This window comes from Anolis carolinensis, chromosome 1 (assembly GCF_035594765.1).
Source record: "Anolis carolinensis isolate JA03-04 chromosome 1, rAnoCar3.1.pri, whole genome shotgun sequence".
In the NCBI taxonomy this organism is placed as follows: domain Eukaryota; kingdom Metazoa; phylum Chordata; class Lepidosauria; order Squamata; family Dactyloidae; genus Anolis; species Anolis carolinensis.
Genome location: NC_085841.1, coordinates 247,608,185 through 247,680,273, shown reverse-complemented (window position 1 = coordinate 247,680,273; position 72,089 = coordinate 247,608,185). Strand labels below are relative to the sequence as shown.

At 40.8% G+C, this 72,089-nt stretch overlaps 1 protein-coding gene across 2 annotated transcripts; it reads right to left on the bottom strand.

Moving 5' to 3' along the window:
- Window positions 1-22,949: 22,949 nt before the first annotated feature.
- On the bottom strand, window positions 22,950-48,012 carry ralb (RAS like proto-oncogene B). 2 transcript variants are annotated; one of them, XM_008109876.3, is made up of 5 exons: window positions 47,994-48,012; window positions 33,683-33,847; window positions 31,185-31,393; window positions 25,613-25,790; window positions 22,950-24,544 (listed from the first exon to the last, which is right to left on the bottom strand). In XM_008109876.3, exons 2-5 carry the CDS (start codon window positions 33,794-33,796, stop codon window positions 24,425-24,427), a joined length of 621 nt encoding a protein of 206 aa, XP_008108083.1. In that variant the 5' UTR covers window positions 33,797-33,847; window positions 47,994-48,012; the 3' UTR covers window positions 22,950-24,424. The 2 variants fall into 2 exon arrangements, with proteins under 2 accessions (XP_008108083.1, XP_008108075.1); XM_008109868.3 differs by lacking the exon at window positions 47,994-48,012 and adding an exon at window positions 47,691-47,936.
- Window positions 48,013-72,089: the final 24,077 nt, after the last annotated feature.

Here is a 72,089-nt window from a genome sequence, read left to right as displayed (position 1 = left end):
TCCTCCAGTGATGGTTTATGTCAGTGGTTCTCAACCTGTGGGTCCCCAGATGTTTTGACCTTCAACTCCCAGAAATCCTAACAGCTAGTAAACTGGCTGGGATTTCTGGGAGTTGTAGGCCAAAACACCTGGGGACCCACAGCTTGAGAACAACTGGTTTATTTGGTCAATTTCTACTGGCAGTTGAGAATAAGTGTCATGTTGTGGAAGCTTTTGAGATTTCTAGAGGTGTGGTCTGTCAAAAAAGAATAGCAGTTTTTTTATTTGTGATTTCTCACTTTGCCCCTAACCCCAGTGAATCTGGAGGGCTGGCTATACTTTGCTTTAAGTGGCAGCAAGTCACTTTGGCTCCTGTGCTTGGAGAAAAGTGGCATGCTAGATAAATAAATACAAATATACCACTTGAAATCAGACCAATGCAGAGCAATTTTAATGCATCTTTTTATTCCTTCTTCCCGCTCTGGGAAGAAGAACGGGGGGAAAAAAGCTTGGCATGCTGTTCTCTTTGCCTTTGGCATCAAGAGCAGTGGGACTGGCTTTGGGAGGGGAACCACTGCAAGGAAGGGAGTAGAGAAGGGTTAGGAAGACATTTTTGGCATCTTCAGAGATTTTGCAATGAAATTAAAATGCTGAAGGGCTACAAGGTTCCCAATAAAAACCTAAACAAATGCAGCCCTTAGGTTAGCAATGTTATTACAGCCAGCATTGATTAAAGCATCCCTGATTAAGCTGAAATACGAGAGGCCTCTTGCTTACCTTAGAGAAATTTGGGTGTTAAAGGACAGCCAAGGGAACCAAATTTCAAGGCACTCTCTGATCAGTGTGAACTCAACAAGGCATACTCAGAAACATCAGTTCTGCAAGACAAGGAGGCTATGGACTTTATTGCACAAGGCAGACAAACTGGCATTGCAGCTGTACAGTCCCCTTTGGTGAGGGTCCATATCACATGATGCCATACATATCCAGCTACAAGTATGTATCCACTATCGATGATAATGCAACGGCAGTGGAATAGTAGGTTCGTACAATTTGTGTGATAAATGGGGGGCTATAAGTAAGGGACGGATAGCTAATACTACAAGGAGCAGAATCCAAAACCATTTAAACAGATTCGTGAGGTGGGCCGAAACTAAAAAAATAAAGTTCAACAGGAACAAAAACAAGAAAAGGCAGGAAAAAAAATGAAATGCAAAGATACAGAAAGGGGGACACCTGGCTCGACAGCAGTACATGTGAAAAAGATCTTGGAGTCCTCGTGGACAACCAGTTAAACATGAGCCTACAATGTGATGCGGTGGCCAAAAAAGCCAATGGGATTTTGGCCTACATAAATAGGAGTCTAGTGTCTAGATCCAGGGAAGTCGTGCTACCCCTCTATTCTGCCTTGGTCAGACCACACCTGGAATACTGTGTCCAATTGTGGGTGCCACAATTTAAGGGAGATGTTGACAAGCTGGAATGTGTCCAAAGGAGGGCGACTAAAATGATCAAGGGTCTGGAGAACAAGCCCTATGAGGAGTGGCTTAAAGAGCTGGGCATGTTTAGCCTGCAGAAGAGAAGGCTGAGAGGAGACATGATGAGGGCCATATATAAATATGTGAAGAGGGAGCAAGCTTGTTTTCTGCTTCCCTGGAGTCTAGGACATGGAACAATGGCTTCCAACTACAGGAAAGGAGATTCTACCTGAACGTTAGTAAGAACTTCCTCACTGTGAGAGCTGTTCAGCAGAGGAACTCTCTGCCCAGGAGTGTGGTGGAGGCTCCTTCTTTGGAGGCTTTCAAGCAGAGGTTGGATGGCCATCTGTCTGGGTGCTTTGAATGTGATTTTCCTGCTTATCGGCAGGGTGTTGGACTGGATGGCCCATGAGGTCTCTTCCAATTTTATGATTCTATGATTCTATGACATACAAAGTGATGCATTTGCACTGGTTCTCCAATCTGCAGGAGATTTTTTCCATTTGTTTTCTTTCTTCTTTTATGTTCCAGTGCAGCTAGCAGTCAAGGCATCAGGGCAAGTGAAATCCAATTGAAAGACCAGAGAAGCAGCTGACCAAAGGAAATACTGAGTTCAAGGGGCTAGTTGCCTTTGTAGATGAAGGGTAACACACCCTGGCCTCAACAATGAGCTGGGGAGATAGAAGTGTGTTGGGTTGCTGTGAGTCTTTCAGGCTGTATGGCCATTTTCCAGAAGCTTTCTCTCCTGACATTTCGCTCACATTTATGGCAGGCATCCTCAGAAATGTGTTGTTTTGATGTTTTTATGGTTGTGTATTTTCTTTTCAATTATAGAAGTATACTGCTCCAATTCCACTTTAGCAGACACAGCTGAATCCTACAGAATCCCAGGGTTTATAGTTTGGTCAGAGGCACCAGAGCTCTTTGGAGATAATTGGGTACCTCACAAAACTACAAATTCCAGGATTGTATAGGCATTAAAGTTGGATCAAAGAGCTGTAGTTGTGTAATGTGAGAGAGACCTGAGAGAACAAGAAAAGGAAAGAAAATATTTACATGTTGGGGATTTCTTTGCTTCTTCCTTTATAAAAAAAACACACACATGAGAGACTAGTTCTAACATGCCAAAACATACAGTTAATCAACTACAAAAAAGGCAACATCTTTTGGCCCAAAACGTACTCTGAGATCTTCCTCAGGGGAGTAAAATTGGCTGAGATCTCTAAATAGTATATTCTATAAAAATGACTGGCAACATTAAGATTTATTCTGATTGATTTTTATGTGTGTGTGTATGTGTGTGTGTGTATGTATATATAGCACATCTTCAGACCTGATCTGTCTCTGTTTTCTTTTGTTGATGGATGCCTGCCAGATTTTTTTTCTTATCAGTACTGTTCCTTGGAAACTACTTGAAAAAATATTACTGGTACATTAAATTATTAGGAGTGGTTTTGTTACCTTCATGGTTCCATGGCTACCCAAACATGATTGGAAATGATGGATTTTGAATGATAGGATATTAGTGTTCATGGTCTTGTTTTGGGCAAATGGCCATTGCATTCCATTTAGAAGACAATCCTATGCAGTTCTACTAAGAAGTAAGTCCCAGTGATGGAGATCGCAACTATGTCCTGTTGACTGGTTTTGTTATATAAGTTACTTGATTTTTGTTTTGATGAAAGAAGGTTGTTCTTATAGTCTGCTTCTCAAATGCACATTGACTGTATACATAGCTGTTCATTCACAGAAGCTGGATGATTCATTGGGTTTTAGCTTCATATTTGTATCAAAATGATGCCCAAACTATAGCTGAAGATGGACAGTTAGATTTGGGTCATGGTGTCCAACCTTTGGTTCTCCAGGTGTTTGTGACTCCAGCTCCCAGAAACCCTGGCCAGCTTGTCCAATAGTCAAGAATTCTGTCAAAGGCTTTCATGGCCGGAATCACAGGTTTGTTGTGTGTTTTCCGGGCTGTATGGCCATGTTCCAGAAGCATTCTCTCCTGTCGTTTCGTCCACATCTATGGCAGGCATCCTCAGAGGTTGTCTGCCATAGATGTGGGTGAAACGTCAGGAGAGAATGCTTCTGGAACATGGCCATACAGCCCGGAAAACATACAACAAGCCAGTCAAAAATTCTGGTAGCTAAAGTCCAAAACACCTGGATGACCGAAGGTTGGAGACCACTGGTTTAGGGGATATCTGGCAGGCTACGGGGCAAGCGGCTCTGGCTCCCAACAGAGAGGAATGGCCATGAGGCTGAGAAAAATGACAGGCAGTTGCCAGAATTGCCCCACTGAAAGAACTTCTGAACCCCCTTCCTTCCCAGCAGGTTGTTAGAGACAGGATATGTGGCTCTTGCCAGAAATCTTAACTGAGAATTTGCAAAGAGCTTTTAAATGCTCTGTTTGAGATCACAGGTTTGGTTCTTGTGCCTGGGGCAAAGAAAAGGCGATCACCAAAGGCGGCTTTCTTGGTGGCATCTCATATCCTTGACATTTATTATCCCCTCTGCTGCATCTCCCTTCCGCATGAGTTTTCTCTTCCTTCTTTCATTGCAGGGACCAGTCGCGGTTTTTTGGAGGAGTGAATCCACTCCAAAATTTAATCCAGCCTTTAAAGAAGCAATCCCATTTATTGAACCCATTTGAAGGATGGGTTAGCAGCTTGGATTGCTTATTTAAAGGTCAGGTTTCACAAATGGATCGATTGCTCTGCCAACATGAAAGCACTAGGGCAGGGTCCATACGTACAAGTATCAAGGTTTAATGAATGCAAAGATGAGAACCTCCATTGACTAAATCAGTGTTTCTCAACCTGGGGGTCAGGACCCCTGGGCGGGGATTGTGAGGGGGTGTCAGAAAGGTTGCCAAAGAAAACACATTCACATTTGGGCATATTGAGTATTCATGCCAAGTTTGGTCCAGATCCATCATTGTTTGAACTCTCTGGATATAAGTGAACTACAATTTAAAACTCAAACTCAATACCCACTAAACCCTTCCAGTATTTTCTGTTAGTCATGGGAGTTTTGTGTGCCAAGTTTGGCTCAATTCCATTGTTGGTGGAGTTCAGAATGCTCTTTGATTGTAGGTGAACTATAAATCCCAGCGACTACAACTCCCAAATGACAAAATCAATCCCTCTCAACCCCACCAGTATTCAAATGTGGACTTATTGGGTACTTGTGCCAAATTTAGTCCAGAGAATGCAAATACATCCTGCATATCAGATATTTACATTACAATTCATAACAGTAACAAAATTACAGTTATGATGTAGCAATGAAAATAATTTTATGGTTGGAGGTCACCACAACATGAGGGACTGTATTAAGGTGTCATGGCATTAGGAAGGTTGAGGACCACTGTACTAAATGAAAAAAGGACTCAGATAAAAAGGGAATTCAACAAATTGTTGGGCAAAATATAATTTTGGCCATGGATTTGGAAATAAAGTATAGTGTGTTCTGACCCAACCACCCTAACCCTGGAAAAAGATACTAAACTAAAATCAGCACAATAGCTCTTTTCAAAACAAGTAAAATTGTCATGCAAAGCATTCTATAGTCCTCACACTCCGTTGCTTTTATCTGACAATTTTCTGAAACAAAACCAAAAGAAAGTTTTGTGTTGGGCAGGAGTTTTCAGTAGTGTGTGAACATTATGGGTGTGTGTCTGTGTTGGTCATATGGATACATGGGATGCTCACTCTTCCTTGGGACAAAGCTTTCTAAAGTGTGTGTCGCAACATATTTGTGTGTTGGCTGCAATGAGTAGGTTTGTCAAGTGAACATACAAGAAACCTCTGAGTCTATATGAAATAAGCAATAAATCATATATTTTTAAAACATTTGTTTACTGTATTTATCTACCTCTTGAGTCCCTGGGGGGACTCAAAGCAGTTTACAACGTAAAAGTGGAAAAATTCAATGGTGGACATACATGTACGAGCCCCCGATAGCACAGCAGGTTAAACCGCTGAGCTGCTGAGCTTGCTGACCGAAAGGTCAGCGGTTCAACTCCAGGGAGCAGGGTGAGCTCCTGCTGTTAGCCCCAGCTTCTGCCAACCTAGCAATTTGAAAACATGCAAATGTGAGTAGATTAATAGGTACTGCGCCAGCGGGAAGGTAACAGCATTCCATGCAGTCATGCTGGCCCCATGACCTACAGACAACACCAGCTCTTCAGCTTAGAAATGGAGATAAGCACCAATCCGCAGAATCGGACACGACTAGACTTAATGTCAGGGGAAAACCTTTACCTCCATACGTGTAAAACCAAATCATATATCTAAAACAGTAAACATATAACTATGCATTACAATCAATGAGACTATTACGGAGCCTCCCATGGCCTAGGGGATAAAAGCCTTGTGACTTGAAGGTTGGGTTGCTGACCTGAAGGCTGCCAGGTTCGAATCCCACCCGGGAAGAGCTCCCTCTATCAGCTCCAGCTCCATGCAGGGACATGAGAGAAGCCTCCCACAAGGATGGTAAAACATCAAAACATCCGGGCGTCCCCTGGGCAACATCCTTACAGAAGGCCAATTCTCTCACTCCAGAAGCAACTCCGGTTGCTCCTGACATGAAAAAAATGAGACTATTAAACATGATATAAAACAATATTAAGAACATCAAGAAAAGAATTAAAACACCTAATATAAACATTAAAATCATAAATGAAAGGTTTTCATGAGATATGTTGTGTTCCTATACATTTCGTTATTATTAAAGGTAAAGGTTTCCCCTAAAGTTAAGTCCAGTCGTGTCCGACTCTGGGGGTTGGTGCTCATCTCCATTTCTAAGCCGAAGAGCCAGCGTTGTCTGTAGACACCTCCAGGTCATGTGGCTGGCATGACTGCATGGAGCGCCATTATTACATACAGTTTATATCTCTTATAAGGGGTTGGTTTACCTCCAGTTTGCTAGTAAAACTGTGTTTTGAAATGATGCATGTCTAAAAAGCGTGCCATCATCATGGAATGTTTAGGACGCTCTGCTTTAAGATCTGTTCAGGCCTATTTGGGGCATATGTACCCAGGAATATTTCCTAGCTGGCAAACTGTCCCTTGGAGTAGAATAGATTCCTTTTCCCTGCTGCAAAGGAATGGACAAGCAGCATCATTTACTACCACATCCTTTAGAACTCAATGACAGACTCGAAATGTACCAATTGTATATTTATATGTATATTTTTATGAATGTTAATGTATTTAATTTTAATTGATTGAATGTTTTGTATTATTTTTATGTGTTTTATTGTAAGCCGCCCTGAGTCCCCTATTGGGTGAGAAGGGCGGGATACAACTACTGTAATAAATAAATGAAAGTTTCTGATGAAATGACTGCATTCATTCCACAATAACCTGTAACTGTGCTCCAGTTTCCAATACCTGCATTCAGAAGATTTGTCAAGAGAATACAGTACAATACGCCTCCTGAATTGAGAATCTATTTCTGCCTGACTTGATTCATCCACAGGGGGTCACTAGAGAACAATAAAAGGTTGCCTACTTGCTCACTCCAGGCTGGTGATATGTGCACAAGCAAGCTGGAGAAATTACTTTTTCAGACTACAACTCCCAAATGTCTCCTGCTGGCTTTTTCTCACAAATTTTCAAACTGAGGTCGATTGTGTCATTGTGGGAGGGATAGACTTTTGCCTCGATACTATGCTTAACTCTGATTCAATATTTGGTATGCTTACACCTGAAATATAACAAAAGTTTGAATCCCACGTTTGGGATATTTTGCAGGTTTTCTCATATGGGAGCAGAATAAAGAAAAGGGAAAGATATAATGTGTCTTAATATAAACAAAGAGCTAGTAACTGATTTGTAACATATGCAGACATAAGTCCAATTTACACCATTGAAAGTCTCTTATTTAGTCATTGCAGAGTTCGAACTGCTCTACTTTTTTCATGTCAGGAGCCCCTGATGGCGTAGTGGACTAAAGCCTCGTGAATTGAAGGTTGGGTTTCTGACCTGAAAGCTGCCAGGTTCAAATCCCACCCAGGAGAGTGCGGATGAGCTCCTCTATCAGCTCCAGCTCCATGCTGGGACATGAAAGAAGCCTCCCACAAGGATGGTTTTTAAAAAAATCAAAAACATCTGGGTGTCCCCTGGGCAGCATCCTTGTAGACAGCCAATTCTCTCACTCCAGAAGCGACTCAAGTTGCTCCTGACACGAAAAAAAAATGTCAGGAGTGACTTGAGAAATTACAAGTTGCTTCTGGTGTGAGAGAATTTGGCTGTCTGCAAGGATATTGCCCAGGGAACGCCCTGACATTTTTGATGTTTTTACCATCCTTGTGGGAGGTTTCTCTCATGTCCCCGCATGAAGCTGGAGCTGACAGAGGGAGCTTATCCATGTTCTCCCCGGGTTGGATTCGAACTGGCAACCTTCAGGTCATCAACCCAACCTTCAAGACTTGAAGGTTGGGTTGCTGACCTGAAGGCTGCCAGGTTCGAATCCCACCCGGGAAGAGCTCCCTCTATCAGCTCCAGCTCCATGCAGGGACATGAGAGAAGCCTCCCACAAGGATGGTAAAACATCAAAACATCCGGGCGTCCCCTGGGCAACATCCTTACAGAAGGCCAATTCTCTCACTCCAGAAGCAACTCCGGTTGCTCCTGACATGAAAAAAATGAGACTATTAAACATGATATAAAACAATATTAAGAACATCAAGAAAAGAATTAAAACACCTAATATAAACATTAAAATCATAAATGAAAGGTTTTCATGAGATATGTTGTGTTCCTATACATTTCGTTATTATTAAAGGTAAAGGTTTCCCCTAAAGTTAAGTCCAGTCGTGTCCGACTCTGGGGGTTGGTGCTCATCTCCATTTCTAAGCCGAAGAGCCAGCGTTGTCTGTAGACACCTCCAGGTCATGTGGCTGGCATGACTGCATGGAGCGCCATTATTACATACAGTTTATATCTCTTATAAGGGGTTGGTTTACCTCCAGTTTGCTAGTAAAACTGTGTTTTGAAATGATGCATGTCTAAAAAGCGTGCCATCATCATGGAATGTTTAGGACGCTCTGCTTTAAGATCTGTTCAGGCCTATTTGGGGCATATGTACCCAGGAATATTTCCTAGCTGGCAAACTGTCCCTTGGAGTAGAATAGATTCCTTTTCCCTGCTGCAAAGGAATGGACAAGCAGCATCATTTACTACCACATCCTTTAGAACTCAATGACAGACTCGAAATGTACCAATTGTATATTTATATGTATATTTTTATGAATGTTAATGTATTTAATTTTAATTGATTGAATGTTTTGTATTATTTTTATGTGTTTTATTGTAAGCCGCCCTGAGTCCCCTATTGGGTGAGAAGGGCGGGATACAACTACTGTAATAAATAAATGAAAGTTTCTGATGAAATGACTGCATTCATTCCACAATAACCTGTAACTGTGCTCCAGTTTCCAATACCTGCATTCAGAAGATTTGTCAAGAGAATACAGTACAATACGCCTCCTGAATTGAGAATCTATTTCTGCCTGACTTGATTCATCCACAGGGGGTCACTAGAGAACAATAAAAGGTTGCCTACTTGCTCACTCCAGGCTGGTGATATGTGCACAAGCAAGCTGGAGAAATTACTTTTTCAGACTACAACTCCCAAATGTCTCCTGCTGGCTTTTTCTCACAAATTTTCAAACTGAGGTCGATTGTGTCATTGTGGGAGGGATAGACTTTTGCCTCGATACTATGCTTAACTCTGATTCAATATTTGGTATGCTTACACCTGAAATATAACAAAAGTTTGAATCCCACGTTTGGGATATTTTGCAGGTTTTCTCATATGGGAGCAGAATAAAGAAAAGGGAAAGATATAATGTGTCTTAATATAAACAAAGAGCTAGTAACTGATTTGTAACATATGCAGACATAAGTCCAATTTACACCATTGAAAGTCTCTTATTTAGTCATTGCAGAGTTCGAACTGCTCTACTTTTTTCATGTCAGGAGCCCCTGATGGCGTAGTGGACTAAAGCCTCGTGAATTGAAGGTTGGGTTTCTGACCTGAAAGCTGCCAGGTTCAAATCCCACCCAGGAGAGTGCGGATGAGCTCCTCTATCAGCTCCAGCTCCATGCTGGGACATGAAAGAAGCCTCCCACAAGGATGGTTTTTAAAAAAATCAAAAACATCTGGGTGTCCCCTGGGCAGCATCCTTGTAGACAGCCAATTCTCTCACTCCAGAAGCGACTCAAGTTGCTCCTGACACGAAAAAAAAATGTCAGGAGTGACTTGAGAAATTACAAGTTGCTTCTGGTGTGAGAGAATTTGGCTGTCTGCAAGGATATTGCCCAGGGAACGCCCTGACATTTTTGATGTTTTTACCATCCTTGTGGGAGGTTTCTCTCATGTCCCCGCATGAAGCTGGAGCTGACAGAGGGAGCTTATCCATGTTCTCCCCGGGTTGGATTCGAACTGGCAACCTTCAGGTCATCAACCCAACCTTCAAGTCAGGGGTCCTCAAACTTTTTAAGTGGAGGGCCGATTCATGGTCCCTCAGATTGTTGAGGGGCCGAATTATCATTTGAAAAAAAAAAAAAACAACGAACAAATTCCTATGCTCACTGCACATGTCTTATTTGTAGTGCCAAAAAAACAACAACCCAGCAACATTTATTTATTTATTTGCTACATTTATACCCCACCATCTCTCAGCCCTAAGGGGACTCAGAGCGGTTTACAAGTTGTATGTACATACAATATATTATATTATTAGCATAGCACAATATTAGCATTATATATTACTATATTGTACTATACCATTATACTGTAAAATTATTAATAATATTACATTTAATATTTAATATATAAATAATATTATTATATTATACAGTATTATTATATTGTATTATTATTATTAGCCACCCTGAGTCCCCTATTGGGTGAGAAGGGCGGGGTAGAAATACTGTTATAAATAAGTAAATATTATATTGTATTACATTATAATATTATTATCAATATTTTATGTATACACAATATATTATACTAGCTGTGCCCGGCCATGCGTTGCTGTGGCAAAGTGGTGGTGGTATTGGTTAAAAATTGTTGTGTAATTTTTATTTGACGTTATTTGTATGTTTTTTTATTAATTTTATTGTAAGTTATCTTTTTATTTATTATATTTTATTATTTTCTTGTATTATTTTTAGTTATTTTCTGTTATAGTATTTTATTGTATTAATTATTTAGTGTTTTTAATTATTTTTTAGTGTTTTTTATTGGGTTGCTAGGAGACCAAGTTGGAGGAGCTTAGCCTTCTAACTGGCAGCAATTGGATAAAAACAATTATTCCTCTCCCTCTAATTAGGACTTTATTTTTCTTTTCTTTTTGTTGTATCAACCTAGAGCCATGGATGATGGGTTATGTTGTCAAATTTCGAGGTTGGGGGGCCTGTAGTTTTGTTGTTTTGTGGGTCGCCGTGATGCCATCACTCTTTTATATATATATATTACAGTATTACCATATCATTCATTTACAATATTTCATTTACAATATTAGTAAATGAAAGAACAATACAATATTTAAAAATAAAAATACTTTTAACCAACTACTGTAAACTTATCAGGATTTCAGTGGGAAGTGTGGGCCTGCTTCTGGCCAATGAGATAATCAAGTAGGATTGTTGTTGTTGTGCCTTCAAGTCATTTCAGACTTTGGCGAGCCTAAGTCTAAAACTGAGGGCAGGGGCCAGGTAAATGACCTCGGAGGGCCGCATCCGGCCCCCGGGCCTTAGTTTGGGGACCCCTGCTTCAAGTCATCAGTCCTTCCAGCACAAAGGTTTAACCCACTGTGCCACCGGGGGCTCCTAACTTCTCTACTGATCTCACACAATCACTGTTTTTCAAGAAAGTTGGTTGTTTAACACACTTAATAACTTTCTTTTACCAAGTTATCCAGAACAGATGTGGTCTATTTTCATTTTGAAATTAGTGTGGCTTTGGCTGCTTTCCAGACCCTTGGTTTAGAGACAAATCATAAGGACAAATCACTTAAAAACACCAATTTCATATTTGACTTAAAGCACAGGTTAATGCCACCCAGATCTGATATGTTGTGATTTTTAGTTTGTTAGTAATTTTTAGATCTTTATATCTTGCCACCAGTATCTGAGTTGTCTTTCAAACAGCCCTCCTATAAAAAAACAAATCTCAATGCACACATGAGTATCTGTCCTAAATCTGCAGGAAAGTCCAAAAGAATTTTCCTAGCTGCAACTTCTTCAGTATGGCCATTTTATTAGCCGATGGAAAGCAAGAGGGCGAGGAAGAAAAGCATCTCCCAAGGACCTCAGGGAGGTTCCAGAAGATGTCTGTCCATATACATCATTGTACAACACTTCCATCTCTCTGGGCATTTCCCCTCTGATCTGAGAACAAATGTCCTCGAACAACAGCAGCAACAAAAAACTGTAAGGGAATACTGGAAAAAGAAACAGCAGAATTAGAATATAGCCACAAACTTTAGTACATTGACAGTGGGTTGAACAGAGGCAATGTTTCCTGGGACATGGCATGTGGGGCCGGGCTTAGCACAGTGGGCTAAACCACTGTGCTGCAGAAAATCCTGCTGATCGAAAGGTCGGCAGTTCGAGCCTGGGTCGGGGTGAGCCCCCACCATCAGCCCCAGCTCACCTGTCTACCTAGCAGATTGAAAACAGGAATGCAAGTCGATAAATAGGTACCGCTTTTAGCGAGGAGGTAATAAAAGGCACCCTTAAGAACATTGATCGGGAGGATGGGACTACAAAAAGCTCCTCAGCATGAAAGATGAAGTGACAGTACCTATCCCCTCCCCCCCGCCCTCAAGAACAGCCTCCAAAATGCCAGAAATAAGATGGGAAATGCCTTTACTTCTGTTTATGTATTGCTTGTCCTTGTTAATTGTATAACGGCGTTGAATGCTCACTGTATGTGTGTTCTGTAATCTACCCTGAATCCCTCAGAGAGCTAGAGCAGAATATAAATTATATTATTATTTTATTATGACACAGCAAACAAGATAGATATGCTGGATTTCGTATCACAAAATCACAAGTCAAACACTTCCCAAGTGTCTAGGACTGTGTGATGTATTTTCGGATGACGCGTGCAGATCCCAGCAGGGTGGCCTTTTGCAGTTGGCAGATCGTAATTTTGTCAATGTCTATTGTTTCCAAATGCCGGCTGAGATCCTTTGGCACGGCATGGCAACATCTTCCTCCATCATTCATATGGTTCCCAGCCATCGTATATCTCTCCTTGCTGTAAAACAGCTTTTCCTCACTTTCTTCTCTTTCTGGATAGCTGGTCCCTCCATTAGGAAGCCTTTGATAGTTTAAGCCAGGGGTCCCCAAACTTTTAAAGCAGAGGGCCGGTCCACAATCTTTCAGACTGTGGAGGGGCCGAATTATCATTGGAAAAAAAAACCCGAACAAATTCCTGTGCACACTGCACATGTCTTATTTGTAGTGCGAAACAACAACAACAATGAAAGAACAATACAATATTTAAAAATGAAAACAATTGTAACCAACATAAACCTATCAGGATTTCAATGGGAAGTGTGGGCCTGCTACTGGCCAATGAGATAGTCAAGTTAAGTAGGATTGTTGTTGTTGTGTGCCTTCAAGTCATTTCAGACTTTGGGCAAGCCTAAGTCTAAAATTATTTATTTATTCACTTACTACATTTATTTATTACATTTATATCCTGCCCTTCTCACCCCAAAGGGGACTCAGAGCAGCTGTATGTACATACAATATATTATATTATTAGCATAGCACAATATTAGCATTATATATTACTACTAGCTGTGCCCGGCCACGCGTTGCTGTGGCAAAGTGGCGGTGGTATTGGTTAAAAATTGTTGTGTAATTTTTATTTGACGTTATTTGCATTTTTTATTAATTTTATTGTAAGTTATGTTTTTATTTATTATATTTTATTATTTTCTTGTATTATTTTTAGTTATTTTCTGTTATTATAGTATTTTATTGTATCAATTTTTTTAGTGTTTTTTATTATTTTTTATTGGGTTGCTAGGAGACCAAGTTGGAGGAGCTTAGCCTTCTAACTGGCAGCAATTGGATAAAAGCAATTATTCCTCTCCCTCTAATTAGGACTTTATTTTTCTTTTGTTTTTGTTGTATCAACCTAGAGGTGTGGATGATGGGTTGTGTTGTCAAATTTCGAGGTTGGGGGGCCTGTAGTTTTGTTGTTTTGTGGGTCGCCGTGATGTCATCACTCTTTTATATATATAGATATTGAACTATACCACTATACTGTAATATTATATGTAATATATAACATACTAGTTGTGCCCGGCCACGCGTTGCTGTGGCGAAGTATGGTGGTATGGGAAATAAAGTATTGAGGAATTGTTGGTAGTTAAGGTAAAGGGTAAAGGTTTTACCTTACATTAAGTCCATTATAAATGGGTTATATAGTTGTGTGGAAGGGCCTTGAGTCTACACTGCCATATAATCCAGTTAAAATCTGATAATCTGTATTTTATAGGCAGTGTGGAAGAGGTCTAAGTGAGGCCTAACTCTGCCTGTCCCTTGGGCTGAGTGGGTTACTAGGAGACCAAGTGGGCAGAGCTTAGCCTTCTAAATGGCAGCAATTGGATAAAAACGATTATTCCTCTCCCTCTAATTAGGACTTTATTTTTCTTTTCTTTTTGTTGTATGAACGTAGAGGCATGGATGAGGGGTTGTGCTGCCAAGTTTAGTGTTTCTGGGATGTGTAGTTTTGTCGTTTTGTCCTAGGCTGAAATTTTTTTATCCTTTTATATATATAGATAATTAATATTATTATATGGTATTATTAGTTTTATATTGTATAACATTATAATATTATTATCAATATTGTATGTATATACAATATATTATATTATTAAAAATGAGATTAAAATATTATATTATAAAACTGAGGGCAGGGGCCAGATAAATGACCTTGGAGGGCCGCATCCGGCCCTCGGGCCTTAGTTTGGGGACCCCTGGTTTAAGCGCTCTCTCTGCTCATTATAGTCCTCTCCTGCCAACCTCCCTGTCTCAGAGCACACTCTCTGGCCTCTTTTGAGACCTAACTCAACCCAGGGATTCTGAAGACTATATTTCTCAAACCTTAGAAACGACATCTCCTGGGACTGTTACTAAGAGAATTCTTTTGTCCCTCAGCACCTGCTTAAATAATAATAATAGATTCAATGTATAACCTTCCTGCTTTGTGCTCCAACGTCTCCCAAACTCTGGAAAACCATGCTCTCTGTGTCCCCGTTTGGGGAAGCTTTTCCAAAAGACCTCATTGTGGTATGATAAATATCCCTATGACTCCTTGTGATCTTCCCTCCCCATATTATGTTTTTGTATAATATTTTCCTCCTGGGACCCCCTTATGTGTGTATATTAATGTGTCCTTTGTTCCATTGAGCAATCTCAGTCTTTGGGGGTCTCCTTGACCGGAGGACCTCCACCATTCCCAGGCTACACCTTCTTTGGATTCATCAGAACCATCCATAACACCATAGCTCAAGGGTCAACAAGAATGGATTTCAATCACCCATTGACTGACTCACTGGGGAAGTAGCTACAGTATTTACAAATAGATCCAGCTGTGAGACCACCCACAGCCAGGAAATCAGTTTTGTCCTTTCCCATTCCCTGACCTCTGTAATGTTTTGTATATCTCTGTTGGATATTCTCTGATCTGGAGCCACCAGATGCCTGTAGGGACAAAATGCCAGCTGCATCCCAAGGACAATAGACTTCTAGGAAGACAAGATTGTCTGCATCATTTTTATTATATTTTTTTTGAATAAAGAGATTTGTTCATCGCCATTGACCCACTGTGCAACACTTCCCCAGCTGGCCAACTCCTCCTCTGCTGTCATTGGAGGAATCCTTGGAGTGAGTGGCCAGCAGGAGCCGGCATCCCACCCCTGCAAGAACTACTTGATCAATCGGGATGAGGCTGGGCGAGCCGGGAAATTTGAATGCCGGAGTGTATTTAAACCCCTGTTTTTGCTGTCAATGGATTCGTTTCTTTGTGATCTACCACAGGCTGGCATCTCGATCATATAGAATCATAGAATCATAGAATAGTAGAGACCTCATGGGCTATCCAGTCCAACCGCCTGCAAGAAGCAGGAAAATCTCATTCAAAGCACCCCCGACAGGTGGCTATCCAGCCTCTGCTTAAAAGACTCCAAAGGAGGAGCCTCCACCACACTCAGTGGCAGAGAGTTCCACTGCCAAATAGCTCTCACAGTGAGGAAGTTCTTCCTAATGTTTAGGTGGAATTTGAAGCCATTTTTTCACATCCTAGTCTCCAGGGCAGCAGCAAACAAGCTTGCTCCCTCCTCCCAATGACTTCCCCTCGCATATTTATACATGGCTATCATGTCTCCCCTCAGCCTTCTCTTATGCAGGCTAAACATTCCCAGCTCTTTAAGCCACTCCTCATAGGGCTTGTTCTCCAGACCCTTAATCGTTTTAGTCTCCCTCCTCTGGACACTTTCCAGCTTGTCAACATCTGGATTAAACTTTCTTGGTTGGCTGAATCACTTCTTGCCTGATGAGCTGATTTCCGTTCTGGTTGTCTTCCTCGCTCACCAAGCACGTTCCCTCATAGGGCAGCCTGGGCAGCTACCAGCTGAAATCTCGCCGAAGCTGATCACTTCTGCCCTGGTTTCTGCCATCAGTGGCTCCAGTTCTCACTGCTCGGAGCTACCTCCAAATTTTGGCTTCACTATGGAATTCTGAGAGTTGTAGTTTGGTGAAGCAGCAGCAGTCTTTGGCAGAAAAGGCTGAAGGCCTTGTGAAACTATAATTCCCTACCATTGAGACGTGAGAGTTAAAAGTGGTGTCAAACTGCATTAATTATATAGTGTAGATGCACCCTTAATCTACAAAAGTGTATGCTACCTACTTTGTTCTCTCAACCTCTATGGAACTACAAAGGATATGCAGGTCAAGTGACTACTTCTCTGCCACCATCTCTTTGCCCTGTTGGGGGTGGTGTGTGTGCAGCAGATAAAAGCCGCATTTGGGGGTTTGAGGAGGTGCTGGATACTCCCACCTTCCAGAATTTCAAAGAAAGGATGTGGCAATGCCCCCACCAATAAAACTTACCCTGAAAACCCCGTGTAGGTTCACCTTAGGGTCACCATTACTTTAGTCACACCAACCACCTCTGTATGTACTATTAGCACTTCTTGCATTTTGCCCCTAGTTTATATAACTGACCTGCTGACAAATGTATAGACATTTACCAAGCCTTTCCTTTTTCTCTTTAAAGTTGTTCATATGTGAAAAATGTGCTAAAGTTCAAGAGATAGTGCTTTGGGTTTGAGAGGCTGTATCAGCTCAAACCAGGCATCTTTGCAAAACAAAAGTGTCAGCCAGGAATTACTGCAATTCTTGTAGTAATTAACCACAGAGGAAAGTATGATTCATCCTGAAAGTTCAAGCACATGCGAGAGGCCTTACTGAAATAAACTAATCATTTCGGCTCTAGCATAATTATATAGATTTTGGATAATTAGCATGATGTCATTAAGACTATGAGAAGTAGAGTTAAGCCTCCTTTAAAATCAATGTTCTACACCCACTAGGTGTCAATCCCAGACATCATAGCTCTGAAGCTTTTGAAACATCAGGTATGTTTCCATGTATGATCTCAACATGCCATCTGTTGTATGAACCTATCCTGGACAATGTTTGTAACTACTTTTTCAAGGAAATTGCTTTTTTTTCTGTGTCAGTAGCAATTTGGGAAACTGCAAGTCGCTTCTGGTGTGACAGAATTGGCCATCTACAAGGACGTTGTCCAGGGGATGCCCAGATGTTTGATGTTTTAACATCCTTGTGGGAGGCTTCCCTAATGTCCCCGTATGGAGCTGGAGGTGATAGAGGGAGCTCATCCGTGCGCTCTGAGGGGGTCCTAGATCCACTACATCCTTAGCTATGCAGGCATGACATGGCTTGGAACCCCCGATGGCGCAGTTGGTTAAACCTTTGTGCCGGCAGGACTGATGACTTGAAGGTTGGGTTGCTGATCTGAAGGTTGCCGGTTCAAATCCAACCTGGGGTGAACGCAGATGAGCTCCCTCTATCAGTTCCAGCTCCATGCGGAGATATGAGAGAAGCCTCCCTTCCACAAGGATGGTAAAAACATCAAAACATCCAGGCAATGTCCCCTGGGCAACGTCCTTGCAGACAGCCAATTCTCTCACACCAGAAGCAACTTGCAGTTTCTCAAGTCACTCCTGACATGAATAAAAAAGTAGAGAAGTTCAAACTCTGCAATGACCAAATGCAATGCCTTTCAACTGTTCCCATTTTGGCAGGATTAATCCTCTGCCATCCCATTTTTACCACCAGATTTTAGAGTGTTGTATGTAGTTTTTGTTTCCACCTCCCACTTTCTCCCTTCATCTTCAGCTTACTTACTGCAAAGTCATTTTAAAGTGGAAAAGTAATTTACACAATTAACTCTGGGGAGGGGAGAAATGAGGCAGCATCTTGCCCTTTTCTGTGGATTATGATTGCAGTAATGCACTGGAGCAAACTGCTGCCTCTTTCTTCCTGGTGTATTCTTCTTTATTAATATAACCACAGAATCATAGAATTGGAAGAGACCACAAGGGCCATCCAGTCCAACCCCATTCTGCCATGCAGGAAAAGCACAATTAAATTATCCCTGACAGATGGCCATTCAACCTCTACTTAAAAACCTCCAGAGAAAGAGACTTTAGAATGCTCTGAGGAAGCATATTCAATTGCAGAACCACATCTACCACCAGGAGGTTCTTACTAATTCTTATTGAGGTGGAATCTTTTTTTCCTACAATTTGAATCCATTGTTGCATGTCTCCAGAGCAGCAGAAAACAAGCGTGTGGCTTCCTGGGTGTGACATCCTTTCAAATGTTCAGCTTTCTTTTCTCCGAGCTAAACATACCCAGCTCCCTCAGCTGGCTTCCAAATCTTCACTAGAGACCTTCCAGCTTGTCAATATCTTTCATGAATTGTAGTGCCCAGAACTGGACACAGTACTCCAGGTGAGGTCTGACCAAAGCCGAACAGAGTGGGAATAAGACTTCCCTCGATCTTGGCACTATACTCCTACTGATGAAACCTAGAATCACATTGGCTTTTTTAGCTGCTGCATCACGTTCAAACTGTGGTCAGTTAAGACTCCCAGATCCCTTTCACATGTTCTGTTCTCAATCCATGCATACATTCCTTTTTCTTGCCAAAGTGTAGTATCATACATTTTTCCCAACTGAAATTCATTTTATTATTTTTGGCCCAGCTATCTAATTTGTTTAAGACATTTTGGATTCTGATAGTGTTCTCTGGGGTATTAGCTATTACTCCCAATTTGGTGTCATCTACAAATTTTATGTCATCTTAAACACTCTTTCGTGTTCTTTGGCCACGTATACACCACATGCACACATTCCTCTCCAGTGGTGCACATATGCACACACATACACTTCATGGCTTCATGCTTATTGCAATCTGGCTTCGTAAAGGCCATCCATTTTTAAGCTTAACTGATACATGGAGTAATAAAGGCAGCCTTTACACTGGGCTTCCCTATCATTCTTACATGACGTATCCTTTTTTCCATCTTTGAGGCAAAATAGAGGGACTATAGCATATCAACAAATCAGGGAGAAAGGGTTAAAATTGTTTCCCTTTTCCCATGTCTTTTGCTTTACTTTGCAGGCTGCGCAGCTGCGTTTTGTAAACAGTATAATGCATAGTTTGTCCTAGATAAGCAGCTGCATGCTGAAAAGCTCCTATAGGCAAGAACTGACCAAAGCTCAGGGGGGAAAACAGCAAAGATTCCAGTGGCACCTTAACAAATGGATGCATAATTATAAACCAGCATGCTTCTTATGGCATGATCTATAGCTAATAGTCATCAGGAGTATGCTGAAGTGGGACATAGCCCTTAAAAGCTCATGTTATAAATGATGTACTTTGACTTACTACAGCAATCACACTCAAGAACAGGGGTCCCCAAACTACTGCCCACGGGCCACATGAGGCCCCTCGAAGGCATTTATCTGGCTCCCACCGTCTTCCTCCTCCGAGGAAGGTGCGTGTTGCTGCCGCCTTTCCTGCCTTTTCCCTCTTGCTTCACAAGCCTTTGAGCCTTTCCTCCCTCTGCTGCACAAGCCTTTGAGCCTTTCTTGCCTTCTCCCTCTCGCTACCTTGAAGCCTTGCCTTTGAAGCCTTTCCTCCCTCTGCTGCACCGCCTCCTTCCTCGCCCGGTGCGTGCCTTACAAAGCTTTGCTTTGTGTATATAAAGGAATTTTAATTATTTTATTAATTATTAAGTGGTGTTTTGCTTGTGCTTTTGGTGCACAAAGGCAGAAGCAGGTTGGACTAAATGGCCCAAGGGGTCTCTTCCAACCCTCATTATTATTTTTATTATGATTATTATGATTATTAACATTGAGGCTGGGTGGCCATCTGTCAGGGGTGCTTTTCTTGTGCTTTTGGTGCACAAAGGCAGAAGGGGTTTGGACTAAATGGCCCAAGGAGTCTCTTCCAACCGTCATCGTCATCATCATCATCATCATCATCATCATCATCATCATTATTGCTCGGTGGCCAACTATAGTCCGGCCCTCCAACAGTCTGAAGGACAGTGAACTGGCCCCGTTTAAAAAAAAGTTTGGGGACCCCTGCTCAAGAGTCTCATGGGACTGAAATTCCTAACCCAGCTGCGTCTTTTGGAAAGGTTATTTTGGATAAAGTGATTCCTGCAAGCCATATGTTTTGCTCATTTTGTAATTAACCTGCTCCCAATGTGAAATGCATATCCCTGGTTCAGTTGTATGGTTGCCAGGTCCTGGCTCTGACTCTCAAATTTTCATTAATCATCTCCACGCAGAAAACAAAGGTGCAAATTCTCATTTTGGTGGCATGGTGGTAAGCAAAGCCATGTGCAAATATTCAATTCAGCTTGCACGGTTCAATTGATATATGGTATTATTGCAACATGCAAAGGCTCTCCAAGGGATCTACGCATTTGCTTAGCTTCCTCCTTCCCTCCCATCCAGCTTCTCTCTAGACGTCAGTAGAATTGAATGCTCCTAATTCCAACTCCTTAAATAAGCAAGAGGAAATTATCTCCTCATTTCCCCTTTATCTGGGAACATCCCACTATTAGTTAGGATTTGTGTCTTAATTTCCAAAAGGGAAACACATTTTCTCTGTTGTGCTTGGTTCACAAACCGTGAACCATTGTGGCTAGTACTTAACAGACAAGGCTAATAATGGCCATTCCTGGGTCTCAGGTTTTGGCCTGGAAACCTTAGTTGCGGGAGTTGAAGTCCAAAACACCTGAAGGGCCAAAGCTTGCCCATGCCTGCTATATAGGCTGTAGTTTACAGAAAAACAATAGTCAAGTACCCTTGCCTAAGAAAACCCTATAACATTCATGGATCGCCATATGTCAACAAACGACTTAAAGGCAATTTTGCAACCCCATTTTAAGCCATCAGTTGAAGTCTCATTCTCAACCCACATTTGTCCTGGTTCCTCATTTTAAGCATACACCGATTGTTCGCATAGGTTCTAGCATGGCTGACTTGTTTCTATTCATAGATGTTATGGAGGGAAAGGACATTTGTCATCCCAGTATGGATCGAAACAAGAAAAGGAATGTCTCACATTAAACTAAACCTTTACTGAAGAAAAGACAACATTCATAATGGCTGTGTCAAATGAAGGATTGTTAGGAAGTTGGCTGAAAATATGCTCACAGTGGACTAAATCTTTTTTTTTAGAGCAAGAGGAAAATTGCACAGATCATTGTGAGATAAAGGTAAAGGTTTTCCCGTGACATTAAATCTAGTTGTGTCTGACTCTGGGGGTTGGTGCTCATCTCCATTTCTAAGCCGAAGAGCTGGTGTTGTCCATAGACGTCTCCAAGGTCATGTGGCTGGCGTGACTGCATGGAGTACTATTATCTTCCCGCCAGAGCAGTACCTATTGATCTACTCACGTTTTCGAACTGCTAGCTTGGCAGAAGCTGGGGTAACAGCAAGAGCTCATCCTGCTCCCCATATTTGAACCTCCAGCTTTTTGGTCAGCAAGTTCAGCATCTCAGAGGTTTAACCCACTGCGCCATCATGGGCTCCAATTAAGACACAATGATCACCAGGGGATCTGTTTTGGAACTGTACTGTCTTGCCATTTTACCCTAATGGATGTGTTATGGCTGTGACAAGAGGCCAAACATCTATTTAGACAAGAATCATTAGTTACTTCTTTAATTCCTACATTAATACGGAGATTCCAGCAGGAAGGAAAACAGCCCTGAACAATATCAATGCTTTGCCCTTAACTGATATTGACGGTTAACTCGTTCATATTTGTTGCTGTTTTTCTGGTTCTCTTATTTGAATTTAATCAGATTTGATATATTGTTTGTTTAGCAACCTTGTTCCTTGTTCTTTCCTATAATGCCATATTGGCAGTAGCTCAACAGCAGCAGGCATTTCATAATTAATTTTGAGCTTCTTTATGATTGCTTTAATGTTATTTTCTTTGTGTGGAAAAATCCCCTTTCTTAAAAACTTTATATTCATGTTAAGAGGTTATTAATAAAATCCCTTTGAAATGAGGCTAAGGCATCTGTGCAGCAAGGGTGCAATCAGGAAGTCGGAGCCTGAGAGACTGCTGGTCTAACTCCACAGACTCAAAAATTAACCCTAGAGTTGGATGGCCTAATCAGGCTCTTTGTCCTCTCTGCTAAGAGACCTACGGTAGCAGAATATCTTTCTCTAAAGTATGCCTTGGCCTAAATCCTTCCTACTGCTAGTCCCAACTAGACCAGACCAGACCAACTGAATCAATAGGATTTTAGCTGCATGTTGACTCAGTATTTGATGGGTTAATTAGGACTAACAGTACTTAAGCATCCTAAAGCAAGCATCCATATTAAAACATCTCTCCAATCTCTTCCTTCCAAAAAAGCCATCCAGTCCAGGGTGGAGGCCCGCAATTCACTGATTGCTTCCATCCCAAAAATATAGGGCAGAAAGACCGCTTCTTGTAGACCAGTGGTTTTAAGAAGGGACGGGATGGCCATCTGTCAGGGGTGCTTTGCTTATGCATTCCTGCACGGCAGAATGAGGTTGGACTGGATGGTATCTTCCAACTCTTGACTGCCATTTCTCCACTGGTGCCATTTCACCCCACTGTAAGAACAACTGATTTACATAGTGCTGCTAACACAATATTTAGGTGTTTGACAAACATCCACTATTATTTCTAAATGTATTGTGTGACTTCAGAAACCACCTTTGTGAACAGTTAATAGAGATCCCCTACATCAAGTGTTCAGCATGTCTTGTTTCTTTAGTTGTCAGTAAGCATTTTTTTAAAGTGTCCATTTATAAGTGCTGTATTTCAATTCACAACATAAGCAAAGACAGAGCCAAAAGAAGCAACGTTTTAGTGAATGTATTTAGCTGCCTTTTACAAGACCATCTTTCTATGATTCAATGCATAACTGTATAAAAGTTTTTCAGCAACAGGATTAGTACAATCTGAGCAATAGCAATATGGCAACTTTTTGGCAACTGCACATAATTAACTCAAGTGTATTTTTAAAAAAGGATAATTGTGAAGTTTGCCCAATTCCCTTATTTTATCCCACTTGCCTTAACTCAATAATTTCTAGGGAAATGGTAGTGAATACTCAAGAGTACAACTCCAAGGAATACAACATTACAAAGACAGCAATAACTCATTACCAGAGGACAGTAGAATGTAATGGCAAACTACTTTTGTGCAAAGCACAATCTACCAGGAATATGCCCTGCATGAGTCCCTTCAATTTTCAAAATTACACTTCATTTTTAGAGAGGACATGCAGAAAATACTGCTGATAAGACTGGCCTCTCATCAGACCACACCGTTTTACTTTAAAATGAGACTGAACCAAACTTAGGAGAGTTCACAGTGTGACTTCATTACTAAAGAAATATGCTTTCCTGTTAAAACACTGGAAAAAAAACCAAAATCCAGAAATTTCTATAGATTCAATATGATTACAAACCACCATTACACCACAAACAGATTTATTAAAGTGGCGGGGTGTCTAGTTTTGGCAGGCAGGGTGCAATTATTTGATGTGGTAAACAGAGGAATTCCTTCCCGTTATACAACACCTTGCCCATTTCCCCCCAAGGAAAAGCTGAAATTAAGATGGAAGTAAGTTGGAAATGCGACTCGACACAATATAGCAACGAATGTTCTGAAACTCTGCACTCAGCTCGGGAATACTGCAGTGATGACTCAAGACACCAACTTCCTGATGAGTCTTTGCTTTCAAATGGCTACGCCTTAAGAGTCCCATCCAGTTATCTTCACAAAGTTGACCGCATTGCAACTTACTCAACACCGTTGTGTGCAAATGTTACGTATCAAGATCTCAGTGTGTCTGTGTTTAACTCCCCTTTTTAAAAAATGGCTAAAGGCCTATGCTTTTCATTAGGAGCACCAAAAAGTGAAGCCACATAGGAAAGGCAGGTAACTTTGGTTGAACTTCAGTGAAAACTAGCCACTTGAGGAAAAAAACTGGTCAAGAAAGAAGAGTCTGTAGAGCGAGTGTCATTGAGGCCAACATCAGGAGATAAAATTTACAGCAACTTTTCTGCTATCAGGCAGAGATGGTGACCAAAGAAAAAATTGGTGGCAATACTTTATAGCCCTGATAGCTGCTTTTCATGATTCATCCCTTTCAGCATATATGGATTTGGTGGAGTTCAATTCTTAAATCAAGTTTTACACTTTCAAAAAGGCTATTATGTGAATGGAAAAACCTATTAGGTTCAGATTTCTCCTTCTTCATCCAGTCCTGTATCCTTAGTAGTAAATGTTTTGCTAATTCCATGGCTTATATATATAGTTTCTAAAGATCACAATAAGCAGCATCTCTCTTTAAAACTTTTCTTGTTCTTGCTGCTTTTCTTGCCATTCTTGTCTTTGTTTTCTGACATCTTCTTGGCTCTAATCTCTCTCATTAAATCAAAAAATACCTGAAAGAAAGAAATTTTTAAGTAAATAACAGCATTTGTTACTGATTCCTAATATAAAACAGATCTTTTCACAGCTGTTTCAATTAAATCTGAATATGACAACAATGGAATAAGATAAGCAATAGACCTGTGTGAAATTAGCTCTTTAACACAGAAGAGCCGCCTATCAAAATCATCAAATACATATATGTTACATAATGATTATGATTAATACAGTGTGCATAGATTAGGGTGTAGGAATATTCATCAGGAAAAAAATTCACCATCCCACAGGAACCATTAACTAAAGAATCAGTCTGTACATATATTAACATTAAGTTAAAGTCATTTAAGAGCTTGGATTTACAGCAATCCTATCATACTGAATTGCCAAGATACAGGTTTGCTTATTTTCAAAGCACAAATAGAGTTTAAAGGTGATTGAAATGATAAAAATTAAAATTCAGTAAGAAAATCTGTTTGTTACAGCACATGAGAGAGAGCTAAATTAGAAATTGTATTTTAAAAAATCCCAATATAATGTTAGGGAAGTTTCACTTATCATTAACCAATCAATAGGAGTCATTAAGATCAAAGGGCCCACCTTTCAAAGCTGTTTGGAAGAAAATGTTTTGTTCCTAAAACAGCTGCAGGAAGACAAACATCCCTGTCATTAAACTCATGGCAAGCCTTTATGCTTCATTAGTATACTGTGCATTGCTTGCAGTAGGCTCCTGCTAATGCTAGTTGACCCATGACACATTCTACAATTTGCAATTCAGGGGATAACTTTAAGAGGAAGAACGATGGCCAAGGAAACATCAGCTGCTTAGTTAGTTTTCCTTCAAGATCTTTGATAGCATCACAGTGCTGGATGGCTATTACGATGGCTATCCAGAAATCCTCCATAATACAGGCAGGGACTGCAAAGGGACAATGTCTCTCTCTCTCTCTCTCTCTCTCTCTCTCTCTCTCTCTCTCCTTTGTCCTTATCCTTCACTGCAGTTGGCAGTAGATGGGTTCTGGTTGCTAGCTGCAACTTGGCAACTGCGATTATGGGATGCTGCTGAAAGCAAACACTTACTGTACCTTATCTACATTTGCACGAGTTTTGGCTGATGTCTCTACATACTGTACGCCCCACTCCTCTGCTTTACTTCTAGCTGCTTCTATAGGCACTTGTCGGCGGTCTTCCAAGTCCGATTTGTTTCCCACCACCAGCAAAGGGATTTTGTCCTCTTCGGCTTTTACACGCAGGATCTGTTCCCTGATAAGCATAGTAAAAGCAAGAAGAGTCAGGTGGCCACAATAGCAATGTCTTCTAGAAGTCAAAATACGCACACATAATAAATAATGTATTAGTAGCCACAGCTTGCCAAGGAATTATGACAGTATTTAAATTAAAACAACACACAAAGCGCCCTACATTGGAAGCCAATGCAGATCCTAGTCCAGCTGCATTTAATGAATCAAAACATTCTTTAAGTGGAATGGGATGCTGGTTTTGCTTTCCAATTACTCTAGTTATCATTTTTTAAAAACCAAAAACATGCATGCCAATTTTAAAGTCAAAAAGCCAAACTAACAATACAAAAGGAGGACATTTTCTACAAAAATAGAAAGCCTTGTTCATTTCAATCTTAGAAAAAAAATTATTGCGAAGAGCTGAAATGATATAGCATTAATCCAGGGTTTTTGCTTAGATTGGCAATTACCTATTGTCTTATTTTCAAGGTTTTGTCTTTAATGTACAAAGCTGCAGGGAACCAAAATACATGATAGCTGACAGACACCTTGTCAAGTACATATGTGAATCAACCCTGAACTTTTCACCAAAGGCCTTACTAGTTGCCTCTCAACCAAAAGAATGTGACTAGTTAACATCACAAAGGCAGACCTTTTTACTGGGAGGATCCCATTCTTTGGCACACTGTTTCTCTGTGTATTTCCAGAAGCAACTGTGTAGAACTGTAAATGCTTAATTTACCAAGGCTTTCACATGTATTTCCCTTGCTTCATATGGCTACTAATGCAGCAAGACTGATGTCTCCCCATGTCAACAACAACAACAACAACAACAACAACAACAGATCACCCTACTCGGATCTGCACACATTATTCGCTAATACATCACACAGCCCTAGACACTTGGGAAGTGTCCGGCGTGTAATCCAATACAACAGTCAGCATAGTGATCTTGTTTGCTGTGTACTGATTTTGTTGTGTATCAAATAATAATAATAATTTCATTGTTACCAGCCTCTTCTAATCAACACAGTCAAAACACATCAACATAAAATACATACAACAACATACATATCTCAAAACACAAAGTACACAACAGATCAACATTCAGTGGCAATATCATGTAAATCCAAAACCCATGATTCAAAGTTGACTGAGTAGGCTTGCCGGAAGAGATGGGTCTTCAATTTTGTTTTAAATTCCGACACCTCATTTAGCTGTCGGAACCTCTTCCAGCAGGCCATTCCACAGTCCTCTGGGAGACAGTCGCCAGTCGGGTTTTGGCAGGATGGAGTAGATGCCCTGCAAAGGACCTAAGTGTCCTAAAAGGTAGATTGTGCAGGAGAAGGCGATCCTGTGGGTAACCTGGGCCCAAACCATGTAGGGCTTTATATACACTGTAAATACATAAACTCCTTCAATTTTCATTTTATTTTTGTAAAACTGTTACCAAACACCACTACCCCCTCCCCCAAATAAAAATGGGATCTATAGTTTGGGGATTTGTAGTTTGCTAAAGGGCATTGAGTTGAAATGGTATAAAAGGGATTAAGTCCTGACCATCTTGCAAAAGGAGTAATAGCAGCAAGGATCCCCTTCCCATGTTAAATCTGTGTACATTTAATTAAGGAGATATATATATTGTATATACTCGAGTATAAGCCTAGTTTTTCAGCCCTTTTTTAGGGCTGAAAAAGCTCCCCTTGGCTTATACTCAAGTGAGGGTCCTGGCTGGCTTCTATTCAAGTCGGCTTATACTTGAGTATATAGGTATTCATGGTTGGACAGTCTTATCTTATTAAAGTCTTATTATCTTAAATTACAGTTTTATATAAATATTCAAAAACATTTAACTGATGCCTCAAATAATGCAATTGTATTAATACTGTATCTAGTTTTATTTTTGAAATTGACCTGTAGCTGCTGCATTTCCCACCCTCGTCTTATACTCGAGTCAATAAGTTTTCCCAGTTTTGTGGTAAAATTAGGTGCCTCAGCTTATATTCGGGTCACCTTATACTCAAGTATATACGGTATATATATATGAACAAAATGAACATGGGGCTGTTGTGAACCAGTCCCAGGCAATTCAATGCCAGGGGTGAGAGACATTCATATACTCTGAGCAGAGCCGGCCCTAGATATTTTTCAAGTGTAGGCGAACAGAATTTTGGTCCCCCCCCCCCCCAAACCAATCACTGAAAAATAAAAGTGTTGGATAAGCAAAAATGTTGGATAATAAGGAAAGATAAAGGAAAAGCCTATTAAACATCAAATTACATTATGATTTTACAAATTAAGCACCAAAACATCATGTTTTACAACAAATCAATAGAAAAAGCAGTTCAATACATGGTAATGTTATGTAGGAATTACTATATTTGCGAATTTAGCACTAAACATTGAACAAGGATATAGGGCAGTGTGGACTTAGATAACCCAGATAGCCCTCAGTATTAAAAAAACACTCTAAAATCAGGACAATAAATAAAGAACAACACTCTGAAAACAGAAGAAATCCAGACAGTAAACAATCAGGGACAGCTAACTCCTCCCAAAAAAAGATTCTCCCAGGCAAGAAGAAGCCAGGCCTTGAAGCCACAGGGCCATTAAATGCTAATCAAGGTGATTAATTACAACATTCACACCTGCTTCAAAGAAAAGTTCTTTCTCCCACCCTGGACCTTCTACAGATATATAAACCCCACATACCTAGCTTCCAAGTTCCCACAGACCTCACAATTTCTTTTTTTTAAAAATAATTTTTATTAAGTATTTTTGCATACAGGTTTAAAATAGTGGGGTTCAAAATGGGAGAGGGAAGTAGGGGGTAGGGAGGAGGGGCTGGGGCTGGGAGAGAGGTTATAGAAGAGGGGGGAGGAAAAAGGGGAAAGGAGGAGAAACAAAAGCAAAGGGGGTGGGTTTTAGGAGGGTGGGAGGGGAGAGGGGGCTAGAGAGAGGCCCGGGAGAGTCGGTTGAGTCTTTGGATGTCAGAGAGTAGTCCCCTTGTGGTGTCGGCTAGTCCATGGGTAACTGTCCATTTGGGTGGGGGGGGGGGGTCCGTTTGCCTCCTGAAGCGACATGTTGTGTTGCTAGATTTGTATATTTCTGGTTGTTCTTGTGGAATTTCTTCGAGGTATCTCCGTCTTTTCCTTATGTGTTCTTCAAATATTGACCAGTCGGTTTCTTTTATTGGTTGTCCATGGTGTTTCTTCATCAGGAAGGTTAGTCTGTCCATGGTCTTTATTTCCCATACTTTTAATAGCCATTGATTGATTGAAGGGATCTGGTTTGTTCTCCATAGTTTGGCGAAGGCAATCCTGGCTCCTATAACCAGATAGGTTAGAATTTTTTCCTCATCTGTGTTCAATTTCAAATTTTTAAGGCCCAATAGGTATAGTTCTGGTCTCATATGTAGTTTCTTTCCCATTATTTTTACACATTCTTCATGGATTTTTTTCCAGTACCTCTTTGTTTCGGGACAGGACCACCACATGTGGTAGAAACTGCCCTCATTCACCTGGCACTTCCAACATTTTATTTGAATATTTTTGTTGTAATGGCTTTTTTTTTGGAGTGATGTACCATCTGTAAATCATTTTGTATTAATTTTCTTTTAAGTCGGTTGCATATGTGTGTTTTATATTTTTCTTCCAGATTGATTCCCATTCCTCATATCTTATAGGCCTTCCTATGTCTTTGGACCATTGCACCATGCTTCCCTTAATTTGTTCTTCCTCGGTATTCCACTCCAAGAGTTTCTTATATATCTTTGTAATTAATTTGTTTTCAGACTCTAGAATTTTGTCCCATTCTGAGTCTTTCTTAATGAAGCCATCTTGTTTATCCTTAATATATTCTTCCTTTATTTGCCTGTAGTGGATCCATGGTAAGTGACCAAATGATTTCAATACTTCTTCTTGTGATTTTAGTACGTATTCATTTTCTTGACTTGTGAGGACATCTCTGTATGTGGGCCAGTTTATGTTGCTTTGGATACTCTTCTGAGTTATTGCTAGTGGCGATAGCCACATTGGAGTTTTGGTGAACATTCTTATTTTATATTTCTCCCATATGTTGTTTAGTGAAGTTCTTATTATATGGTTTCTGAGTATTTTCTTATTGTTTTTGTCTGCTTTGTGCCATATATATAAATGCCAGTCGGCTTTTAGGTCGAAACCTTCTAGATTTAAGATTTTCTTGTTCTTTAGAAATAGCCAATCTTTGATCCAAGTTAAGGCACAAGATTCGTAGACCTCACAATTTCTGAAGGCCCCGAAGGTGGGCTCCCGTGGTGCAAAGGTGGGTCTGCGCCGGCCGGAAAGCCCAGCACGGGCACCGGGAGGCCCAGTGTGGCTACAGGAAGGCCCAAAAGAGAAGAAGGTGGAGAGTGGTGCCCTCCTCCCAGGACGATGGCGCCCCTGGGACGATGGCGCCACAGGCAAGTGCCTAGTTCGCCTTATGGTTGGACCGCCTCTGACTCTGAGCCAATTCTGAGCCAATCTCAGGCCAGGGAGGGAGAATTCAAACTGTAACAATGAAACAGACTCTATGTAGCTCCTTGCAGGAGCACGTGTGGGAAGACTTGTCTTTTGGGCATGAATCCACAGGTCTCTTTCCTATGGCCATGGATGAATACATCCGCCTCTGTCTTATGTCTTTAACTGCCTTTGGTGAGCTGATTATAATCTGGGAAATTAATTAATTGCTAGCATTCTTTGCCAGGCAGGATCTTCAAATTATTGCAGTCTAGATTTTATATCAAAACCAAACCATTTTAAAGGCAAAACTACTTAATGTAAATGTTATCAACGAGATTTTGGACACATCCATATGCTCCAGGTAGACCCATAGCATTTTACACCATCTGGAGTTTCCAAGCACTTTTAATGTAGAGTACGTCACAGTAGTCCAAATGGATATAATTGAAGCATGGGTTATTCTGGTTGTATCAAATGCCTCCAGCATGGGCATCATCAGTCCGCTGCTCTATACAAACACATTCCTGGCTATGTCCAAAACTGGAAAACTGAGACAACCAAGCGAATCCCTTACACCCTGAGTACACTCAAACCACAATCTTAAGTCTTCGAGGGGAACATAAATGCATCCAAGGACAGACTGAATTACTATTGTTGATTTAGCTAAGGACAGACAGAGCTCAGCAATATCTGCATACAGCCCTTAACTCCAGACAACATCTTCTGAGATATAACATAAGTAGTATGGGGAAAAGACTGAATGCAGAGGAATAGCAACTACAGGCACAAGATTTAAAGTGTTCTCCTGGAAAACAAAATGGAGAGGAACCTGAGATGATTTTCCCCGCTATGGAAAAGAGAAATAAAGGCATCTCTTTAATTGTCTGGTTCTGAACAAAAAAAAAAACCCATAGTAGGAAGAGATTGCTGCTTACCTAAACTCAGCTGTTGCTGTGAAGGATTCAGGCTCAGTTATGGAGAAAACTAGGAGAAACCCCTCTCCGCTACGAAAGTAGTTGTCTCGAATAGCTGCATAATCTTCTTGTCCTGCTGTATCTAGAATATCTATCTGGACTTCTTCACCATCAAGAACAACTTTCTTTCTGTAACTATCAGCCTTGGTAGGCTCATAGTCTTCCACAAACTAAGAGACACAAGAGAGGTAATGAATTAAGGAGCATTTCTGCTGTTTTTGATACCAGAATTTTGTACATTTCTCCTTGTGCATTTCTTAAACGCTATGATCCCTATACATTAAGAAAACCAGGAATCCAAAATAATTATGGATGGCAAGAAATGACCAGCAGCATGTGCTGGGACCAAAGTAATATAGTAAAAGTAATATAGCAAAATATAATAAAAGAAAGCGTACAGCTCACATGACTCTTCAGCAAAAGGAGGAAATTTTATCAGACTAAAATGTAAATTTAATTGTAATATGAATTATGTTGATCCAAGAAAAAATTACCAAATTTGGTCTCATCAACAAAAACAAAAGCATGTTGTCAATGAAATACTTTGAAAAAGAGTTCCTATTAGACACAGTTTACTCCTTCCTTTTGAGTATTCACATTTTTCATATGCATTAGAGGAATTCTTTACAAACACTGGCATTGTGGTCAGCCACATTCCTAGAAGCTCCTCAGATTGGATTCAAAAGAAACAGGAACCTGAGGAATAACCTAATCTATGATGCCTGGAAATAAATCTATGTTCAACATACACAAGACAATGAAACATTTCAGCAGACATTACTTGTGCTACCAAAAGAAGTGCTCTTGTTAACATGTGTTCTCGTGGGGTGTTATTTCTGGGGGAAATGTTACACACCATAAAAATCTCAATGTTAGAAGACTGGTAAAAAAATAGTTTAGTAATAGTCACTTAGATTTGTTGTTGCTGTTATAAACAAACTATTAACCCTTCCATATAGCTAGCATTATACTATATCATTACGAAGGGAGGCACTTAAATGTATATTTAAGTTGGAAACCGTATTTTCTCAATGTTGGATCCGAGTTTGGACTATGTTATTTCTCTTTTATTTTAGGATCTGCATGCGGGCCAGGCTGTGGTGCAGCTGGTTAGTAGCCAGCAGCAATAAATCACCACTGACCAAGTGGTTGTTGGTTCGAAGCCTGGGTCGGGGTTGAGTTCCCGACTATTGATAACCCTAGCTTGCTGTCCACCTGAGCAGCTCGAAAACTGCTGTGTCTGTGATTAGAGAATTCTAGGTACCGCTTAATGCAGGGAGGCTAATTTAACTTAATTTATGACATCATAAAACTGCCAGCGGCATGCGAAGAACATGAGGAAGTACCACCATCAAAAAGGACTTGCCATCACAGTGGATGATGAAGCGGCAGCTCCCCCAGTGGCCAGAATTGAGCATACCCTCATGAAGCCAGAAGCTGGAGAATGTTAATAGCCTCTACTGTCTATCTGTATATGTGATATGTCTGATAATGGCATTAAATGCTGTTCTGTTCTGTCCTATCTGTCCAAAGGACATTGAATGTTTGCCGTGTCTGTATATTGTGATCCACCCTGAGTCCCCTTGGGGGGATAGGGCGGAATATAAATAAAGTGTTGTTATTATTATTATTATTATTATTATTATTGGTTAGACTCTCAGTAATAAATACTGCAAAGTAAGGATTGTCATCATGCAACATTCCATTTAAAAACATGTCGCCTTTTTAGGTTCAGTAATTTCTCCCATGAGAGTTCTGTACTTAAAATGGGGGTTTATAGGAGTCAAGATCCTTTTGAACAAGTCACTGTAGTGTGTGTATGCATGCACATACACACATATATACTGGGTTTTACAATGTTCAGTCACATAAATTATTCTTGTCTAATGTAAGAAATCCCCACAAATAAAAATGTCACATGCAACAATTTAACATTTAGTTATATATTGCCTTTGCTTGCTGGGTAAACAAGTTAAACGAGACTGAAATCAATTCCTACATTGTCCTTCCTCCAGTCACCAGAAATAATTCAAGCAATGTCGAAACCAGGTTTATAGAATTTCATCTTTTATTGAGTTGAAACCAGCAACTGAAATATTACTGGTGCGCCAACATGTAGTCACAGAACCACACAATTCTGGATAATGCTAATGCTTGATATTATCTTTAGCACTTTTAGAATGCTTCACATACATACAATCATGATGAATAATCTGAAGATTTGGCAGGGAAAGAGCACCTACAGTTCAAACTAACCTAAAATCTCAATGTTATGCATGCACAGATTTTAAATCGCTTGGACCAAGACTGAAAAATGTAGAATTTCGGACCAAAAACCGATAGGGAAGAACAGGAAAAAATTCTCTTTCCCAGGAATAGTCTTCCATCAGCCTACTGAAACTTTCCAAAGTCATTTTACTGCCATGTAAGATGCATACATACATCAAAAAACACCTTACCTCATCATACATAAACTGAAGAGTAAGTGCTGACTTGCCCACGCCTCCACTGCCAACCATGATGACTTTGTGAAGGGCCAGAGAACTCTGGTTTTTTGTCTTGCTAGCAGCCATTTTTCCGTCTTGTTAGAAGCCGTTGTCAAGATTTCACAACAGGCTGATGAGCTATGAGTCAAGAAACAGAAACTACATTAGGTGATGCAAACCAAGTAGTCAGTTCTTAGGATGAACATAGAGGTTTCTTAGTGTCATTTGAGGCCACAGAACAAAAGAACAAATCTCTATATATTCAGACACTTGAGAAAGGAACATTTATGCAATATCCACAATTTCACTTGACATTTGAGGACAAAACATTTTAACACCAGATGAACATGTCTTAGGCTGATGTGCTCCCAACTTCTTCTGATACAGGCACCAGGAGGAACCTGGATGCATTTGCTCCTATTTTCAATCAACCATAGTTTCCTGTTTTATCTGAATGAAGATGCAGGTTTGTCTAAACCAGGGGTCCTCAAACTTTTTAAACAGGGGGCCAGTTCACTGTCCCTCAGACCGTTGGAGGGCCGGACTATAGTTTAAAAAAAAAACTATGAACAAATTCCTATGCGCACTGCACATATCTTATTTTGAAGTAAAAAAAAAGAAGCAAATACAGCATACACAAATAATAATAATAATAATAATAATAATAATAATAATAATAACAATAATAATGAGGGTTGGAAGAGACCCCATGGGCCATCTAGTTCAATCCACTTCTGCTTTTGTGCACCAAAAGCACAAGCAAAGCAGCCCTGACAGATGGCTACCCAGCCTCAATGTTAATAATAAAACTCATCATCATCATCATCATCAAAATAATAAAGTGGGTTGGAAGAGACCCCTTGGGCCATTTAGTCCAACCCCCTTCTGCCTTTGTGCACCAAAAGCACAAGCAAAGCAGCCCTTAATAATTAATTATTAATTAAATAACAATTAAAATACCGTAATAAACACAAGCAAAGCATTTGAAAGCACACACTGGGCAAGGAAGGAGGCGGGAAAGGCGTGCGCGGCGCAAGCGAGGAGGCTGGAAAGGCATGTGCCTTTTCCTCCTCCCTCGCCCCGTGCGCACCTTCCTCGATGGCGGGGGGGGGAAAGGTGCGTGTAGGGCGAGGGAGGAGAGAAAGACGCATGACTTTCCCTCCTTCTTAGCACCATATACGCCTTCCTCAGCGGATGAGGAAGCCGCCACCACAGAGACAAACCCACAAGACAGACAGCAGTGGCAAAAACACCAGAAGGCTGGATAAATGTTTTTTGTTTTTTTTGGGGGGGGGGGGCATGTGGCCTGTAGTTTGAGGACCCCTGGTCTAAACTATGATTTGTCCAAACAATCCTAAAATAAACCATAATTTCTACTGCTGATTTATCACAACTATGATTTCACTTTACTGCAATGTTCAGCTGAAGTGGTAAGCAAATGTATTGTAGGAGAAAGAAAGGCACATTTGCCCACAAAGCACTAAATCGTTGCTTCTTAAACTGTGGGTCCCAACCCCAAACGGCCCCCATAGGTCAGTGTTGGGGTCATGAAAAATTTGGCAAAAGTAAAAGGTTTCTGAATGCCACCTAGTAGTCATTTCAAACATTTACATGAATCCATGAGTAACAATGAGTAACAATAGGAGCCCCCCGGTGACGCAGTGGGTAAAAACGCTGAGCTGCTGAACTTGCTGACTGAAAGGTCAGCGGTTCGGATCCGGGGAGGGGGGTGAGCTCCCGCTGTTAGCACCAACTTCTGCCAACCTAGCAGTTAGAAAACATGGACATGTGAGTAGATTAATAGGTATCATTACAGCAAAAAGGTAACGGCACTCCATGCAGTCATGCTGGCCACATAAATATTTCTCAGGTGAAAAGGGGCCATGAGTGGAAGATCTCTAAGAAGCCATGCACCAAACTATGGTTTGTCATGGCCACTCTCTCTTCCAAGAAAGATTAGGAAGATTCAGAAGAAAATCTGCCATTCAAATATGTTTATCATCCTCTACTATAGCAAATAGATTCAGCCCAGACTTGTGAGAAGGTCTAACCCAGTCTCAATGCAAAAATATGAATAACAGAAGGTGTGGGTTAAAAAACGGAGGCACAGTTAGCCGGAGATGCCTCATGACTCCTGGATTTTCTCCAGCTCTATTTGTTTTTTTGTTTTTTTGTTTTTTTAAGTCCCATATAGTAAACCAGAAACTTTCAAACTTCCTAACCTCAATTTTTTCTGCTTTGTATGATACGAACCAAGAACTCAAGTATATTTTGGTGTGTTTTCCTGAAACAACAGTACTTTCCCCAAGAAATCTTGCAGCTTTAAAAACTGCACTACAAAAACCACCAAGTGAGTAACCAATGAAACAGAAGAATACTACAGTATTTCAACATAGCTTTCAGTCTGAGTCATAAGGAAAACATTATTAGGGAAACTGGGGAAACCCATTTTAAAATAACTAAAATGGCTTTGAGAGCAAAAACTATCTTTTATTTTCTCAGCACTTTCTCCAATTCTACTTTAAGTTAGTCCTTTTCCTCAATGCTCCTGCCATTCAGCTGCTGTTTCAGTGACTTTCTCCAGCAAAAAGCAGCCATTATTTCAAAACAGAAACTGAGGTCTTTGGTCTAATTAGATGGAAACAAAACGCCTTTGTGAAAGCTTTCTAGTTCTCAAATTCCAGAACTGATTTCAACTGAAGATAAATTACAGGTTGCTAGAGCAGTATATTGGATTTTATATCCTCACAAGGTCTGTGGGGCAAAAACATTTGCAGAACATGAAATCAAACAGATTACAGTGCCTCAACTGCCTCCAGATATTGCTCCAAAATTCGGAATTTTGTAGATCACTAAGATCCATTTAAAGATAGTTTACCTCCTGCCCAAATGATACAATCACAGAATGGCTACCAGAATGAAATCTTTTTGGATTATCAGTAGAAGAACAAGAAACACACTCACATTGCTGTTCTAGGTATCACATAACTTAAAAGACAGTTGAGCTATCCCAATTCATGTTTGTCCATTATCCATTTACTGTATCGGAAAACATGAGGGAACGGAGGCTTTACTTCACTGCCTATGTGCAAAATACCCCTATGAAGTGAAATATACAAACTTTCTGAGGGAGAGTGGAGATGAGCGGTGACCACAAAACAGCTAGTTGTCTTGTTTAGCAATCTCTGCAAGTCAAATTTAAAAATAATATTGATAAGGCGCGCTATTTTAATGTTCAATTATGGTGGCGAACTAGAAACTTTCAAATAACATATACCACAAATTTCACGTCATCAAATCACATCATTCAACTTTCATATATGCATTGGCAGAGAAAGTGTGTGCATTTAAACCCATGTTCTGTCACAAGACTAACACAGCAGTTTATTGTGATTGAATACCTAGGCATTCTATGAAGTCTTTAGCAATGCTCTACTTGCCAAATGGAAGTGGAAATTTAAAGACAGCTGAACACGTTTTACTCATTCAAGAGTACATTCATGAAAATAAATTACCCAGAGGTAGGTGATAAAATAGGGCCACCCTATTAAGCACCACACTATTAATTTTAAGTCATGCGATTGCTATTTTGATTTGTTACTTACACTTTCGAGAGCCACTTCAGCTCACAAATGTTCAACTTTTGCTGCTCTTTGTGTCTAAATAAGATGGCTATTTTTGCTTCTCGCCCAGAGTCACTTAGCCATGAACAATAGGTCAGAACAATCAAAAAGGTAAGAAGGTAATATTTTATGTACCAGAAGCAGACTTAAAAATAGAACAAAGCTAGACAATTATGTCTATTCTTATCTTGCGGTGCTTAAGTGGAAGAATATTCTAACGCAGACCCAAAACCTTCTATAAATGGAAAAATTCAACTGAAGTCAATGCAAAATAGCTTTCATAATTCAGTCTGTTTTTGAAGTGGTTCCTGCTCTGAGCAATAATGCACATCCCTGTTGCCTAAAAGGCAACTTTATATGCAAAGTGCTTCCTTAATCTAAAATGCTGAGCAATAACCAAGGATACCTGCAACCTCCCACATTAAAAATCCCACAAAATGCAGTTGCCATGGCGACACATGAATCGTTCTGCCTTATCTCTTGGGACCATAACATTATTTATCGAATCTAAAGAAAAATCCTAGCTTTTTTGGTTTGGGCACGAACAGTCAAGTCAGCTCAGTGGCCAAACCCTAAAGTTAAGGAACTAGCTGCTTAATGGTCATTACAGATAAAATCAGAATTAGTACTAAATATTGAAAGGGGGGGAAACTATTTTATATCAAATCATCATCAATACTACCATACAGCTCCAGTACTGAAGTAATCCATGTCATATGGAAATGTAGTTCACCAACCCAAGCCAAAACGTTAGTCAACGTGGGTGTAACCATTTTCCTAGATGGTTTTTTCTTCACAGGAATTATTCAACACTGATAAGCTGATGGCTAGACTATGACATGAACACTTTCTACATCTGAAACACCCCATTATGAATATGAATTCCTAAATGTCAAAACCTTTGAAATCTAAGTGAAACAGATTAAAGAAACAGGCCCACTAAAAAGCTATTTTAATCAAGAACAACAAATCTAGCAATTTGGAAATTTGGACCTATTTCCTTAAATCCTAGTGACCTTTAGATAAGCCATAATGCAGTTTATACCACTGGCTTCTGATGATGAGAGGATCCAAATATTGATTCAGTTTTCCCCAAGTATGATCTTTAAATCCAACCTTCCCTAAATCCAGTCCTTCTAGATCTCCTATCTACACTCCATCCCAATAAGAACTGTCTTTAGAAAAAGCAAGAAGAAATAATTCTGACAAAGACTGTGCCAAAACAAACTTTTTTTGCTTCTTAATAAAGGTCTTAAGGTTGTGAAAAGTGGCACTACTTTCTTAACAGTTTTAGCCAAGGCACATATTAATTTTCAGCAGGAGATGTCAGAACATCAGAATTGGTTTTCTTATCAGGTATGCCATTAGTCATCTGTGAGAATGAGAACTAGGATTATGAAATACTGTATTTAGGATAACATTGGCAGCCTTGGATTGTTATTTCTTTTTATTAATCATGTATAACTTTGTTTCCATTTCTTACTTGAAACACTTTTGTTTTTCTGATTCCACTTCCATTACAATAACCTACATACCCTGTTTCTCCAAAAATAAGACAGGGTCTTATATTACGTTTTGCTCCAAAATATGCACTAGGGCTTGTTTTCAGGGGCAGTCTTATTTTTCCAAATGGACTTTTAAAATTTATTATTTATTACAAGCATTTATATCCTGCCCTTCTCACCCGCAAGGGGGGAGGGTTCAGGGTGGCTTACAACAAAGTATAAAGTATATAAAAACAATTACAATTGAACAATAACATTAATTAAAATATCCATATAAATGAACTATATCTAGGACTTATGTTTGAAATAGCGTTTATATTTCGAGCATCCTCAGAAATGCTGAAAAATCATGATAGGTCTTATTTTCAGGTCAGGTCTTATTTTGGGGAAAACTGGGTAGTAGAATTAAACTTTCTCTCCCAATATTAAGAAACTACAATTCCCATCCCATCCCACCAGTGTAATAAGGCTAATGAGATCTGATGGGAACTTGAATTCAACAACATCTGAAAGGACAAAAATTACCTCTCCCCAATCCTGTGTATTCACACTGGATAGCCCACTATAAAGGGTTTTCAGAAATACTTTTTCTGAATCAGTATTAACTCATGCAGCAAATAAAGCTATTTATTTTTAGAGCGATCCATACCAGCTGCTCTACCCAAGAAAAATGATGTAAGACCCAAGGTCATGTGAAAATATTTTGCTAAAAACCTTTCTGGGGGAAATAGAAACCAATATAATATTTATTACAACCTCTGAGGATGCCTGCCATAGATGTGGGCAAAACGTCAGGAGAGAATACTTCTGGAACATGGCCACACAGCCCGAAAGACATACAACAACCCTGTGATCCCGGCCATGAAAGCCTTCGACAACACAATACAGTAGAGTCTCACTTATCCAACATAAACGGGCCGGCAGAACGTTGGATAAGCGAATATGTTGGATAATAAGGAGAGATTAAGAAAAAGCCTATTAAACATTAAAATAGGTTATGATTTTACAAATTAAGCACCAAAACATCATGTTATACAACAAATTTGACAGAAAAAGTAGTTCATTACACATTAATGCTATGTAGTAATTACTGTATTTGCGAATTTAGCACCAAAATATCACGATATATATTGAAAACATTGACTACAAAAATGCGTTGGATAATCCAGAACGTTGGATAAGTGAGTGTTGGATAAGTGAGACTCTACTGTATTTATTTCGTTAGATATCTGCTCACTTTTCTCCCTTAAGAATGTTTTAAAACTGACTTATGTCAAAGAGATCTTCCAGTTTTAGCAAACTCTCATAGAAGGAACAGGACTTGGGTGCGTTAGGACACACAAGTAAATGTTATCCAGGCCACTTTTACCCATTTCCTCTTCCTACTGCCAACATCTCAGATATTTATCAGAAGTTTCCCAATCCTCCCCAGATGGCTGTGCAGGAATCTAAATTAAAAAGAAAAAAAACATGTCCAAGTGGAAATTGGTCACACAAAGGCTGGTTTCATTGCTACTTGGCCTCCAAAATGGCATTGGAATGATTTCTTAGCTATGATCCATACAACAGTCCAAATGCCCACCTGCAGTTTGAATCAAGGCACACATTTTTCCCTTCATATCCACTGGAGGTTGGTCCCCACTCACATATCAATGGATACCAAAATCTATAGATGCTCAAGTCCCATTATATACAATATCCATATGACATAGCTGTTGTTTACAAAGTTTAGCAGTAAGGAAACAAGTTTACATGAGCCTCGGTCTTTATCCCTCCACCCCTTACCCGAAAGGCCACACAGTGGGAATTGATAAGTTGTCTTTTAATTAATCATGATTATTCATTTCACAAACAGTGATTAAAATTAACACTGGTTCTTTATGAAAACAAGTTAGACTCATAAGCTACAGCTTTGACTTAAATTTAACCACATTTAAACACAGACTCAAACTTTCCCAACTCCTCAAATCAAGTGTTGCAAGAAGCAGGGCAAGCATGAGCACTGACACTCGCATGTGTATGTTTGAATAAAACTGTGGAATTAATCACTGGCTTCAATCTAAATAAAAACTCATGGTTGACTTACTCACCCACCAGTAACTCAAATGTATCAAGGAAATAGAATTTGCACCATTATCATTCACTGAACCCATAGGAATGATCTGAGTTCCAATTGCTGCCTTTCATGTTCCATGATGCCTACAACATAGAATAACAGAATCATAGAGTTGGAAGAGACCTCATGGGCCATCCGGTCCAACGCCCTGTCAAGAAGCAGGAAATTGTATTCAAAGCACCCCTAACAGACAGCCATCCAGGTTCTGTTTAAAAGCTTCCAAAAAAGGAGCCTCTACCACACTCTGGAGCAGAGAGTTCCACTGCTGAACAACTCTCCCTCCCATTGAGGAAGTTCTTCCTGATGTTCAGGTAGAATCTCCTTTCCTGTAGTTTGAAGCCATTGTTCCGCGTCCTAGTCTGCAGGGCAGCAGAAAACAAGCTTGCTCCCTCCTCCCTATGACATCCCCTCACATAGTTATACGTGGTTATCATGTTTCCACTCAGTCTTCTCTTCTGCAGGCTAGACATGCCCAGCTCTTTCAGCCACTCCTCATAGGGCTTGTTCTCCAGACCCTTGATCATTTTAGTCACCCTCCTTTGGACACATTCCAGCTTGTCAACAACTCCCTTAAATGGCAGCGCCCAGAATTGGACACAGTGTGATTACCAAGGTGGAATAGAGGGGTAGTATGACTTCCCTGGATCTAGACGCTATACTCCTATTGATGCAGGCCAAAATCCCGTTGGCTTTTTTGTTGGCTCAAGTCAGGGCCGGCCGGAGATATTTTTAAATGTTAAGCGGGGGTGCTAAAAAGCGCCCCCGCCACCGGCCCCGCCTCCCACGCCCTGGCCCCGCCCAGCGTGCCCTGGCCCCGCCTCCCACGCTGTGTGGGAGGCGGGGCCAGGGCGAATAGTGCGGGGGGCGGGGCCAGAGTTGGCCCCGCCCCCCGCCCAGCGTGCCCTGGCCGCGACCAGGAAGTAAGGCCCGAATGGCCTAGCTGTGCTGTGCGCGTGCGCACAGCACAGCTAGGCCATTTTGCCCTTAGTCAACAAACTAAGGGCAAAAATGGCCTATCTGGCAGTGCGCATGCGCACAGCCAGATAAGCCATTTTTGCCCTTAGTTTGTTGACTAAGGGCAAAATGGCCTAGGTGTGCTGTGCGCACGCGCACAGCACAGCTAGGCCATTCGGGCCTTACTTCCTGGTCGCGGCCGCCGATCGCCCGGGCGGCCGGCGGCCGCGACCAGGAAGGGCCAAATGGGCTATCTGCGCTGTGCCCGTGCGCACAGCGCAGATAGCCCATTTGGGCCTTACTTCCTGGTCGCGGCCGCCGGCCGCCCGGGCGATCGGCGGCCGCGACCAGGAAGTAAGGCCATTTTGCCCTTAGTCAACAAACTAAGGGCAAAAATGGCCTATCTGGCAGTGCGCATGCGCACAGCCAGATAAGCCATTTTTGCCCTTAGTTTGTTGACTAAGGGCAAAATGGCCTAGGTGTGCTGTGCGCACGCGCACAGCACAGCTAGGCCATTCGGGCCTTACTTCCTGGTCGCGGCCGGCGATCGCCCGGGCGATCGCTGGCCGCGACCAGGAAGTAAGGCCCAAATGGCCGTGCTGTGCGCGTGCGCACAGCACACCTAGGCCATTTTGCCCTTAGTCAACAAACTAAGGGCAAAAATGGCTTATCTGGCTGTGCGCATGCGCACAGCACAGATAGGCCCTTTTTGCCCTTAGTTTGTTGACTAAGGGCAAAATGGCCTAGCTGCTTGTCGCGGTTTGGCGTGGGCGCGGGGATTGAAGCCCCGCGGGCCCGCGCCAACACCGGAGGCGTCGGTGGCGCTACGGGTCGCTGTCGACGCGTCGACAGCGCCCCTAGCGGCCAGCGGCCGAGGCGGCCGCATCAGCGGCCTCGTAGTAACAACCGGCCCTGGCTCAAGTTTAACTTGTTGTCCACGAGGACAACAGTTTCATATGCCATTTAATATTATGAAACTGTCACTAGTTTGTTATTATTGTTTGAAGGGGTGCCAGTGAAAACAGATAGGTTTCTGGGAAGTGGCTACAGCTATTTTTGTACATTGTCACACATTTAGGAAGATTTTCATGCAATTTTCTGGTGAAGATCAATGGAAAATCCTGCCAAACATAAAATTGGGAGTAGGTTGGGAGGTTTCAGAAAATAGAAAAATGGGAATCACGGGTTATAAGGCTCCACTTTCCCTGCCTTAGATGTGTTGGAAGATGAAAAGCAGAAGTCTCTCTCTCCTTCTGTCTGACAAACTCAGCACTGCTAAAGATATGCAATCTTTTTAACCAGTGTTTGGATTATACAAGGTTTATACAATTTGGAAGCACAGAGGCATAATCCAACCCCTCTGGGCATAAAGACCACATACCTTTTATATTTCATATCAAGCCAATGCTTTGTTATACATGTGTTTCTTCTGGAAAGATGAATTTGACAGCGGAATATTAGACTTGTTAATCCACCTTATGTAGCCATTCCGAGGTACAATAAAATGACCTGAAATATTGTGCTACCGGTATATAACTGCCACCACACCTAATAGTAATACCTAAAGCTATAGCATTCAAGGTGTACCAAACAATTCTCCATGACACACAGTAGAGACAAATGTGCCATTTTAGAAACATTTTCATTAGCAATAAATTCAAAACCTTTCCACAAGCTGACAATAATAGTTTACTCTTCCACTACTTTAGTACAGTACAGATAGGAGGAGGAGTAAAGATAGGAAAGTGGTAGTGATTTGTTCCACTTTTATCATTATGCACTGCTTTGCTAAACTACAGCAACAAAAATAAGCTCAACTACAATATCTTATGGAGATTTATTCAGCTGTCAGACTTGCATGTTCTAGACATAAAGTCCTGGTGAGGAAAATGGACTAAACAGTAAACATTTCATAAATATTCAGTACTTCATAACTGAAGTCACTCACTATCTATGTAAACAGCTGCAGAAAGAGTGTTTAAGTCCTAAGAATCCAAGTAATGACTCAATGTTTGGCTGTTATCACATGTTTGGTAGAATCCGCATGCATCACGCACAAAGCAGAATCTGAAGTCAGAATGACAAATCTCTCATTTTTACAGGCAAAAGTTCAAGTCACACTTCTACATTGGACTATAAAACTAATTCATAGATGAGTTTCTTCAGGGCCTGCAAGATTCTTTCCACTGTGGCCCATGCAAGCCTTCCTTTCCTTAAAATTCCTTTTCTTTTACTTCATAGGGAGTATCTACATGGCTGATTTAATGCAGTTTGATACTACTTTAACTGCCATGGCTCAATGCTATGGAATCATGGGAGTTAAAGTCCACAGCGGAGGTTAGAAACGGAAATGAAAACAGTTTGGAATAATACAAATCAGATTTTGTTATTGTTATCATGCCTGTGAGTATCTCTACAAAGATACTTGCAGGAACACCTCAGCAAGCGAGAGTCCAAAATTGGCAGGCTAAAACGCAGAACCTCAGTCAGTGGCTGAGAGATGCTGGATGAGAGACTTCTTCCTGCGCACACAGAAGATTGGGCAACTTGGAAGGCGCTGGACAGACTGTGCTGTGTCACCATGAGATGCAGAGCCAACCTTTAGAAATGGGGCTACAAAGTGGAGTCCATGACATGCGAGTGTGGAGAAGAGCAAATTACAGACCACCTATTACAATGCAACCTGAGCCCTGCTACATGCACAATGGAGGACCTTCTTACAGCAATACCAGAGGCACTCCGAGTGGCCAGCTACTGGTCAAAGGACATTTAGTATCATGCCAAGTTGTTGTTTTTTTTAAAAAAAAAAAACACATTATAACTTGTACCTTCGGTTTGCTTCTGACACGATAAATAAATAAGGGGATTGTCACTGCTACTGTAATTTGAAATGGTTTATAGAATAAGTTTTAATGTTTATATTGGAAAGTGTATTCTGTACTTTTAAAAGTTGTATATTATTTGATGTTATAGCCCATGGCCAGTACAATAAACAACTCATCCAAGTGGAATCATGGGAGTTGCAATTTTACAAGGTCTTGAACCTTCTCTGCAAAGAGGACTAGTGCCTCAGCAGACTAAAACTCCATAACAGCCATGGTGGTTAAGGTGGTGTCAAAACAGATTAATTCTACAATGAAGATGCATCCATATCTAATGATTTGCATGAAATCCTTGGATACCACTAGCTAGTTATGACATAACACTTAGGTACCTTGATGATACCAAAAAACAGTGAAGCCAACACTTACTCAGTGCTCTGTAATACCAGCTATATTAAAGTAGAAGGTAGTAATTAACTATACTAAACAATTACGACTATATTTCAATCATGCATACGTTTGTTGCAACAAACTTGAGCAACAGTGTCAATATTTGTGAAGTGAGAACTGTGAAGGCTTAGGAGGGACATTAGGACCAAAAAAATACCTCACTATAATTTCTGTTTCACAAATTATCCTTATAGTTTTCCTATAAATTATCCTTATAGTTTTCCTATGCCTCTGTTTATCCTAAACAGAGGCAGTGCAACTGTGGAATTCCTCAACATCAATTCAAATGTCGAGTTTGTAAGACCCTTGTCCATATTCCAAGGCACTGAACCATTAAAAACAATCGTATCAGCAAGGGGGGAAACAAATACTGTTGGCCAGCTATACTTCTGTTTCTATTGATATAGACAATCAGGACAAAATGATGAGAAAGACAGAATTTTGAACATTCCTATCTAGTTTAAACTGTATCCGTATTACACAACCATCACAGACTATACTAACTCTGACCACTCTGGTTTTGAACCTCCTTGTGCGGCACTTCTCAATCTTAAGTCCATTTTGAACCATGACTTTAAAATTGACATTTTATTTATATTGGTGTTTTAATCTTTGTATATATGTATTTTCATTGCATGTCTTTTAATGTATGAATTTGAATGGTCTTATAGTTCATCTATGTCTTTTAACTATGTTGTACTCTGCCTCGAGACATAAGGAGAGGCAGGTAATAAATAAAATGCAGTATTTTAAAACAAATGATTATTTTTCAGCAGTCAAATAAGGAGAAGGACTTACATGCTACACAAAGAGGAACTTCCTCCCTTTTCCGCCTGCATGCATTCCAAACCAGAGGATTCATGATAGCGAGCAACTATTAAGACTATCAGAGCAAAGGTCCTTCTGGTCCCACATCCTGTTTTTAGGATTTCCAGAAATGCAGGACATGAATAGTGCTTCCAAGTGTCATTCTCCAGTGAAGACACAGTGAAGCTTGAATGATTAAAAGCTTTTTGCAAATGTGGGTTATGGGAGACTAGAGGTGGGGGAAAAAAGGACAGAGATCAGTATCATCAACCCTCATAAAGCAAATCAAGGGAGAGTTGAAGGCCCAAAGAGCCACTTAGTCAAAAATTAGCATCTTGGAAAGGGAATTTTTGACATCACATCACCTTCCAAGTTGAGGTCTCCAAAACTTCACTGTTATCACCTCAAAGAACCCAGAGAATTGGATGGGATCCAAAGGAGCATCTAGTCCAACCCCATTCTGGAACACACAATCAAAGCAATCCCACAGATGGCAAACCAACCTCTGTTTTTCCTTAAAAGGACATTGCCTCAATACTATAAGTAGTAGACTTATGGTACATGTACAGTACTGCAATCCCTCCGAATGCAACAAACCTGACTGTTTTCCATTGAATAGGAAGTGAGGCTCTTTAATCCAAGACCTGCATGAATCCACAATGAGAAACTTTAACTCCAGACAAGAAACAATCACGCCAGCTAATCACCGCCCAACAAAGGATCCCCCCAGGCAGGAAGCAGCCAAGCTTTGAATCTACAAGGCCATTCAATGATAATCAAGGTGGTCAATTGCAACATTCACACTTGCTTCAAACAGACAAGAGTTCTTTCTCCCACAGATATATAAACCCCACTTGCCTAGTTTCCAACAGACCTCACAACCTCTGAGGATGTCTGCCATAGATGTGGGCGAAACATCAGGAGATAGTGCTTCTGGGACATGGCCATACAGCCTGGAAAACCCACAGCAACCCAGTGATTCCCGCTATGAAAGCCTTCGACAACACAACTTTAACTCCACCCCCAATAAAGCTAAAGACAAGCAAAGAAACGAGAAGGTGAAGGGTCTTGTAAAACTACAACTCCCAAAAATCCCCATCAAACATATATAAAAAATGAAAGAAATGATAAAGCCACCATTACCGGGCAGGAAAAGGGAGAGAAAAGCAAGGTATCCCCACTCCAAAGGCTCCTTTTGCAGAAGCCTTTTCCCCCTCTATCAAAGCGCGCATCTACACTGCAGAATTAATTCAGTTTGACACCACTTCAGCTTCCATGGCCCAATGCTGCGTAATCCAGTGAGTTGTAGTTTTACAAGGCCCTTAGCCTTCTCTGACAACAACTGCTGGGGCCTCAGCAAACTATAAAATCCCATAAATTCAATAGCACAGAGCCATGGCAACTAAATTGGTCTCAAACTGCGTCAATTCTACAGCGTAGATGCACCCAAAGACTCCTTTTTGCAATGCCGGCAGCCCTACCTACACAGAAGGCATTCCCATAAACATAAAAATGGGGGGGGGGGGGGAGGCTCGGAGGAAAAAAGGGAGAATGGAGAAAGGACTTCCTCGTCTTTGAATTGCCAGTAGCTCCTCTCTCTCCCAAATGTCCTCCTCCTCTTCCTCCTTCTCCTCCCACCCAGCCATTTCTTCCCGTCCTCCTCGGTCTCATTTGAAGTACTAGTAGACATCGTGGCTATTTTACCTGAAGCTGGCGAGGCGACGCGATACAAGCACTCCAAGCCCAAAGCTTAAATAAAGGGTGACTTGAGGCGCCCGCCTCGCCTTGGCTGCTGCTTCCCTTGCGCGAGGACTCCTTTCCCAGCGCGCACCTGCGCGCTCCCTCCCAGGGACCAGCGCGCGCGCACCCCTGCTAGCAGTGCCCGCGTCACCAAATGAGAGAGAGAGCGCGCGCGCACCCTATCCGTCCTCCTGCGCGCGCAGCTTCCCTCCTCCGTTCTTTTCCCCCTAAAGGCAATGAATGATATGCGCGCGCATCCCTACTTACGGTCTTCTCCAGCGAACCCAAGCTAGTTCTGTTAGCCCCGCCCACTTCGCGAATAGGAGAGGAGCCGCTTCGTTCACAAGTCACGTGGGAGGCCTCGCCCAATAGGGAAGGTGGAAAAAGGGACCCGTTGGGGTGAAGCAAAGGACGGCGTTGTTTGAAAGGAGCGCTGAGTGTTGCCTGGTGGAATACAAGGGAGTAGATTGTAGGACGAATCAATGCGGTTTGACTCCACTTTTAACTGCCATAGCTCAGTGCTATGGAATCCTGGGAGTTGTAGTTTGGGGAGGCACCGGACTGTTGTATGTTTTCCGGGCTGTAGGGCCATGTTCCAGAAGTATTCTCTCCTGACGTTTCGCCCACATCTATGGCAGGCATCCTCAGAGGTTGTGAGGAGAGAATGCTTCTGGAACATGGACATACAGCCTGGAAAACATACAACAACCCGGTGTCACAAAAAACTGCAAAATACATTATAATGTAAATAGATACTAGTCGAAACCCCACACACGGAGAATTGTTTCCTTTCACACCTGCTCACTTTTATCAGGCCATGAAAGCCTTCGACAACACATTTTTGTGACACCCTTTGTCAACAGGGGTGGCGACCGAGCAGATGCTGTAACTAAATGGAGAAGTATAAACACAGGTACCATTCTGCATTCTGACCTTCAGACGCATCTACACTGTAGAATTAATGCTGTTTCACACTACTTTAACTGCCATGGCTCTATGCTGTGGAATCCTGGGAGTTGTAGTTTTACAAGGTCTTTAGTCTTCTCTGTCAAAGAGCATTTGGACCTCACAACTCCCCATGATTCCATAGCGTTGAGCCATGGCAGTTGAAGTGGTGTCAAACTGCATTAAATTCTACAATGTAGATGCACCTCTAGTCCAATGCTCATACCATATTATCTTTCATTTGTATTTAACTTTAAATAATGTTTACTACGATTCAGAACAGTTGTGGGACTCAGCTTGGAATTCAAAATAGAAAGATTAAAGTATGTTGCTACACACACTGCCGTGCAAACAAAAGGAAGCAGTATCCCAGACAAATGATATAAAACCAAAGGCCATGCAAAAAGAGATTATAGTCTAATCCACAGTTACAATGGAAACACTTGTCTTCTCAAAGTTGCTCTTTCCTTCTGGTGGGAAGATTGCAATAAGCTCATAGCTTCTTTGGGGAGCAATTAACTTCAAGACTGGTGACTTGAATGTTGGGTTGCTGACCTGAAGTTTGCCAGTTCAAATCCAACCCAGGGAGAGCGCAGGTGAGCTCCCTCTATCAGCTCCAGCTCCATGCGGGGACATGAGAAAGGCCACCCACAAAGATGGTAAAAACATCAAAACATCTGGTCATCCCTTGGACAACGTCCTTGCAGATGGCCAATTCTCTCACACCAGAAGCTACTTGCAGTTTCTCAAGTCACTTCTGACATGAAAAAAATGTTTTTTTTTAATGCATACAATCTAGAACCTCATCAAAGTTTTTTAAATGTAACACCAAGCTATCATTTTCATTACAAAGATTGTTTGGACCTCCAGATGTTGTAGAAAATTATGGCTAGAGCTTGACAGAGTATCAAACTTTGTTTTTAAAAAGACCACCCATATTAGTTATCTGCAGATTTTTTCTATACTGTACTGGCTAGTTGGTAATTCCAGAAATCTGCACAAAAGGGCCTTTTCAAAGAATTGTTCTGAAGCAAAAATATGGCATTAGTTGTTGTGGGGAAAACGCAGACTTGAATGAAATAATCTGTCCACGTCTAGATCATAAAAGCTTATTTGATGCAACTCCGGGTTGCATGTATCATGTATTAGATAGGTCACAGCTGTGGTCTGAGGGAATTGGGTTATAGCTCCACAAAAAAAGGTCAAAGGGGAGGGGGATTTAATGTTCTAGCACAGCTGGACAGCACTGTATATGAATGTGCACACAACAAATTACACGAATAATCCTATCTCCCTGCACTTGAATCGCATAAACCAACTACAGATTGCACCACATAAATATCTCTTAGGAAAAACTAGTAAAATTGCAAAGGGTTTTTCCCCTAGCCTCAAAGACAGCCTTAAGCTCCAAAATGCACAACAGAAAGTACATCTTTTTAAAACGTGACTCTTTCTGTGATCATGCCAATTCCATGACAGTTCTCATTAAATAGAATCCACTTGGAGCTGAAAATACAGTAGAGTCTGCAAACATTTAGGATGCAATACTGGGAGAAAGTTAGGATACAAAATAAATAAATACAGTAGAATCTCACTTATCCAAGCTAAACGGGCCGGTAGAACGTTGGATAAGCGAATATGTTGGATAATAAGGAGAGATTAAGGAAAAGCCTATTAAACATCAAATTAGGTTATGATTTTACAAATTAAGCACCAAAACATGTTGTACAACAAATTTGACAGACAAAATAGTTCAGTACACAGTAATTCTACGTAGTAATTACTGTATTTACGAATTTAGCACCAAAATATCACGATGTATTGAATGCGTTGGATAATCCAGAACATTGGATAAGTGAGACTCTACTGTACTAAAAAGTGGAGTTGCCAGCATTTCAGTTCTCTCCAACAGCTGTCTCCTAACAGCAGAAATTAGCAGGTGAAGCTTTTTAATACACAGAGAAAAAAAATCCCATGTTCGTTGCCTCAAAATTTATTTATTTATTTACAACATTTATACCCTGCCCTTCTCACCCGAGGGGATTCAGGGCGGCTTACAAAAATTGGCAAAATTTAATGTCCAAATTGCAATCATAAAAACAAAACAATATAAACAGATCTGTTAATAACATTGTTAAAACACATTATAAAAAAAGGATTTATCAAAGGTAAAGTAGATTCCACAGTTGGCAGCCTAGTTTGTCACAATAATAATAATTATCAGTATTAAATTACCAGTATAAACTACTAGTATTTAAAAAAAACCTCTAAAATCAGGACAGTGAGTAAAGAAAATAGAGGAATTCCAGACATGAATCAATCGGGGCCAGCTAACACCTCCCAACAAAGGATTCCCCCAGTCAGTAAACAGCCAGACCTTGAAACTGAATGGCTATTCAATGCTAATTAAGGTGATTAACTGCAACATTTCACACTTGCCTCCAACAGACAAGAGTTCTTTCTCCCACCCTGGACCTTCCACAGATATATAAACTTCCCTTACCTAGTTTCCAACAGACCTCACAACCTCTGAGGATGCCTGCCATAGATGTGACCAAAATGTCAGAAGAAAATGATTATGGAACATGTCCACACAGCCTGGAAAACTCACAGCAACCTAATAATAATAATAATAATAATAATAATAATAATAATAATAATAATAATAATAATAATGACTTCATTGCCCACCTCTCACTGCAGCTCAAGACAGAAGATATTAAGATATTAAGGAAGATATATCAAAGTACCAAAGAAACAAAGAAGAACCAAAGAAGTAACTAAGAAAGCAGACTACAAGTTACTTTTTGGGTCTTATCCCCCAGCCTGCAAGGCCTTCACCCCACCCCTATCCAAAACACTCCAATGACAATTTAGTATGTACAGCAGCTATAACACATTGACAATCAGTAGGGATATTCAGTGTTTATATGAAGCAGAGTGCAGTATAGCCAAAGCAATATGAGCTTGTGGTAGAAAACAGGAGTGAAATATTCAGGAAGCTCTTGTAAGATTACAAAAAGGAAGTGCTTGTGTGCACTGTTCCAGGAAATCCATCCTGCATAGGAAAGAAGATAGACAAAAGAAGGTTAACTATATTTGATTAGAAGAGACCCTAAAGCGGGCTCTCATATGTGGATGTAAGCCATCCTCAGGCAGGAGTCTCATGGATGCTCCCTTCCTAGGCAAAGGGAGAAAGGGACTAGCTAACCTTGGAAGAAGCGGGAAGTGCCACAAAATGACTTGAATACATAAATCAAATAAAGGAATACAGAGGTGAAACAAAAGGGCAGGCACACTTTCTAAAACTCCTTCTCTCTAGTCACTTTACACAAGCCTTAATTTAATGGCTCTTTGCTTCCATCAGGATCCTGTTGGACAAAGAGAGCCTTCATTGTGGCTTCTCCAAGATTCTCCAACTCATTTCCAAAAGGAAAGGAATTACTTGTGGCATCTTCTTTGTTTTGTTTTATCACCAGGTGAAAACTTTTCTATTCCAGCAGGCTTTGGGGAAGTGAGTATTTTGCAAGAAAGGGATTTTTTTAATCAGCTACTTCTACTTGTATTCTTTGGTTATATATCAATGTTTAAGTGACTTTGTGATAAGCTAAGTTAGTACTATTTTAATCAGAATTTAATTATATTTTAGCCACATATATTTTTCCTGTTATTATCACTCTTTTGTAAGTCCCCAGCTTTGGAGAGAAGGGGATGGACTGATGGATGGGAGGTAAAGTCTGGCAACATAATGTAACTCTTAGGAGGTGACATTGTAACATCAATGTTTTGCTTTCTCCTGCTGCAGACATATTTCACGTTTGATGAGTTTTTAGACTTCTGCAATCACTGGTGCATTTAATGCAAAACAAGAAGCTAATTGGCGCAATCAAGTGCTTTATGCATATGAAAATCACATCAGTGGTAAGGTATCACAGGGGAAGACTCCAGTAAATAACGCAGGTAGGATTTCCTGTTATGTACAGACTGAGATTTATCAAAGTCTTTAAAGTATAAAAATATCTAAGGGATGTAAGCATGTTAAAAACAGTGCCAGAATGGACAAAAGAACACTGTAACGGTGATAATACAGTTATATTGAAGGTGATTCTGCACAATCTGATATGCAACTTGGGGTTCTTTTGAAGATTAAACCATACAGCTGTGATGATTTTAGAGGCTGTGAGCAGAGAGAGCTTTTTGAAAGAAAGCATATTCCATATTTCCCAAATATTGACTATAATTTCTTCTATCTTCGCCAATTACAGCTGATAGAAACTTATCAGTGGGAAGCGAAATCATCTTTTCATTAGAAGCTTAACTGCCAGCAGATAATTATGCCAATGGTAAATCGCTAGTATGCCACTGTGCATAATGGTCTCATTCAAGCTTTCAATTAAGTCTTCCCATTAGTGAGCCACTTTAGTGCCTCTAGGCATAAAGCATTTACCTTGGGAGGGGTCTGCTTTGTAATATCAAATTCCCACATGCATTATTTTTGGCTGCCATTGTCCTGAACTGGAATGGCAGCAGTACTTGCTTTGAGCTGGAGGGGATGCCTTCGCTTTGCTCAGTTCACAAACTGCCAGTGTTGAGGTTATGCTCCAAGATTAGAACAGACAGCCCCATAAGGCTTTCACCCTGCATACACTTCGTGGGGAGTTGGCAGCATTAAGTGCATGAGATTGCTTTCGAAGTTTGCCATCTATGTATCCGGAGGATACAGGAAGACTCTTCAATAATCAGAGACAGTGTTATGGTGAGGTATTTGTGCTGGAGGATAGAGTTGTGCATAGAATTTGTTTTCCCAATTTCCTTCGTTTCTTTCATTTTTTCAGTAATTTGAGAACATGCAACAGGAACCCCCATCCCCATATGCAAATCAGCTCACCACAAAAGCAAGCAGGAGCTGATCCTGGCTCCAAGCCTACTTTTCAACATCACAGTTTAATTTCTTTTATTAATTCCCCAGCAAACAAAAAGTAAACCCTCATTCCCTGAAAACTATTTTCCTCTTTCAGGAGGTCATAGCTCTTCCTTACCTGGAAATGGGAAGCTTCCTTAAAAGGCCTTGGAATAGAAAAAGTGCATGGCTGGCTGGCATGGTGTAACCCAGGAGAGGAAAGTGCATGTATCTGCAGCCAAGCGCCTCCCAGAAGTTGCCTCCTTGCCTTGGAAAGAGAGTGTGTGCATAGCGTGCAGGCTCAGAAAGCACACACTCCTGGCAGTGCCTGCAGATGAACACCTCCTCTAGAGTAAAATCTGACAGGAGTGCGTGCTTTCTGGGCCTGCACGCCACACATTTACTCTCTTTTCAAGGAGAGAAAGTGTGTGGCATGCAGGCACAGAAAGTGCGCATGCCTGCCAGTGCCTGCAGCCAAACACCTCCTCTAGAGTAGAAAGAAACAACAGGTAAGAAGAAGCCTCTTTAAAACATGTGGGAAGGGGAGCCTGGGAAGCCCCCCCCCCCCATAATGGGCTGATAGAAAATGGGTCTTTTGAGCAAAAACAGGTATCTGCTCTCCTGATTCTGGGAGACTCAAAAAAAAAAAATGGACCCGGGCCCCTCACTAAAAGCTGGGACATGAAACAGGTCAAGGTTTACCCCTAATGCATAACCCTACTGGAGGAATATTAGAGGACCTGCATAACAGCAACAACAAAGAAGATCTACATATCAAGATTGTATGGATGCATGTAGTTATATCCAGGGTAAATAACCTGCAACGATGTAATTGAAAAGTTGTAATATCTTGATAGAGCAAGTCTGGTGAGTAATGGTTTGAATGTTGGATTAAGGACCTTATCACATTAAGTGAGAGATTTGCCACGCATCATGGTGAATCTGTGGGGTCCCGGTGTGGGGGAGGCATGGAGACCCAGTCACCCCATGCCTCTCATCACCCGACTTACCACCAGCCCCATCCCACAGGAGGGAGGCGTTCACCGCCCGGCTTCCCCCCATTGTAGCAAAGGCAAAACGGGGAGCCTCCTGTGTTGTCGCAGCAGCATCATACACAGCTTCCTCTCCCCTTTCACCTGGCCAGTAGTAGATGTGCATCGTGTAATGGGCTCCATGGGGAAAGGGGCGAGGAAGCAGCGTACAACAGGCAAATCAATCCGTATGATGAGGTTGTTAGGACTCCATCAGAACAGATTTTGAATCTCAATTTGGCCACTGGATGATCTTGGGCAGGTCACACTCCCTCAGGTTCAAAGGAATAATAACAAATCTGAACAAATCTTGCCAAGAAAATTCCATGATAGGGTCACCTTAGGGTCACTATAAGTCAGAAATGACTTAAAAGCACAGCAACATCAACACTGTCCTGTACAACTGCTAACCTTGTTTGCCAGACTAACCCCACGAAACAAGGGCTAGGAAGCGTGGCCCTCCAGATGTTGTTAGACTATAACTCCCAGTAGCCCTAGTTGACATAACCAATAATGAGGAAATTGAAAAATGTTGTCTATCAACATCTAAAAGACTACACAATTCCCAGCCATCATTTGGCACTGGGAAAATACTTGTGTAACAGACCAAATAAAGTCAAAGCCATTGTAATATCAAAATGATTTTGTGGTCTTTTGCACTCTTCTCTGTTCCAGGTGCTGTGGGGAAGTAGTTAATCTACATCAAGAGGCTAAGCAGTTTGGTGACTCAACAAGTGATTTTTATTCAGTTTTGCCCTCCATTCTCTATCCTTATGTGTCATTCTAATGTGCTAACATTTTCTGACAAGCAAACCAACATTCATTTTCTGACAAAATGAATGAAAAGGTCAGCTATACCCCAAAGTGAAATAACATTTAAAAAAAACCTGGAGGAGTTACAGATCCAATTTATTCTCTCAGTTTTTCAGCTGCTGTTAAAAGATCTGTTTCTCTCTCCAATACACACTTTCCTTCTTTTTCTTGACTTTCTTCAATTCATGGAAACTAAATCGAAAGTGCAAAATAAGTTGACCATTAAAGGAGCAAGTGAGAGAAGAAAGGCCAGATTTTTCCCCTTCAGGTAGGCTCAGGCAAAAGCAAACTGCTGCAGCCTCTCTTGGGCTGGATCTACACTGCCATGTACTGGCAGATACCAAATTACAAATAAGATATGTTCTGTTCTGTAGGTTTGTCATTGCCATTCATTTGGCCCTCCATCCTTGGGAAACTATACAAGGGCCAAACTAAATCTCTCTTTTACTAGGGATGGGATTGGGGGTCTTCGACAACCAAAGGAACTTTTAAAAATATAGATAAATAGAAGAGAACTTCACTTGTTAACCCTGTGCGTGGTATCCAAAAAACCCTTTCTGCCAGTGGAAGAGCATTCATCAATGGAAAGGGGAGTACAATTTAACTCCTGCTGTTCCTTGCCCACCTTGAAATATAATCTGTGATATAGATGGAATCCCATATATAGTTTATGGAAATAAGAGAAAAGGGAATCATCCACCTTGGAAGTCTCCCATTATAGTGTAAGCTGGTTTTGTGTAAGTTGGTTTTGTTAAGATAGATTTCATCAAGAATAATATTCATGAAAATACCACAGGGTAGAAGGAATCATCCACTTTAGAAGTCTCCCATTATAGTGTGAGTGCAGTGACTTAAGACCTCAAGAAGGGAAATACCATTTAGTTGTATTTTGAACACTAAATAATTTGCTTTAAAAGGGAGCTAGAGAGATTTCCTCTGGACTTGGGCCCAGTACAGATGTAATAGGAAACAATAAGTTCATGTTGTGTTCCGGGTTAAGAAGAACATTATCCTTCTACACTGTTTCCCAAAAGAAATGAACTCATCCTGCTCCCCGCTCCCAATAATACTTTATGAACCATGTTGCATTTGGATTTGGTTAACGGAAGGTTCCTAGATAAAGACCACATCATATCTTGGGAAGCATTCACACTACACAGTTATAAAACTATGATCCCACTTAAAATGTCATGGCCTAATCCCATGGAATCCAGGGATCTGTAGTGTGAAAAGACTCCTGTCTTTGGATTTGGTCTTGTTTTCAAATCATAGTTTTTTAAAAATGAAAGGAAACACATTAAATTTACTCCTATGGCATCTGAAAGGATTAGAGAAGATCAAGTGAATAGTTTAAATCTTAAACTGTTGCAGTCAGAGGCAAATCAACAAACAGTTCCTCCCTTTACTCATCTAAGTCAAGATACACAGTATTCACGGCCAAATTATTGTACCACAACATCCCACAATCATCCCTATCCAATTCAATAAGAAAAAGTATGATTGCAAATTAATATTAATTGACTCTACTTTTACAACATCAAAAAACTGTTCCTAGATATGGCTGCCTGTATTCTCCCTAATAGTAGGGCCGGCCCTATTTATTCCTGTGGCAAGAAATTATAGTTTCTGAGCCGGGTTGCTGAAAATCCACCTGATACTACTTAAAAAGCATGTTACTGCTCATTCACAGAAGGCAGCAGGTAAAGGAGAGAGATGTAAGGGATGCACTAATCTACACTTCTGTAATATTGGTCCCCCCACTAAGTACCTGTTTTCTGTAGAGTGGAGGCGTTTCAGTTACTTCCTTTTATTCTGCAGCCCTTTTATTCCAACAGAGTGAAACAAAATTGAAATGTCACATTCTCTGTGTTCCTTGTATTAAAATGAAAGCCTACCATCTGATTACACAGCAAAGATGTCTGTCATTCCTTGCCTTCTCCTCCCACCCATGTCATGGCCTCAGAAATGAAAGATGTCCTGATGGCTTTTAAAGGCAGGAGATCCACTGGGAGATGCTGATTGCTGTAATCATGCCTTACATGTGTCAGACTCAGTGATGGAGTTTTACCTCTCTGATGCTTTTATGGGCAGGTGGAAAGGTTTCCTTTCTTCTTTGCATCAGCTACAATCTTTCTACTCAGATTTTATAGCTACTTTCCAAAAAATCCCCCTGGAGACCTCTCATTCATTCATCACAGCAGGGATTTTAATTTCCAGAAAGTCTCTTATCATTAGTGTCACTTCATTAGCATATAGCTATTTCTACAGTAACCAATATGGGCCCAAGTGAGCAACTATTATAATGAAGTAAGTGGTACACTCAGATGGTGTTCAAAATAGAAAGTTTGGTGTTTTCCTATGTCAAAAAGTAGGATCGTCCCTATTGTTGGAGAAGTGGATTTCTGTTTGCTGTCATAAGAAGGCCAAAGCATGCTTTGGTTCCTGCTTACTTGTAAATTTGGTACTGGCTCTTTCACCACAAACCTATGCAGAAATGTCCCGAATGTTCTTCATGGTGTAGAGAAGAGTTGGGATTCAAAATGTAGGAAGAGTTCTCCTCAGGCATTGGAGTTAGAGGTAATGGGAAGGGTACTCCAACATCTGGAAGGCCACAAGTTGCCTACCTTTGCTCCACATTGGTGGTTCTCAACCTGTGGGTCCCCAGAGCTTTTGGCCTTCAATCCCCAGAAATCCTAACAGCTTGTAAATGGCTGGGGTTTCTGGCAGTTGAAGGCCAAAACACCTGGGGGCCCACAGGTTAAGAACCACTGCTCTACATCATGGAAACTGACAAGAACATGTCTGCATTGGAATATATCACATAAACTGTTTGACCTAAAACTTTGATCTTGTTTTGGACTTCAAATCTGAGAAGCCTCGGCCTGCTTGGCCAACAATCAAGAATTCTGGAAGCTGAAGTTCAGAAGATATGGAGGACCAACGTTTGGGTAACACTGCCCTACAGCATATCTATACAACGCTGCTGGAGGACATGTTGCTGGATGCTCAACCTTGTGATCCTAATTTATGGAAATGGTCTTCAGAGATGTCTGGCTTGTTTTCATGGAAAATTTTCAATTCAGTTTTCAATTCAAAAGTGATTATTTGGAAATTGTGAAAGTTAAGTATAATTCTGTAGTTGTTCCATGTCACAAGTTCTTATCATAGCAGAAGATATGAACCATTTCTGGTTTACTGGGCCATTTCTGTGATGGAATGTGCAACATGTGGAGACTTTTCCTTTTTCTAGATCAGTGGTTCTCAACCTTTGGGTCCCCAGATGGTTTTGGCCTTCAACTCCCAGAAATCCTAACAGCTGGTAAACTGGCTGGGATTTCTAGGAGTTGTAGGCCAAAACACCTGGGGACCCACAGGTTGAGAATCACTGTTCGAGATCAATCTGATCCCCTGCCATTGGGGAGTATCAGAAGATGCTGCACACATCCTACAAGTCAAGGTTCATGGTGCCACATTATTTTGAAAATCCTCAAATGCCTTTCCCCCTATCTTTCACACTATACATTTATAACACTGTGGTTTCCCTTTATTTACTATAGCAACATCCTATGGAAATCTGAGGTCTGCTGCAAAGGCCTGCTAATGCTGTTTTGTTTTATATCTTTTTGTTTAATTCAAAAATTCTCTTTAGACTCTGCTTTTAATGTGAATTAAAGGTGAACTTGGTTCTGAAACTGATTTTTTGTGTGTGTTTTAATTGTAATCTTTTTGATGTGTAAATTGTCTTGCATCTCAGCCTTTGGGGAACAGACGGGATATAAATAAAGATAATAATTATTATTTTCTAGTCAGTATATGATCAGCCAAAGAACACCTCTATTACCTTTTGTTAAACTGCCAACCCCAGGATTTCTGAAGATGTTGCCATGGCTGCTAAAGTAGAATGTTATTGCTATAATTGTGTAGTGTAAAATGGTCTGAAAGTACAATAAAATAAACAGATTAAATATCTAGCAATTTGCTGCCCTTCTGTGATACCTAATGTCTACTACATGAAACAGCTGCTTCATGATGTTTACTGAGAGATTAGCCTTGCCAGGGATCCAAGTCCCAGCTTCCTATGACTTTTGATTTTAATCTTTCAACACTTTCCATTTTTATGGCTTCTGCAAACAAGTCAGCAGTATTTTGCTTGAGCTTGTGGGGACTGCTCTGGTGTCTGTCTATGCCTGGATGGTTGGGCAATTAAACAAAAGGAAGTGTGCTCTGAAAAGGAAGAATAGCCTAAGAGGAAATGGGAAGGCAATACTTACTTCCTAATTTCTTAGACCCAAACGCTTAACAGATCCTGTCAGATTTCTGTTAAAAACAACCAACAAATGCAATCAACTGCTATGGAAGCTGGGAGTTACATCAGCTCGGCTGAATTTTAGAGCCTTCCGATTCTTACACAATTCACAGCATCTGCAACTAATATAGAAGGCTCATTTTCTGATCAGAGGAGGAGGGAAAACGTTATCAGAAAAGACTTATTTTCTTTTGCCTTTCTTTGAAATGCTTCTGGGCAATGTTGCTTATGCCAAAATAAAGAATATAAGAGCATACCATCCAACATTATGAAAACTGGGGTACATGGACAAATAGCATAAGATCTTGGTGACAAAAGACATATTAATAAGGGAGCTTAGCTAAGCTAAGGTACATTCACACTGTAGAATTAATGCAATTTAATAATAATAATAACATAATAATAAACTTTATTTGTATCTCACCACCATCTCCCCGTAGGACTCAGGGTGGCTCACAGGACGCATTCAATAGTGGAACACAATACAAATGCAATAAAATACAGAGAGGTAAAATTAATAACAATAAAAATAACCCCATTATTATGAGCCCCGATAGCAAAGTGTGTTAAAGCACTGAGCTGCTGAACTTGCAGACCGAAAGGTCACAGGTTCAAATCCTGGGAGCGGCGTGAGCGCCCGCTGTTAGCCCCAGCTTCTGCCAACCTAGCAGTTTGAAAACATGCAAATGTGAGTAGATCAACAGGTACCGCTCCGGCGGGAATGTAACGGCACTCCATGCAGTCATGCCAGCCACATGACCTTGGAGGAATCTATGGACAACACCGGCTCTTCAGCTTAGAAATGGAGACGAGCACAAACCCCTAGAGTCAGACATGACTGGACTCAACAACAGGGGAAATCTTTACCTTTACCGTTTTTAACCCCATTATACATCAATAAAACCCCTATCAGTTACAAGTACTGAAAAGCCCGAGAAGCTATACAATAATGGCTATGTACAATATCTGTCCTCATAAAGTGCAGCAGTGACCACTCATTAAGTCATCAAGTATAGTGAGCATAATCCTTAAACATGGTCAAAAGCTTGTGTAAAAAGCCACGTTTCTGGGTGTTTTTGAAAAATCTGGAAGGTGGGGGCTACCCCAGTCTCTTGGGGGGGGGGGATCAAAGCCGTGGAGCAACCACAGAGAAGGCCCTCTCTCTCATCTCCACCATTCACACTTGGGATGGAGATAGGACCAAGAGAAGGGTCTCCCCTGCAGATCTTAGGGCCAGCATCAGTTCATAGAAGGAGATGCGGTTTCGAAGATAGGCTGAACCTAAAGTGTATTTGATACAAGTTTAACTGCCAATAGCTCAGTGCTATTGGAGTCATTGTTTCATGAGGCACCAGCACTCTTTTGCAGGGTAGGCTAATGATCTTATATAACTACAAAACTGGGATTCCATAGCATTGAGCCATGACAGTTAAAGTGGTGTCAAACAGTGTTAATTCTGCCATAAATACAGCTGAACAGAGGCTGCTGCAGTTTACTTTCATCTGAACCTACAAGGAAGGGCAAGACTTCATGCCTTCTCTCCGCTGACAACTATGATCAACCAAAGCCTATGTAGTACAGTATTCTGCTCCTATAATAACCAATTTTGGTGCTATTTCCTGCAGTTTTTTCACCCCTATAAATATCCCCTTTTATATATTTGTGACCAGAATTATACATGGTTGGAATTAATGGACTAAATCCAATTGTTAGTCTCTATTAGACCGATCCACTGAATCCATAAGAACATGTCAGTATTTGTGTAAATGCTTGTGTGGGTGTCTTCTAGGTGCAAACTAGCATTGCTACTACTCATCATTAGAAGTATGGAAGGTTGGAATCCAAATCATCTGGAATGTCCTGGGATGTTGTTCTTGGCAGAAATATAATGCGTGTTTGCTTAGGTAGCATGTTATAGTTGTGCATCTGGGGGAGTAGACTTAATCAATTAAAGCTTATGCTACCAACTTCTTTCAGTCTCTAAGGAGTTACAAGGCCCCTTTGCATATTGTTCTTGTAGGCCTACAAGCCATTTCTGACTTCCATGATCCTCAGGTGAACCTATTACAGCAGTGGTTCTGAATCTATAGTTCCCCAGGTGTTTTGTCCTACAACTCCCAGAAATCTTAGCCAGTTTATCAGCTGTTAGGATTTCTGGGAGTTGAAGGTCAAGACATCTGGGGACCCACAGGTTGAGAACCATTGTATTACAGAGTTTCAGATGGAGTTTAAGCCTGAGAGGACGTGACTCGCCCAAGGTCACTCGGTAGGTTTCTGTGGCTGAGAGAGGAATCCAACTTTGATCTCCAGAGTCACAGCCCAACACTCAAACCACTGCATACCATATAGTTCTCCAAATCAAATCAAATCACGTTTTATTGATTAGCCCATCGGCCATATCAAAACATTTAACACATAGACATACATACAACATACAACCCGCGGTACAAAAGAAGTTAAAATAAACAAGCTGTTAACAAGATCCCGTTCAGGTCAAATATCTGCATTACCTCCACAGTTTACCCCAATTGACTCCAAATATGCAACTCTCAGCTGTGTTGCTTTGAATAGGAAAAGGGCTGTTTTGTGTGTTATTTTAGGATTCTGGCCGGCCAGCAAAAATGAAATTTTAATAAGTGGGTCCCAGTGTGTTTTGTGAATAATGTATGGCCCGAGACATTGGTCTCTCTCTTTCTTATGCAATTCACAGCCAAACAGTACATGTGCAATATCCTCCACCTCTGATGCTCCACAAATACAAAATCGTTCATTGTATGGAACTTAATTAAACCTTCCGTGTTTGACCATCGTATCCAGCTGCTCAAAACAAGCTCTGGTAAATACCCTCCTGAGGTGTTTAGGCATTTCTGTCTTTAGATACCTGGCTGCTTGGAAAGTATGTTTAAAACGGCTTAACCATTTCAATGAGCCAGCTTTACTCAGGGTAGCAATGTCTTTTTGGCCTTCTATATCCAGTACTCATTGAGCAACTATTTTTGGGTCTAGTTCTTCTAAGAGATTTGGATACCAAATCGGAAGTCCACAACTCCTAATGTATTTTGTCAGATGAACTAGCCAAGAGGACTGATGTTGATTTTCTATCTGCTCTAACAGGCACAGTTTAGTTCTCCGCAAAGTGACCTGTGAGCAACTTGGGCCGATCAGGAAGAATGACTACACCTTCTGAAACTCCAGAAAGGGAACCACAATACTGGAATAAATAGAATAGTACTGGTACATGGAGTCCTGGGTAATCATTTAGGAATCAGTTTGGCTGTAGAAGACAAATATATCCTGACTCTGCTTGCAGGGACAGGCACAGTTTAGTTCTCCGCAAAGTGACCTGTGAGCAACTTGGGCCGATCAGGAAGAATGACTACACCTTCTGAAACTCCAGAAAGTGAACCACAATATTGGAATAAATAGAATAGTACTGGTACATGGAGTCCTGGGTAATCATTTAGGAATCAGTTTGTCTGTAGAAGACAAATATATCCTGACTCTGCTTGCAGGGAATAATTTTTCCCATGTCCTTTAGACAGTCCCTTAAAGGAAATTACAACCATTTCCCTTCTCTCTCGATTGCAAAGTTTAATTCTGTTCTGCTGATTGATTAAGCATGCTTCCTCTGATACAGCTGCTGAGCACAAGGAGAATTGCAATCTTGCTCTACAATACTTGCCTGCCTTTTCTCTTTCCTCCCACTCACAGAGCTGAGTTCTGCATCAGAAGTTATTACAGTATGTTCTCCCTGCCGAGTGTGCACAGGTGGAATAGGCAGAATTTATAGCCTACCTCTGATAAAAAATAATAATTGCAATAATTTCTGTATATGTTTCAGAGAAATGATTTAATTGAGAAGTATCAGAATTTCATAGAATCATAGAGTTAGAAGAGATCACATGGGCCATCTAGTCCAACCCCTTGCCATGCAAGAAAAGCACATGCAAAAAAAAGCACGATCAAAAAAAGCTCCATTCAAACTCTGTTGAAAAGCCTCCAAAGAAGGAGCTTCCAACACATTCTCAAATAGAGAGTTCCACTGTTGAACAGCTCTTATGATTAGGAAGTTCTTCCTAATGTTAAATTGGAATCTCATTTTTTGTAATTTGAACCCTGTGGTCCAAGTTCTAGTCTCCAGGGCAGCATAAAACAAGCCTGCTCTCTATTCCTTATGACTTGTGAGCCAAAGTGTGCAAATGATATGCAGAAGAAAGAAATCAACCTCCCATATTTCTCAGATGAAAACCAGAACAAATGTGGTCAAGCCACATCAGAGTGTGGTCAAAACAGTCTGGCTAGACAACAGGAGGGCCTATTACAGTAATAAGGAAGAACACACACAACCATGGCTTTAAGGAGAGAAACCTCAAAATATGTGAGCTAAGTTTAGGAAAAACTAGACTCCATCCCTTCCTCTCCATTCCTTCCCACTGACTTAATTGAGGGTGCATCCACAAAGGAGGAATAATGCAGTTTGACACCACTTTACGGTGGGATAGTAGAGGATTAACTGGGACTGTCCATACCAAGACGGGACAGTTGGAGGGCATGTCATCTGAAATCTATGTTTCTTTTTATTGAGAATGAGTAGTTTCCAGAAGCTATATTGGTTATATAAATCCTGGCTATTCACAGTTCTAGATGGAGGCAACAGTATCAGGAGGTTGTTGGAGGTTTTTGTTTAAGCAATTGTAGTTCTCGGGGATTTTCAGTTTTATTTTTAAAATATCCAAATAAGACATCCATTGTCTAACTGTTTTCTCATAATTTTCAGCAGCACCAGCTGTGACATTTTATGCCCACTTCAGATGGGTTTCTGTATAATTCCATGACATATTTGAACAACAACAGAAAATCTCCCTTGCTTTTCCTTTAACTTTTCCCAGTTCTAGAACATCAGTAAAATGGCTATTTTGTATAAGCACAACAACTTTTAAGAATTTTGGAGAATGAATTCAGAGATACTAAATTTGCCTTTCAGACCATAGGATCATCTTAGCAAATAATGTCCTGATTTGTGTGTGTGTATGTGTGTGTCAGGAGTGACTTGAGAAACTGCAAGTTGCTTCTGGTGTGAGAGAATTGGCTGTCTGCAAGGACGTTGCCCAGGGAACACCCGGATGTTTTGATGTTTTTACCATCCTTGTGGGAGGCTTCTCTCATGTCCCCTCTCATGGAGCTGGAACTGATAGAGGGAGCTCATCACATCTCTCCCTGAGTTGGATTCAAACCGGCAATCTTCAGGTCAGCAACCCATCCTTCAAGTCATCAGTCCTGCTGGCACAAGGGTTTAACCCATTGCGCCCCTGGAAGTTCTATGTCCTGATTTTTTTTAATGGTATGGTTTGTTAGAAGAACGCTAGACACATCCAGGAAATCACTATAAACAGCTCCCAAAAAAATGCATAAATTGATACAGAGCTGAAAACAACGGGAAAATCCCAATGATGTATATTGGAAGTTGTCTTTAAACCAATTCAGAAGAGTCCTGGGTAAAATTCTGCAAACAGGAGGCAGGGTGAGATCAGTTCTTGTTTGAAGACTGCTTTCTATCATCCACGCAAACACCTCTTGCAACATATTTAGTATTTGGTCAGGGGGGATCAACTTCTTTTTATTGGAAAAGAAAGCAAACACAGGACATTGTGGCAAGAGAACATTGCAGTTTGGGTGTTTAAAAGAAGAACCGTGGGTGAAACAAGTTGGCATGTTTTTTCTTTAAAGATATAAAAACCTCAAAATACTTTGCATAAATATTTGCTTAAGCATGACCAAGTGTGTCAGGGAGAAAGCAACATTGCTATTGAAAAGCAAACTCACCCTTCCCTTTCCGCCATATCTATATTTTTGGTGCAATGCCAGATATGCCTTTAAGTGCAAGGCCCAAGCTCATAGGGTCTAAGAAAAGCTCTTCTTACATAGAGCAAAAAAGGCCTATAGACTGTACAATGCTATGTTTCAGTGCATTTTAGGAAGATCAAAGTTTCACACACACACACTCTTCATTTTCCCTCCTGCTGGGTTCAATAAATGGAAAGGAAATCTCCACTTTGAACTCAGTTTGCAGCAATTGAAGTGAACTGAAATTGAGAGGAGGAAAGAGGCACTGAAACCTTTGAAAAGCTGCTGATTGAGACAGAAGATACGTGACTGCCAAATTGTGACAGTTGGATGGTGTGCCATTCATGAGGGATTCTGGGAGTTGTAGTTCAAAACAACTGGAGATGCAAATATACATGACCTTTGGATTGGACAATAGTATAATCCGATGATTTCTCAAACCATGAAATTTCATTCTCATCCTTTCTTTCTTGGTGAGCTGGTTCATCTTGCTGGTAGGAGATTCCAGTGGCACAGTGGGTTGAACCCTTGTGCCGGCAGGACTGATGACTTGAAGGTTGGGTTGCTGACCTGAAGGTTGCCGGTTCGAATCCAACCCAGGGAGAGCATGGATGAGCTCCCTCTATCAGCTCCAGCTCCATGCGGGGACATGAGAGAAGCCTCCCACAGAGTTGGTAAAAACATCAAAACATCCAGGCATTCCCTGGGCAACGTCCTTGCAGTTGGCCAATTCTCTCACACCAGAAGTGACTTGCAGTTTCTCAAGTTGCTCCTGACATGAAAAAAAAATCTTGCTGGTTTTCCACATTCTTCTGGCACAGTAGAGCACTGCTTCTTAAATTGTAGGTCCCAACCCCATATGGGGTCCTCTTAGCTCAATGTTGAGGTCCTGAAAAATTTGGCATCAGTACAAGTTTTTTGGAACATGACCTTATGACTATTTGAGACATTTAAATGGATCTGTTGCGCAGTGTTGACAGTGGGATCTGCACAAGATGCTTCAGCTGTACTTCATAAAAAGGAAAACCAGTCTGTTTAGCAAGCCTTGCAAATGCTGATTTGTTATCAGTAAATGTTTGGTTTTTATACCTATTTTATATACCTCTATCCCTGGGGTCACAAAAACATTTCTTGGGCCGAAAGGGGTCCTGAGTGGAGAAGTTTAAGAAGCCCTACAGTGGAAAACAGCTTAAGAGCTTTCTTCAACACTCCACAATGAGCTACAAAAAGCAGAAGATTTAAAGCCATTCCTTCTCAGATTACATTTACCTCTCAGATTACATTTACCTTTATATGAATTATTTTTAGATAATACTTACATTTAAAAATGAATACATATACTGTAATAAATATATAATGAATACATAGTCAAATGAAGACAGTTATGCCTTGATACTCTGTCCATGTATTTTTAAATGTGAAAAGCTGACATTTTTGTGGCAGAGGCTCCTTCTTTGGAGGCTTTTAAGCAGAGACTGGATGACCATCTGTCGGGAATGCCTTGAATATGACTTTCCTGATTCTTGGCAGGGCATTGGGCTGGATGACCCATGAGGTCTCTTCCAACTCTATTATTCTATTATTCTAACTAGACCTTAGGAATGTTATCTTTGGAGTACAACTCCCAATAGTCCAATGTGGAGTTTTAAAAATGAAATGAGCAAATATAATCTTTCTGAAAAATGTATTTAAATTGGGCTGGGTTGAGATAAAATGGTATAACTTTCACAAGGTTTCAAAAATCGACATTTTAATTGTAGAAATTATTTTATACTGTAAGATATCTAACCATTGCTGGGAAGGCTGGAAGGCAATGCAAATTCTTCATGCACTCTGTTGCTTTTTCTTTTTTCTTTCTTTATCATCTGTATTTTTTCTTTTTTTAATGTATTGGAAAGTCTCTAATAAAAATATCTTTAGAAATTTTTAAAAAAGAAATATCACTTTTTAAAAGATCATTTAAAATGGATTTTTTCTGCTCATCAGATCCAATATTATATTATAGATAAGGAGACGTAGCTGCCAAAGCACTTTAGGGAGTATGAAGTCTTCATTAGACATCTCTAGCAGCCATGATGTATTTCTGTCTCCACAGAACGACATGCGTTTTCTGCTGGCTGTGAGTTTACATTGCTCAGGTTCTTCTTTTCTCACACCCCATTAGTTTAATCCAGTTTCTGAACAGAATGCTAATCAGCTGCCACAATGCCTCCTGCCTGAGCAATAGGACGGAGCTCAGCTCCATTGCTGGCATTTAAAAGAAGCTCCATTCATTTCAGGGAGAGCGGAGCTTACTCTCAAGTAACTATGTTTGAAGACTGTTTACACTGAAGGAAATCTGGCTGCATTCAACAGAATTTACACTCATCAAAACGTGTTTAAAACCACTGTTTTGGATTGCTTGCCAAAATTACATAATTATGCACAAAAACTAATGGCACAGTCTTGTTATCATCCTATATGTATAAGTGTATACATTTTAGTCAAATAATCAATCAAAAGAAACTTGGGTGGTCTCAATACGAGTACTGCGCTTTAGTAAAGGTAAAGGTTTCCCCTGACGTTAAGTCCAGTCGTGTCCGACTCTGGGGGTTGGTGCTCATATCCATTTCTAAGCCAAAGAGCCGGCATTGTTCGTAGACACCTCCAAGGTCATGTGGCCGGCATGACTGCATGGACCGCCGTTTCCTTCCCACCTGAGCGGTACCTATTGAGCTACTCACATTGGCATGTTTTTGAACTGCTAGGTTGGCAGAAGCTGGAGCTAAACTGCTCTTTAGCTGTTATTAACAAAATAACCATCCCTTTCTCTGAGTCGAGCAGCAAAAGGCAAGGGAAAATCTAAAAGAAGCACTGGCCACATCTATTATTTCCATCTTTAGTGCCACTTCTGGATTTTTTAAATGCCTGGGGTGGGAAAATGGTGGCAGTAGCAGTTGGGCTGCTGATGTGGCATTGATGTTTTCCCCTCCCCGTGGAATGACCCTTGACTTATGACCCACGAATCAAAATTGGTAAAGATTGCAAGAGGATGCTTTTTACAGTTTTCTGCTTCCCATCCACCCCGTTCTCTCTGTCCGACCTGATAGAGTCCCAAAGCACTTGCCTTTGTGATGGTGTTTTGATGATCTGAAAAAGAATGAATCACCCTCTTCTTGAAATCAGTGAGACTTAGAATGCATCTAAAATTAATGCAGCTTAATACCACTTTAACTACCTTGGCTCAATGCTATGGAATCATGAGTTATAGTTTTACAGTGTCGTTGGTCTTTTCTGCCAAAAAGTGCTGGTGCCTCATTAAACTACAGATCCCAATTTCCATAGCATTGGGCCATGGCAGTTAAAGGGGTGTCGAAGTGCATTCATTCTACAGTGCAGATAAATCTTGGTCTGAACAGGCAATTAAGAGCTGTTACTTTGACAAAAAAGACTTATTGCAAATTTATTTATTTAGTTTTCATGTCAGAAGCAAATTGAGTATACAGCTATAATGCATAAAAACCACAAACAAAGTTAAAACCTTGGCATTATGCTAAATGTCCTTTGAACAGAAGCTGGCCACTTGGAGTGCCTCTGGTGTCGCTGTAGGAAGGTCCTCCACTGTGCATGTGGCAGGGCTCAGACTACATTGTAGTAAGTGGGTTTGTGGTTTGCTCTTCTTCACATTTGCATGTCATAGACTCCACTTTGTGGCCCCATTTCTTAAGGTTGGTTCTGCATCTCATGGTCCCAAAGCGCAGTTTGTTCAGTACCTTCCAGGTCACCCGGTCTTCTGTGTGCCCGGGGGGAGTCTCTCATCCGGCATCAGCCACTAATTGAAGTTCCGGGTTTTAGCCTGCCACTTTTGGACTCTCACTTACTGAGGTGTTTCTGCGAGTACCTCTGTTGATATTAGGAAGTTATTTCTTTATTGAAGGTATTGGCATGCTGGCTGATATCCGAACAGGGGATGGGCCGGAGATGTCCATGCCTTGGTCCTTTCATTATAGGCTGCTATTTCCCAATGGATGTCAGGTGGTGCAATACTGGCTAAACAGTATAATTTCTCCAGCAGTGAGAGCGTAGACATCCTGTGATAATACGGCATATCTCATTAAGAACCACATCCACTGTTTTAACGTGGTGAGATGTATTCCATAATGGGCATGTGTACGCAGAGTAGCAAAGCACAAATGGAAGTTTCTTAATAAGCATTGGTTCATATACTTGTATTTTGCATCAATTCTGCAGTGTAGTTGCACTGCCTGTGTCATTTATATTTTTATATTGATTTCCTGAGAATCCAAGAACAGCTAATGTTCAGGTTGTGACTATGGGAAATATATACCAAGTGATAATGGATTGTTATTATAGAACCCAGTGTTTAAGACAAGAGACACTGAAAGTGTTCTTACTATCAGTTTCAAAATCTAGATGCTGAAATTAAATAAGACTTCACTATTCATAGAATCATAGAATCATAGAATAGTAGAGTTGGAAGAGACCTCATGGCCCATCCAGTCCAACCCCCTGCCAAGAAGCAGGAAATCGCATTCAAAACACCCCCGACAGATGACCATCCAGCCTCTGTTTAAAAGCCTCCAAGGAAAGAGCCTCCACCACAGTCCAGGGGAGAGAGTTCCACTGCTGAACAGCTCTCACAGTGAGGAAGTTCTTCCTGATGTTCAGGTGGAATCTCCTTTCCTGTAGTTTGAAGCCATTGTTCCGCATCCTAGTCTCCAGGGCAGCAGAAAACAAGCTTGATCCTTCCTATGACTTCCCCTCACATATTTGTAAATGGCTATCATGTCTCCTCTCAGCCTTCTCTTCTGCAGGCTAAACATGCCCAGTTCTTTAAGCCTCTCCTCATAGGGCTTGTTCTCCAAACCTTTGATCATTTTAGTCGCCCTCCTCTGGACGCTTTCCAGCTTATCAACATCTCCCTTCAACTGTGGTGCCCAAAATTGGACACAGTATTCCAGGTGTGGTCTGACCAAGGCAGAATAGAGGGGGAGCATGACTTCCCTGGATCTAGATGCTATACCCCTATTGATGCAGGCCAAAATCCCATTGGCTTTCTTAGCAGCCGCATCACATTGCTGGGTCATGTTTAACTTGTTGTCCACAAGGACTCCAAGGTCTTTTTCACATGTACTGCTGTCTAGCCAGGCGTCCCCCATTCTGTATCTTTGCATTCCATTTTTTCTGCCGAAGTATCTTGCATTTGTCCCTGTTGAACTTCATTTTGTTCGTTTCGGCCCATCTCTCTAGTCTGTTAAGATCGTTTTGAATTCTCCTCCTTTCTTCCTATTCAATTTTTTGTTCAGTTTTGTTCAGTGTATTCTAAAAGACATACACACTGACTATATGCAGTTAGCCTATCTCATTAAAACAAAAATCCCAATCTGTTTTCTATGTTAATAGAAATTGCTAGCTCTGTTCACAATAGCTATTTCATGATGGATATTTTCCCTTTACTATGGACATCGCTGTATATGATTAGTGTTTGTTTCATGTGTTTATTATTATTATTATTATTATTATTATTATTATTATTATTATATTTTGGTGCTGAAATCCTCTATTTTCACTGTCTGCTGGAGTTCACATCACAAGCAACATTATGAGTTTTGCAACAGAAAGTCAGATTCTTAAACTCAGTATTCAGATAGCATTTCTATACTCACTGTTCGTAGGAGCCTTCTTTCCTTCAGACTCAGATCCTTTGAATTAACACCAGGGAGACTGAATATAACAGGTAGATGGCACACGCCTGTCCCGTGTTGAAGCTTGACCAGCTATCCTGTTTACTACAGCCAATGTGTTTACGTAAGAGTTTCAAAGATCGAAAGGGAAAGGGTTCGGGATATGACATCATGTGGTGTGTGTGTAATGTCAGTGGGTATTACCCTCTTTCTTTCTTTTTTTATAAGGAAACTCCCAGCGATAACTTTGTTTGAGAGTCAAGGAGATGATTGCATTCTGAGCCTTAACAACCTTGTTTCCATTTGGCATGAAACAGAGAAAAAAGCACTTAACAGTGATTTAAGTTAACCATTTGAAAACAATTTTCAATGTCAATACGATATTTTCTAAAAAGCTTACATGTCACTGTTGTTGAAACATTCTGATCTGATACTGAGTTCCTCTTTTCCAGAAAGCGTAGTAATACTGATAATAATACCTAATAATAATAATAATAATAATAATAATAATAATAATAATAATAATAACAACACTTTATCTATATTCTGCTCTATCTCCCCGAAGGGACTCAAAGTGGATTACAAAATACACAGTTAGGCAAACATTCAATGCCTTTAATACAGTGAAATAACAATGACATATAGATACACAGAACAAAAGTAAAGGGTTCCCTTTCATTTCCAGCTTTTGGAGGCGGTACACAATTCTGTCCATGGGGAGGTGCTCTTGTTATATTTCCCAGCCAAGGAGCCTGTTGTCTGTAGACACCTGTGGTCATGTTGCCAGCATGGCTGCATGGGTGCATTTATTACCTTACCACCAAAGCGGTACCTATTGAT

Bases quoted from the DNA above. Each gene is read 5' to 3' on its own strand.
- ralb (XM_008109876.3), bottom strand. From the start codon at position 33,796: ATGGCTGCTAGCAAGACAAAAAACCAGAGTTCTCTGGCCCTTCACAAA. The intron at 31,394-33,682 runs GTAAGGTGTTTT...TGTGTCTCTTAG, and splicing joins TTCAGTTTATGTATGATGAG to TTTGTGGAAGACTATGAGCC. The intron at 25,791-31,184 runs GTAAGCAGCAAT...TATGCTTATCAG, and splicing joins ACAGCAACAGCTGAGTTTAG to GGAACAGATCCTGCGTGTAA.